General features: G+C 32.5%; 7 protein-coding genes, 1 long non-coding RNA gene and 1 pseudogene across 10 annotated transcripts; 5 read left to right on the forward strand and 4 right to left on the reverse strand.

Annotated features, from left to right (window-relative positions):
* Positions 1 to 1006: 1006 nt before the first annotated feature.
* Positions 1007 to 11560, forward strand: LOC108460943 (serine/threonine-protein kinase TIO). 2 transcript variants are annotated; one of them, XM_017760657.2, is made up of 23 exons: positions 1007 to 1175; positions 1465 to 1599; positions 1684 to 1758; positions 1873 to 1965; positions 2046 to 2120; positions 2230 to 2322; positions 2541 to 2604; positions 2729 to 2813; positions 2955 to 3027; positions 3192 to 3260; positions 3355 to 3435; positions 3639 to 3720; positions 3814 to 3966; positions 4966 to 5104; positions 5935 to 6118; positions 6498 to 6599; positions 6679 to 7227; positions 7351 to 8496; positions 8914 to 9144; positions 9668 to 9811; positions 10024 to 10104; positions 10213 to 10401; positions 11066 to 11560. In XM_017760657.2, the coding sequence occupies exons 2-23, from the start codon at positions 1510 to 1512 to the stop codon at positions 11312 to 11314; spliced, it is 4047 nt and encodes a 1348-aa protein (XP_017616146.1). In that variant the 5' UTR covers positions 1007 to 1175; positions 1465 to 1509; the 3' UTR covers positions 11315 to 11560. The 2 variants fall into 2 exon arrangements, with proteins under 2 accessions (XP_017616146.1, XP_017616149.1); XM_017760660.2 differs by having other exon boundaries at positions 5947 to 6118.
* A 2090-nt stretch (positions 11561 to 13650) lies between these two features.
* On the reverse strand, positions 13651 to 14488 carry LOC108459375 (uncharacterized). The gene has a single exon (XM_053027071.1). It carries the CDS (start codon positions 14373 to 14375, stop codon positions 13848 to 13850), a length of 528 nt encoding a protein of 175 aa, XP_052883031.1. The 5' UTR covers positions 14376 to 14488; the 3' UTR covers positions 13651 to 13847.
* A 1364-nt stretch (positions 14489 to 15852) lies between these two features.
* On the forward strand, positions 15853 to 19697 carry LOC108458011 (pentatricopeptide repeat-containing protein At1g79540). The gene has a single exon (XM_017757239.2). The coding sequence runs from the start codon at positions 16104 to 16106 to the stop codon at positions 18504 to 18506; it is 2403 nt and encodes an 800-aa protein (XP_017612728.1). The 5' UTR covers positions 15853 to 16103; the 3' UTR covers positions 18507 to 19697.
* On the reverse strand, positions 19028 to 21344 carry LOC108458991 (serine/threonine-protein kinase TIO-like; annotated as a pseudogene).
* A 615-nt stretch (positions 21345 to 21959) lies between these two features.
* LOC128279319 (uncharacterized) lies at positions 21960 to 24001 on the reverse strand. Its single transcript, XR_008281798.1, has 3 exons — positions 23831 to 24001; positions 23074 to 23696; positions 21960 to 22073 (listed from the first exon to the last, which is right to left on the reverse strand). It is a non-coding gene; the product is annotated as an uncharacterized LOC128279319 (long non-coding RNA).
* A 794-nt stretch (positions 24002 to 24795) lies between these two features.
* LOC108459354 (uncharacterized) lies at positions 24796 to 25655 on the forward strand. Its single transcript, XM_017758713.2, has one exon. The coding sequence runs from the start codon at positions 24931 to 24933 to the stop codon at positions 25456 to 25458; it is 528 nt and encodes a 175-aa protein (XP_017614202.1). The 5' UTR covers positions 24796 to 24930; the 3' UTR covers positions 25459 to 25655.
* A 6977-nt stretch (positions 25656 to 32632) lies between these two features.
* On the forward strand, positions 32633 to 35481 carry LOC108460061 (plant intracellular Ras-group-related LRR protein 6). The gene is made up of 2 exons (XM_017759440.2): positions 32633 to 32957; positions 34344 to 35481. The coding sequence occupies exons 1-2, from the start codon at positions 32760 to 32762 to the stop codon at positions 35229 to 35231; spliced, it is 1086 nt and encodes a 361-aa protein (XP_017614929.1). The 5' UTR covers positions 32633 to 32759; the 3' UTR covers positions 35232 to 35481.
* Positions 35482 to 41043: 5562 nt separating this feature from the next.
* Positions 41044 to 46682, forward strand: LOC108457846 (choline monooxygenase, chloroplastic). 2 transcript variants are annotated; one of them, XM_017757019.2, is made up of 10 exons: positions 41044 to 41531; positions 41631 to 41676; positions 41861 to 41996; positions 42475 to 42549; positions 42679 to 42891; positions 43178 to 43273; positions 43441 to 43556; positions 43642 to 43735; positions 46025 to 46075; positions 46174 to 46682. In XM_017757019.2, exons 1-10 carry the CDS (start codon positions 41162 to 41164, stop codon positions 46309 to 46311), a joined length of 1335 nt encoding a protein of 444 aa, XP_017612508.1. In that variant the 5' UTR covers positions 41044 to 41161; the 3' UTR covers positions 46312 to 46682. The 2 variants fall into 2 exon arrangements, with proteins under 2 accessions (XP_017612508.1, XP_017612509.1); XM_017757020.2 differs by lacking the exon at positions 43178 to 43273 and having other exon boundaries at positions 41046 to 41531.
* A 3475-nt stretch (positions 46683 to 50157) lies between these two features.
* LOC108458126 (uncharacterized) lies at positions 50158 to 51409 on the reverse strand. The gene is made up of 2 exons (XM_017757397.2): positions 50966 to 51409; positions 50158 to 50876 (listed from the first exon to the last, which is right to left on the reverse strand). Exons 1-2 carry the CDS (start codon positions 51237 to 51239, stop codon positions 50542 to 50544), a joined length of 609 nt encoding a protein of 202 aa, XP_017612886.1. The 5' UTR covers positions 51240 to 51409; the 3' UTR covers positions 50158 to 50541.
* Between the last annotated feature and the right edge of the window lie 1448 nt (positions 51410 to 52857).

Raw genomic sequence — 52857 nt, forward strand, 5'->3', positions numbered from 1 at the left:
TAAACTGTTAAAAATTAACAATATTGATATGGTCACTACTGTGGCAATTCACATGTAATTCATAAAAATTTAAAAAAATAAAAATAAAATATTTACAAAATATTTAATAAGATATTTACGAGTCCAGTTTACGAAAATGGGGTCTCGAAACTATACTTTTCAACACTACTGATTTTCGAATCGTTATAAAATGTATGTTCAAAATGAACTTAGGCAAATGAACATTCAAGTTATTTTGTATTTGTTTATTTATAATAAATCTGGACGTGGTTTTTTTTATAATTATATATTTTTTACAATTTCAAAATAAATTATCAATTTATATATATTTTAATTTTGATGAGATGAATTTGGATGCACATAGATCTAAGTTCATTCCAAACATGAATTTTAATAAATTTATATGCTTTTTCTTTTCTATTTTCAAGAAAATAATATTTTTAAAATACCATTTTATTTTTATTTTGAAATTTTTAGAACTTTAATATTTTTAAGAATTTTTTATATTTTAAAGATTTTTAGGTTTTTTTAGCTTTTTGTGTGTATGTTTTCTTTTTTTTTTTACATATGGTTTGAGATATTTTTATACAAAGCCTAGAACTATTTATAATCTCTCTTAACCTTTAATTAGGGGATAAATATGCTTTAGAGTGCTCAAACCCACATTTTCTTACATTAGCAATAATACTAATACCAACTGAACTAAGACTTAATCGGTTGAACTAATTTTAAAAAATAGAAATATTAGATGAAACTAAACCTAGGAAATAAAAGTACATCTCCCAAAGTAACCAAAAAAAAAATCTTGAAGTACTAAACTAAAAATTGTATATAATATAGGACCATAATATGTATTAAACCCTATTCCAAAGAGGATGATTTTTATTTTAAAATTAAATTATATATTTATTTTCTTTAATAATTTTGATTGATTTATTTATATATTTTTACTTGAATTATTAAATTCCAAATGAAGCCTTAAAAATTAAAATGATAATAAATAAATAAATAAATAAATAATTGTATTTGAAAAGTTAGAAGCGGGAATCTTTTTTCTCTTATTCGACTTTTGTTTTTTCAAAAATTTCTCCCCCTCTCTCTCTCTCAAAAAAAAAAAAAAAAAACTTTCTCACAAACTTTCTCCAGATTTGCTTTGTTCGCTGATTCAAACTGAAGTAGTTTCCCCCTTTCTCTTTCACCATTTGTTTTTTCTTATTTCATTTTACTAAAATTTTTTGTTCTCTCCGTTGCAACTTTTGATCGCCGATTGAATGCATGAAAAACAGAAAGAAGCCGTTTTTGAATTTTTCTTTCCCTTTCTCAGCTCTCAAACAGTGCTACATTTTGAAACTTTTTAGTAGATTTAGGGTTTATGTTGTCTGTTCATCTTGAAATTCGAAAAAAATTCTAATTCCAGGTTGATTTTTTCGATTTTAGTTACTTATTTTTTTCGTTGTTGTTTAGATTGAATAGAAACAACAGATAAGTAAAAATCGTGGAATTAAGAGGATGGGAATTGAAGAGTACCATGTGATAGAGCTAGTAGGTGAAGGCTCTTTCGGTAAAGTATACAAAGGAAGGCGAAAATACACTGGCCAGGTAACTTTTAAATTTTCTCTTTACTTTTTATTAATTTTTGTATCATTTTTTTTTGTAATTTTGTTGCATATTTTTCAATATCAGACTGTAGCAATGAAGTTTATAATGAAGCATGGAAAAACTGAGAAGGACATTCATAATTTAAGACAGGAAATTGAGGTATTCCCTAATGCTTTTTCTAGTAAGATTTATCAATGCTTTTGCTGTTTGATCTGCTTCTCTGTTTTTTTTTTTGTTCTTGTAATTTGTGATTTAGCCTCTTACGCATTGCAGATTCTGCGAAAGTTGAAGCATGAAAATATTATTGAAATGATTGATTCATTCGAGAGCCAACAAGAATTCTGTGTTGTTACTGAATTTGCGCAAGTAATGATCTCCTTTTTATATATGATGGGCATAACTTATTGATTTGGACAAATAGTAATGTGGAATTTCTTGGTATGTAGGGTGATCTATTTCAGATTCTAGAGGATGATAAGTGCCTTCCTGAGGAACAAGTTCAAGCAATTGCAAAGCAATTGGTACTTTCAACTTAAAAATGTTACCATTAAATGGAATTGTTTGATTTTTGGCTTCAAGCTCACTGGTTTGCTTAACATGAGATTTTCCTTTTTGGATGTTATCATGTAGGTGAGGGCATTGCACTACTTGCATTCCAACCGGATCATCCATCGTGACATGAAGCCACAAAACATTCTCATTGGTGCTGGCTCTGTTGTTAAGGTTGGTTAGTTAGTTGATATGCAAGTGCTCTGTTGTGATTTAACAATGTCTTTGATGAGTAGTCATATTCTGATTTTTTGAGTTTGGAGTTGATATAATTTTTAATCATCAGGCAAATTGTATGCCTTCCATATTCATGTTGCACTCAATGATTAGGCTTACTTTAAGTTTTCTTCGTTCTTTTCTTTGTAACTTATGCAGTCTTTCAATTATTGCAGCTTTGTGATTTTGGGTTTGCACGTGCAATGTCCACTAATACTGTTGTTTTACGATCCATAAAAGGTTTGCCTGATATTAGTATCTACATGCCCTTTTAACTTTCTTCTTACTCAAGCAATTTAGAGAGTATTCTGTGGATTTCCTTTATTTATTCTATCTCAATAATGCTTTTACAAATGGTTTTCAGGCACCCCATTGTACATGGCACCAGAGCTTGTGCGAGAACAGCCCTACAACCACACTGTTGACCTGTGGTCTCTTGGAGTCATATTGTATGCACTTCTTTTTTCCTTCTAATTTTATAGTGATGATCTTTTAATTGGTTTTTTGCTAGATGAATCAGATTTTGCCATCATGTCCTCTATCTGTTGTTTACATTGAATTGAATCCAACCGCAACGGTAAATTTGGCAGGTATGAATTATTCGTTGGGCAACCTCCCTTTTATACGAATTCAGTATACGCACTCATCCGGCACATAGTTAAGGTACATAATATGATAAGTCCTTTTTTTTTTTTTTTTCAAATCCTCATTCAGAACATTATTAAGGCACAGTTACTGAAAATATTTTTTGTAAAGTATGATTCTGCCTTACCAAACTTTAAAATGTGGTATGCCAAGGAAACACTAATTTACCAGCAATATTTCAGGATCCAGTCAAATACCCAGACGAAATGAGTGCAAGTTTCAAAAGCTTTCTGAAGGGATTGCTTAACAAGGTTTTCTTTTTGATGAAAAATTTATATGTTTCTTGGCGTTAGCTTTGCTTTCAAAGTGAAGTCTTGATTTCGATTTTAATATAATTTGAAACAGGTACCTCAAAGTCGGTTGACATGGCCCGCACTTCTTGAACATCCATTTGTTAAAGAAACATTGGACGAAGTAGAGGCCAGGGTAATGCATCTGATGTCTGCAATTTTTTTTTTTACTTTTGTTGAACAAATTAGACTCTTTGTATAGTTACTCTAAAGCAGCAAGAGTGCATGCTGCTTGCAAGGCCAATTGTGTTTTTATCTTGTATATAAGAGAAACTTGTTCGTTTTTTTCTTTTTTAAATTCAAAGAACATTGAAGCTTAATTTTAGTGAAACATTCTAGGAGGTGCGCGCTACAACTGCGACATCCAGGCAATCTGATTTTGCATTGAGGAGTGAGGAAAACTGTATCCAGACACCAAATGGTATATCATCCCTTTTGACAGCATTGCATTCGATTCTTGTTTGTGATATATTGGATCTACCTTTTTTAACCATTATTGACTACTATGTCACAGGTAAAGAAAATTCTCCTGCTGCTTCAAAGCCTTGTAATGTTCCAAGCCCTCAGAGTGATGCTAAAAAATATAGTCCTAATACAGTCCAGGGAAATTCTGCACTGCACGACGAGTTTCCTGGATTTTCAAATCCCAATGATGTTAAACAGACAGGTAGACAATGTTACGATGTTTCAGTTCCTATAGTGTATTAGTGAATCAAAATAAGGGATGGTAAAAGAAGTTTGCAAGAATAAGAAAAGTTTGGGTGGGTTGTGGAGAAATGGGAGAACCAGGGAGAAAGATCAGGGTGGGTCAGTAGGGAAGAATCTCAAGTCAATATGCCAAGATTTCAAGAATTGATCATCTAAAATATACTAGAAACCAAGGTAAAGAGCTACAAAAAGGCTAAAACCTAAATCCAATATAGATGGAAATCACCAAAAATAACCATAATTCCCTAATACTTGGACAATATGCCAAAAGCTAGTTAAATAATATATAGACTAAATAGTAAAATCTTAAATCTTCGATAAAAAAATATATTAAACCATAATATATAACAAATTACAAAATCTAACCTTAAGTTCAAGCCGCTCCTCTCCATGGTGCATTGGTTAGTGGAACATGCAAATCTTAACCTACTGTTGTTATAGCCAATCTTGTTGTCTCTAGTGTTAGTATCCTTCAGCTTATTATCTCTTTGGCTATTGATTTTACTCTATACATCTCATTGTTCTGGCATATTAAGTTTCAATTACATTTAGCCATTGGTACATCTAGCTTCAATTTGTGATACTTCGACAACATGAAAGAAATAACTTGGTGACCATTTTTCTCTGATGCTCCATTTGCTGTTTTGTTTGTTGTTCTTCTGCATGTTGTAATTTTTTTTCGTGTAAATGTAAGCTTCCTTTTGTTAAGTGGGTTACATAATGTAATGATAGCTGTAAACAACAAACCTTTTCAATATGGGTCAAAGCCTTTATGATGAAGTAACAGATGCTCTATAAATTTGCCCTCGTTTCACTCAGGAAATAGTAGCATCTTAACCTACTATCCACTCTTCTTGTCTTTACTTTTAGTGTTCTTTAGCATATTATCTCTTTAGCAATTGATTTTTCTCCATACTTTTCATTGTTCTGGCATATTATGAGTTATATCTCTCTCCAGGTAACGTGGCATTAGACAGATTAGAAAACAACTCTCGTACAGTTAATGGGGCACAAATTATTGGTCAGGATAATGAAGCCTTGGCACTTATTTTGCTTCCAATCAAAAAATGGTCAGAAGGATCACAAAATGCTTGCAGGTAATTCGTAACATTGAGTTTATGGATTATCTTCATTTAGCATTTTGTATTTAACTTGATTCCCTGTTGTTTGTATTAGTAGCTAAGTAATCATGGCTTTCCCTTTTTTCCTCTCTATTTTCTGTTTCTAGTACGTAGCAAACCATACTCAAAGTCAGTTGACAAATTAGTTTTAGGTTGCGTGTTGAGATTATGATCAATTTCCATTGCAAGACAATATTTTGGCTTAATATGAATGTGAAATCGCTAAGGGTTTATGATAAATCTAAAAAGTTACTCTCATTTTGTGGGTGTTCTATGATTAATTTATTTTAGATTCATATATTGGTTGTTTTCAAGACCTTTAGTAGGAAACATTTTTAGGAACTAGTTGCTTTCCATTTGATGGGTGCTGGGTGTTCTTTTCTTTTCTTTGCAATGGTCTCTGCCATGATCTGGATACTAAACCTTATCTTTATGTATACATTCTAAGCAGAAAAATTGAACCTGGAAAGGGGGGAAAACGGGTGATACTTTCTTAGTGAAACATTAGCAATCAGCATAACAAAGAAAGTGAAAATAATTCTACTTGGTAAAAGAAATATTTAGTATTTCCAAGCATTAAGTTTAAAAGTATCTTTCAAATTCCCGTTTCCCCCAATTTCTGATTGCTTATTGTAATCCTTACCAAATTGGGTAGATAAACACTTGATCCTAGGAAGAAATGTTGGCTACAATGTTGCTCTCCCATTTGGTCTTTTTGGTTTTGTCATTCCACTCAATTTACATTTCCTTGAACCTAATACCATATGTCCATTGATTATTTGTTAAAGCCAGTTCTCATTTTACAGTGGCTTTTACAGGGATCAAGATATTCTCCATTCAAGTCAGTCTTTGAGAATTCTTTCTAATTTAGTTGCAGCTGGTGCTCTCCAGTCTGGCGGAATACTGGATGAAATAATGTGTGAACTTCTTAATTTCACTGCCATTTTAGTTGGTTTGAAATCATCTGATGTTAATGAGTTAGTAGCAAAGGTATATGACTAATTCTATCTAGAAATTTCTATTCCCTATTTCCACTACCTTTCATGTACCATACTGATGTAGGCTTGTGTTTCATGCATAAAATGGGACATCTTCATGCTTTGAATTTGAAAATGGCTGTTCCTTTTCTTTGTAAACTATAATCATGACGCTTCTTGTGTTTTCTTTTCCTTCTAAATGCAGCCATATATTTTTGTTTTCTTTTCTGTCGAGTGAATGGAATTTTCTCTATGTTTTTCTGAAAACAAATGACTGTATCATAAAAGGTTATTTAAGAGATATCTAAACATTGATCACAAAATTGTTTACAAAGTCAAATACACTTTTCTGTTGTTATATCCGGCTGAAACATTTCTGGTTGCTTCTGCAGAGTTTTTCTGTTACTAAAATCCTGTTGGCAGAAAATAATGGAAGTGATGCTGCCACTTCCTATTTCAAACACTGGGTTGTCTTAGTTGAAATTTTCTCACAGGTATAGTTTTCTATGGTTTATATTGGTCTATTCCAACATTTCAGACACCTTTGTAAGCTCCCTCATTTTATGAATATAGGTTGTAAGCCACACTGAAGATGCCTCTGGGAGAGTTTTCTCTGAGTCTTGTGCGTGCATCACAACTATATTAGTTAGAGTGTCTCAGGGTCTTCGAGCATGTTCTTCGACTCAGGCTCCTAAGGGAATTGCCTCTCCCTCTGTGATTAATGAATCATTGAAACAGATTTTGGACCATGCTGTTACGTCCCATTTAGTGGACCATCTATGTTTATGTTTAGCAACTTCAGGTGCAAGTCTCAGTTCTGGATCCACAAATATGCTGCTTGCTGCGTGTGAAGCATGTAGGGCTATCTGGTCATTGATGGATGCTCATGAAATCTTTTTCATGAAGGAAAATCCCAGTTTGTTTCCCTTGGATGCTTTGTGGAGTCACTCTTTGGCTCGACTTGACATCAGAGATCATGCCCGTGGTTGGCTGGCTGGAACAGAAGCAGCGAAAGTTGTTGATGCAGTAACTAGGGCTTTTGTCAGATCAAAATCTGTGCAGTTTGCTATAGTCAATTGCCTTCATCAACGTGTAGAGCCAGCATTATCTGCTGCTATTCATGTACTTCTTCCTCTAACTGAAAATGCTTCTGTACTAAGGAGCAGCTGAATTCTTAACATTTATTTTATATTGTTTAACCAGTGTAGATAATATATTAATACATTTCTTTCTTAGATTTTTCAGATTTTGTCAAGATGTTGCCTACACAATGGCATTATTCCAACTGTTCTTTGCGGCCTTCCCAATTCCCTACCTGTTACTACTATTGTTAGCGGTGGAGCCGACGGTACCATTGTTTCAGAGCTATTCTCTATATTATCTCTATGTTCATCGTTGAACAAAGATGCACAATCAGATATGAAGTGTAAAATAAGCAATCCTCCTGCCTTGACTCTGCATACATGTCTTCTCCTTGCTACAATTGCTCAGTGTTTAAAATCTACTGGAAGAAATTCTGCTATATTTATGCTTACAACCTCTCCAAAGAAGCAGCTCTCTCGACTTACTATACTTGCTCAGCATGTTTCTTCCAAAGATACAACTATAACCTCATTACAACCTCATTCTGCATCAGCAATGCTGGCTTTTGCTTCCATTCTATCACTTGAAGGTGGACTGTCTGTTGAGTCTGCCATATCTGAAATTGCAGTGCCCTTGATTCCTCCAACTAGCACACTTTGTGATCACCTTAAAATTTCCTCAGACTGTGAAAATGATGTTGGCCCTAAGAACACCAAAGCTGTTCTCTCATATTGGCATGGTTTTAGGGATGGATGTGTAGGCTTGTTAGAATCCAAACTGAAATGGGGAGGACCATTGGCTGTACAGCAGTTGATTGCAAGTGGTATCCCGTTACTTCTTATTAATTTTTTGGCCAGCAACCATTCAGTCGCTTCACGTCAAGGAGTTGATAGCCCAAATGATGGAGTTGGCCTATCCCCTATAGGAGTTGTATGGGCAGTTTCATCGATATGTTACTGCCTTTCAGGTGGAGTACTAACCTTTCGGCAAACCTTGCTCAACAGTGAGAACATGAAGCTCATCTGTAGTTTGATATCTGATGTTCATCTCAAGCTTGTCAGGTCCTGGGTTGGGCCTGGTGGAGGGAAAGATGGAATCAGAGATACAATAAATACGGTAATTGATTTCTTAGCATTTCCTTTTGTTGCTGTACAAAATGCTCCTGGGTTGCCAGCTGCTACTGCTTCAGTAAATAGTGGGTTCATTCTCAACATGGGTTCACCCGCTGAGAGAGTATGCAAGGAAGACAAGGAGATGGTGAAAGCAATTGTGGAAGATATGGGGAAATATATTAAAATCCTCCTCGAGGTTAGATCCTGTTCATTTCTTTCTTTATAGGACATAGGTTGGAGTAGGATGGCTGCTGCCCTGCCTGCTTTCTTGTCGGGTTATCATGAGAAAATGTGCCATTCAATGAGCTTTTTTCTCCCTAGCTGAATGGTGCTTGGCTAATTGATGCAGCTTATAACTTGTACGTGGCCCTTCAATGCACAAGACTATACACGCTTTAAATAAGTGACTCAGTTTTTCTAGAGATAATTTCTTATTTCTTTAATGGCTTTGTCCCCTCAGCCCAGAATAAATGGTCGTGGAAAAGCACATGTTTGAGGAGATTTTCTGCTTTCCCAATCTTAGTTTAGTGTGGATGATGTTTACAGTACTAATATGGCCTTGAGTTATTGAGACCCTGTACTTTCCTCATTTAGTATCTTCTGAACTTCTCAGGTGGGAGTTCCTGGCATAGTTCTTCGTTGTTTGGATCAATTAGAGTCAAAGGATCTGGGAAGAACTGTTGCCTTTCTTGCCAAAATGGTAGGACATCGACCACTTGCAGTCCAACTTGTAGGGAAAGGGTTGTTGGATCCAAATAGAATGAGAAGGTTGCTTGATTCAAGTCCAAGAGATGCCACACTTGACACTTTGATGATTGTGTCTGATTTAGCTCGTATGGATAAGGTCAGGTTATGTTTTTATTAAACAATTCCCGCTGCATCATCAGATACAAATTCTAACTCTTAGGTCCTTTCCATGATTAAATTTAGCTTTCTAGAGCACAAAGCTGAGGGACACGTTTTCTCAAATTTGAATGATTGGCTCTTCTAGCAACTTAACATGAAAACTTTCTTCCTATTCGAGCAGTTTTATGAAGGTGATATTTTAATTTTTTCCGACGATTGAGCCATTTGTCAGTGTGGTTGAGTTGTTACTCTTTCAACTCCTTAATGTGATCCATCAATTCCTGAAATAATTTAATTGACCCCTTCCCCGTTTGTACCATATTTTTGTTTGATTCATATGAACTTCTAGGGGATACAAATGATTGTCTTCCATGAACTGGGTTATATACTCTGAAGTTCACTTAAAAAGAAACATAAATGTAAATTTGCTGGTATTTATATACTCTTTAAAGGGAGATGAATCGTGAATGTGTAACAGAAGCTTGTGCTCTGACTAAAATTTGGATAATGTGGTTATGCAGGGTTTCTATGAATTCATCAATGGGGCTTTGATTTTAGACACTTTACGGGACTTTCTCTCTCATGAAGATCCCAATGTTCGTGCCAAAGCATGCAATGCTCTAGGCAACATGTGTCGGCATAGTGCATACTTCTATGATTCACTGGTAAGTACCAGACAACGCATAGCTTTGTGGCCGTGGTAAACTGTAAGAACCATTATTCTACAATGTTTGTTAGCATTTTAAAATTCATTACGTAGGAATTCGGGAATTGTTGGAGATATTGTGATTATTTCATTATTATTGGTCATCGAATGAAAATTTATATTGCAGGCTTTTAGTTGTCTGATTCTTGACTAACCAATTCATTTATGTAGGCAAGACATCACATCATTGGGCTCCTTATTGATCGATGTGCTGATCCAGACAGACGGACAAGGAAATTTGCATGTTTTGCAGTACGATATGTTCTTAATCATTATGAAATTTAACAGCAGCATGTTATAAGCTCGTGGCTATGGTATATACGCATATAACTTAAAGCCGAGTATTAATTGTTTCCGCAGATTGGAAATGCTGCCTACCATAATGATATGTTGTACGAAGAATTGAGGAGATCAATACCTCAACTAGCAAAGCTGCTGGTTTCAGCAGAAGAAGACAAGACTAAAGCAAATGCTGCAGGTGCACTGAGTAATCTTGTGCGCAACTCTAACAAGCTCTGCGAAGAAATCATCTCCAAGGGGGCCATACAGGTATGTTGCATTGATCTCTAGTCTCGCTTATTCGTGAATATTTGACAACAATAAATCTAACAAGGTAGGGAAGAATTGCAGAACTTTTATATGGTCTCTAGTAAGCTCTCTAAGCACCAAGAAGTAGACTTTTTTGCTTAGTTATTCTAGATTTGTTTAAGGGCTAGGTTACTTGTGGAAGCTCTAAAGCTCATTCAAAATTAGGAAAGTTTGGATAAAAATATTAAGTTTGAATCCACCTTGGACTGTTTGATAATTTTTAATATATTATTCAATTTTATATATATGTAATTTATATCATAAAATTAAGTTTATAATAATATATAATCAATTAAATAATATGTTAACTTGTTTATGTTTACATTTTTAATAGAAGAAAAAATTATTAAATCTTAAATTAAAAATAACTTAATTTTTAAAAATATAAAAAAATATGAGTTAGCTTAAAATGAATTCAAGTTAATCATATATATATATGGGTGAACTTAGGCCAAATTGAAAGATTTATATTTTAGATCAGGTCGAATTTAAGTCAATATAAAATATACTAATACTACAAATATAAGTCTGGCTCAAGAACACATCTATGTTATTTCTTTCCATCAAATTCATCATATTGGTCAAGAGTACTCGAACATTGACTCCTGCTTTGTTTTTTCGACAGGCATTACTAAAATTGGTAGCCGATTGTTCAGCAGTTGCTTTAAATCCAAGCAAAAAGGATGCAGTTACTGAGTCACCATTAAAGATAGCTCTTTTCTCACTGGGAAAGATGTGCGCATATCCAAATTGCCGACAGTTCCTTCGTTCATCGGAGTTGTTCCCGGTGATAGGACGGCTTCGGCAATCCCCGGAATCAAGCATTGTAAAGCTTGCAGTAGCTATTGTGAGCAAAGTTACGGATGCATCATGACTGGTGAAGGTAAAATGTTGATGTTTTACTTAATGGTCAGTTCTTTTGACCTTATCAACTTGATTTCCACTGAAGTCATCAACCGTAGTTCCTTGGTCAGTAATGTTTGAGCCTTTAAAAAACCCAAAGAATATAGCAAATGCTTCTGAATCTTGTCATGCAAGAAATTTTCAGAGGTATAGACACCGTGAAGCATCTGTATTTTTATGCTAGTATAATACTATTATAGTATTTGATTTTGTTCAATCTGCTATATGTGATATATATATTATATGATTAGTATTTTAGTATTTTATCTATTCGAGTTTTTATCTTCATAAGCAAAATTTAAAGTTTGATATATATAATTTTTAATCGGAGAGATTCACTTAATCAGTGTAAAATTAAAGTAGTTTTTTTATATTTTTTCGTAATTTTTATACAATTGATATTTTAATAATTTAACATCATATTTCATGCTATGTTTATAGATCATGTATATCAAGTTGACATAATTTTTTAAAATTAATTATTTATTTTACATAAAAAATTCAATTGTTAAATATATATTAATATAGATTATTTTAGATTGATAGGTATAAATATAGTATTTTTAAATTGATTAGATATTTTGATAAAAAAGTTAAGAAAGGGTTTAAGTGGTTATATTTTTTAATTAATTAAATATAATATAAGTACAAATATAAAATTCAAAGATAGTAATCCTTTTGATAAGTTGAAAAACTAAGCACAAAAATATTAGGTATTGAACTTAAGTGATAAAATTTCTTTGATATTATATTTAAAATTAAGTATGAGATATAATTAGATTGTTTGAGAAAAGTAAATTTTAAATCATGAAAATTTTAAATAAAATTTTATTCTTATTTTTAAAACATAGTTTTTAAAAGTTAAAGGATAATACAATGTTTAAAATAAAAATAATAAAATAAATTGAAAATATTCTCCAAAGTAACTCTTTTATCTAATTAAAGTTGTGATGCAGTTACGTGCGTTCTTAGTGCCCTACAACCTTTCCCATCGGCCTAAACAATCTCGTTTAAGGGTAAATAAAACTCGATTCGATTAAAAAAATTAAAAAAAATTTAAAATTTAAAATTTAAATTGAATTATTCGAATTATTCGAATTAACTTGAATAACTCGATTTAAATTTCGAGTTCATAACTCGAATAATTCAAATAATAAATTAGTGTAAATATCTTTTGTCTCTAAAAACTTTAAAATAAACAAATTAGACTCTCTTAACATAAAATATAAAAATAATTCAAAATAATTTTCAAAATTCAAAATTTATATTTTTAGAAAATTATAAAAATTCTAAAAAATATAAAAAGAACAATTCTAAAATTTTTCTAAAATAATAATTTTAAGACCTAATTAATAATTCAAATTTATCATATCGTATTCAAGTACATTATTTTTATTATTATTTTGCTTTAAAAAATTCAAATATATATAGTTTCAAATTTGTGTGCTCTAATATAGAATTAATTAATCTGTAACAATATTTTTATTTTACACAACTTGAACAATTTCACTTGATTCGACTCAACTTGAATTTTATTTCAAGTGACTCGATCGAATGCTCACCCCTATTCATCCCCCTTTCAATTGTGTGCTTTCTCTTTCTCTTTCTCTTTCTATGCTAGCAGTTCTAATCCGATAGAACAATATTTTGATATGATAGAATCGGCTAAACTTTTTATTCAAACAATCACATAACACATTTCACATTATTAAACAAAAAAGAGCAAAGCTTGAGAGGCAAGGCAGCATTGTCAAAGAAACTGCACTTCCATAATGCACTCACAAGTGCCAAATAAGAGTGTAACTAATCAACTTCATCATTTCTTTGTTTTGATTCAGTTTTAGAATATGCAAACACTAAGATATGGGGCTACAGACTTGCCTTCAGGAAACTCGATACGCGAAAATGGAAACAGGGAGAAGACAAGCTAAATTGAAAAACAATAGCATCTCAAGCAACCATTCAGAACTATGATTTTATCAACTTTATCTCAAATCTAAATGCTTCTCTAATCTGAAATTCTACTAGCTAGGTCAAGTGTTGAAAGCTAAAAATAAAATCCACCAATGTAAGGTGGCCTAAAGCATAAACTAGAAGTTGAATATGAGCATATACTGCAGGCAAAAGCAGCCATCAGAAATACCCAAGTTGAATATGAGCACATACTGAATCCCTTCCCTTCATTTCTAGGTTAACATGGTGAGTTTGCTTTGGGAAACCTATTTGCCTTGATTGATCCTATTCGCAGTAAACATAAACTGAAGAACAGTGGTGATTTAAGAATGTAAAAATCAATCAACAGACGCATTATGTTCAACTTGTTAATCCATTAATCGAATCGAATTACCATCAAAAGCTTCAAATCTCAAATCCGTAAATTAATGGCAAATGAAAACTTTAAACCACCAGATTCAGGTTCTTCAATAAAGAAGACCCAAAGAAAGCAAAGGAAAATTGCTCAACTAAAGTGAAGACTATAAGTAATAGCTAAGGAATTATTATCTTCACCTGAGATAACCAGGTATCTTGATGCGAATAAAGAGCGTAGTCATGACATAGGCAATAACAACGGAGGAGATTCCTGCAATGGCGTAGGAAACCTTGACGCTCCTTGCCCTGTTTTTATCAAGGGCAAGATCCAAGAGGACAATCCCAATTCCACCAAGCACAAACATAAACCCAGAGGAGAGTCCTTCTATGATGTATTGACCATTGACTCGGCCTGGAAGGAAAACAACAGGTCGGACGGCGCCAGTGGCAGGGTCTTGGGTAGAGCCAATGCCAGGGGGCTCCACGATGACGTCGTAGACGAAGCCGGAGACCACCATGAAGTAAGTGAGGAGGACGAGAGAAAAGACGGTCATGGCGGAAGGAAGCGAGACGGAGGGGATCTTGAGGCGGAGGCGCGGAGGGCGAAGGAAAGAGTAGGGGACGACTTTCAAGATGTGGAATACTGGGTCCATTGAGAATTGAGAGGATGCGTCAGCTGCGGCGACAGCGCCGGCGGATTGGCTATCTGCTTTCGGAGCCATTTCTGTTTTTTCAGTCGTTTCCTATCTGTGCTTTGATCACTATGCTCTCACTTCGGGGTTTGATGATATTTGGAATGATACAATCCAAAAAATAGAAAAAAAAATATTCCTTTCTAAGTTAATTTAAATTAAAATCAGTATAACTCGATTGATATAATGTATTTTTAGCCACATTTTCACTTAAAGCTAATAACTTAAACATTTTAATACATAATTTTTATTTCATGTTGTTTCAAGTTTTTTAATTAATATTTATAATTAATGAATATATTATTTTCAAATTTTTTATTTTAATTCATTTTAATTAATGTTTCTTTTATTTATAAAATTAAATAATTATTATAAATATCATTATTTTTAGTAAATATAATTTTATATATATAATATTTATTTTTCAATCCATATTAAAAATACCATACTTAAAATATCGGTGGAGGAAATAAATATTTGATATATAAATATTATATATAAAGAAAAATACATCAAAAGAATTAGTTGATATTTTTCTAAAAATAATTACATATTTATTATTTGATTTTATAAATAAAAGAGATATTAATTAAAAATAAAAAAATATATTTATTAATTAAAAATTAATTAAAAAAGCTTAAAATAACCTAAAATAAAAATACATATTAAAATGTTTATTAAATGAATTAAACGAAAGACTTAAGGATAGATTTACAATTATCTAACCATCTAACCAAAATAGATAATGTGTTAAAAATATTAATTAAAAATAAAATAAAAAATGTTTGAAACAACATGAAATAAAAAATACAAATGTGAGTAGGAAAGAAAATAAACCCGAGACTCAAGGACAACAACAGTAATATTTAACCAGAGCTGAGTTATCAATTTCCAATAAAAGCACATCCTACAGGGGGTGTGATTTCAGTGAAGACGCGCCCCATAAGATGCATCTTACTTTCTCTCTCCAAAAACGACATATACTGGTAAATTTTATAGAAAAACGACATATTTCTTTAATTTACCCGTTAATAATAAATTTACCTTGTGACAATTTTGTAACTTTTAAAATTTAGTGGTAAACTATTTTAAAAAATATAGTATATTTTATTAATATATATAATTAATCTGTGGTACGAGTAAAAAATTAATATATTTAATATAACAAGGTATGCACACTATAATCATGACAAGTGGCGCAATTATTTTTATGTAATTTATATATATGTATTAAAAATTTTATATTTAAATTAAATAAAAATTATCTATATTATCCATAATTAGTTTTTAAATTATTTTTATGTTCAAATAAATATTTAATTAGATAAAAATTAAAAATTAAATAAATAGAAATTAAAAAACATTTTTCATTTAACTAAATTAAATTTATATTTTATATTTTGAATTTTAATAATTTATTTACTTTTTATATTTTAAAATTGTTTTTTTGAATTTTTATTTTAAAAGTTTTAAAATAATTTAAAAGAAAATACGTATGAATCTCCTCTGCCATTTTCGTGTTTAAAAACAAACGGAGGGTAGTGATGAATTTATGTAACAGATGCCAATCTCAGGGACCAATTTGATGAAAAGAAAAGTGCAGAGGCCAAGTTGGGAAAAGTGGTGAAGTTGAGGACCAATCTATTCCAATAATTCCAACTCCAACCTATTGAAGAGTCACCACCGTCGAAGCGTGCATCACTGGCAAAATCTTCTTCTCCGCCGCGGCCTATAGACCCTTGATCTTGTTGTTCGGTAATGAAATTGCCATCTCTCTTTGTCCGCCCAATCACTCACTTTTCTTCCAAGACATCCAAATCCCATTCTCTCAGTTTCACTCCCTCTTTCTCGCTCCAAGATTTCTCTGTTTCCAATGAAATCCACTCCATTCTGCGTACTGTTAACCCCATGGAACCCGCATTGGAACCTCTGCTTCCCTTCCTTTCTCCGGATATTGTCACTTCCATTATCCAAGACCAACCAAACCCTCAATTGGGTTTCCGTTTCTTCATTTGGGCAACACAGAGAGAGCGTCTACGCAGCTCTGCATCCGAAAAACTCGTCCTCGACATGCTTCTCCGCAAGGACAATGCCTTCGATATGTTCTGGCAAACTCTTGAGGAAGTCAAGAAATACGGGGTTGTAATCGTGCCCAACATCTTTAAGATCTTGATTTCGGGGTATTCTAAAATTGGTCTCGAGGAAAAAGCTGTGGAGTGTTTTGGGAAGATGAAAGATTTTGATTGCAATCCTGATTTATTTACTTTTAATGCTATATTATATGTTATGATTCGTAAGAAGGTCCTTTTGTTAGCTTTAGCGGTTTACAATCAGATGTTGAAGTCTAATTATAAGCCTAATAGAGCTACTTTTAGTATTTTGCTGAATGGTATGTGTAAAAATGGGAAAACTGAAGATGCGCTTAAGATGTTTGATGAAATGACTCTGAGGGGTATAGAGCCAAATAGGTGTATATATACCATAATCATTTCGGGTTTGTGTCGAGCAGATAGGGCTGATGATGCTTGTAGGCTGTTAGGTAGGATGAAAGATAGTGGGTGCTCCCCTGATTTTGTTGCTTATAATGCTTTGCTTAATGGGTTTTGTGAGTTGGGTCGGCTTGATGAAGCTTTCGCACTTTTGCAGTCTTTTCAAAAAGACGGGTTTGTACTTGGATTACGTGGATATAGTAGTTTTATTAACAGTTTTTTTAAAGCTAGGAGATACGAGGAAGCCCATGAATGGTATACAAAGATGTCGGAGGAGAATGTTGAGCCTGATGTTGTTTTATATGCCATAATGCTCCAGGGATTATCAAAAGCAGGCAAAGTTGACGATGCAATGAAGTTGCTGACTGAGATGACTGAAAGAGGTTTAGTTCCCGATACCTACTGTTATAATGCTGTGATTAAAGGGTTTTGTGATATTGGTCTTTTGGATCAAGCACGGGCTCTTCAGCTTGAGATTTCAAGCCATGATTGCTTTCCTAATACCTGCACTTACACAATTCTAATTAGTGGTATGTGCAGGAATGGTTTGGTTGGGGAGGCTCAGCAAATTTTTGATGAGATGGAAAAGCTTGGATGTTATCCCTCAGTTCATACATTTAATTCTCTTATTCATGGATTTTCTAAGGCCGGTCAGCTTGACAAAGCAAACCTTTTGTTTTACAAAATGGAAATAGGGAGAAATCCCTCATTGTTTCTTCGGCTTTCTCATGGATCCTCTCGAGTTCTTGACAGTTCAAGCCTACAAGCTATGGTCGACCAACTTTATGAGTCTGGAAGGGTTCTTAAGGCATTCAAGATTCTTATGCAACTAGCTGACGGTGGGAATGTACCCAACATCTTTACTTACAACATATTGATCCATGGATTTTGCAATGCTGGCAACATTAATGGTGCTTTCAAGCTCTTCAAGGAGATGCAACTCAAGGGGCTATCTCCTGACAGTGTGACCTATGGAACTCTTATTAATGGTTTGCAGAAGGCTGGAAGAGAAGAGGATGCCTTTAGAATCTTTGATCAAATGGAAAAGAATGGGTGTAAACCCAGTGTGGCAGTTTATAGATCACTAATGACTTGGTCTTGTCGAAGAGGAAAGGTTTCATTAGCTTTTAATCTTTGGTTGAGTTATCTGAGCAGCCGTCCTGGTCGGGAAGATGCAGTTATGAAAGAATTTGAAAAATATTTTGTTGAGGGTGAAGTAGAAAAGGCAATTCTGGGTTTGCTCGATCTGGACTTCAAATTAAATAATTTTAGTTTAGCACCCTATACAATTTTCCTTATTGGGTTCTGTCAAGCAGGAAGAGTTGAAGAAGCTTTAAAGATATTTTCTATTCTAGATGAAAAGAATGTTGTTGTTTCCCCTCCTAGTTGTGTAAAGCTGATAGTTGCTCTATGCAAAGAAAGAAATTTGGACCAGGCAGCTGACGTGTTCCTATATACTCTAGAGAAGGGTTTCAAGTTAATGCCTCGAGTTTGCAATTATTTGCTTAGGTCTCTTCTTCGCTCTAAAGATAAAAGGATGTATGCCTTTGATCTTTTGAGTAAAATGAACTTGCAGAGATATGATTTGGATGCATACCTTCATAAAACTACAAAATCTCTTTTATATATGCATCGACACGCGCTGGAAATGAAAAGTCTGGCACCTGGATGAATTTTCAACTATTGTTACTTGAAGTTGTGTAATATATATCTTTTGGCTACTGCTGAGGCTTTTGACTCAACTTACTCAGGATTGATGTGGTTGATTCCTATTTTTGGATCAATACTTCATTTCATTGAAATTGGTTAAGAGGCTTTTAGTTCAGTGTAATGATCTTCAAGCCTGAATTTCACCAATATTCTGTTTGCACGATTTCCTCATGTAATCCTTGTATAACAAGGACGAAGGAGAGCCTGTCACATTTATTCTTTTCATCACTCTTTCCCTGTTGTATACTCTTTGGTTTCAATACTTGGCATTCAATTTTCAGTGGACTGATTCAAGAATAACAAGAATTGAGTTTTTAGAAAATGGATGACATTGAACTTTTGTATGCATCCTTGTGACTGTACACTGAATTAGTTTGTAAATTTATTATGTCAGAAAAGAATGAAAAGTTAATTTACATGAATAAAACTGCTTCATCATTGAGTTAATTGCCATAATCTTTCTTTGTAAATGTTCTCTTTACTTCATAATTGTGCTGCAGGGATCAGTGTTGTTAAACCTATAGGGGATGGGCCAACTCCATCATTTGGGCTATCAACTCCTTGATGTGAAGCGATTGAATAGTTGCTTGCCAAAAAATTAATAAGAAGTAACGGGATACCACTTGCAATCAACTGCTGTACAGCCAATGGTCCTCCCCATTCCAGTTTGGATTCTAACAAGCCTAGACATCCATCCCTAAAACCATGCCAATATGAGAGAACAGCTTCGGTGTAGGCCAAACATCATTTTCACAGTCTGAGGAAATTTTAAGGTGATCACAAAGTGTGCTAGTTGGAGGAATCAAGGGCACTGCAATTTCAGATATGGCAGAGTCCACCTTCAAGTGATAGAATGGAAGCAAGAGCCAGCATAGCTGATGCAGAATGAGGTTGTAATGAGGTTATAGTTGTATCTTTAGAAGAAACAAGCTGAGCAAGTATAGTAAGTCGAGAAAGCTGCTTCTTTGGGGAGGTTGTAAGCATAAATATTGCAGAGTTCCAGTAGAGTTTAAACACTGCGCAATTGTAGCAAGGAGAAGACATGTATGCAGAGTCAAGGCAGGAGGATCACTTATTTTACACTTCATCTCTGATTGTGCATTTTTGTTCAACGATGAACATAAAGATAATATAGAGAATAGCTCTGAGACAATGGTACCGTCGGCTCCACCGTTAACAACAATAGTAACAGGTAGGGAATTGGGAAGGCCGCAAAGAACAGTTAGAATAATGCCATTGTGTAGGCAACATCTCGAGAAAAGCTGAAAAAGCTAAGAAAGAAATATATTAATATATTATGCTACACTGGTTAGCCAATATAAAATAAATGTTAAGCATTCAGCTCCTCAGCACGGAAGCATTTCAGTTAGAGGAAGAAGTACATGAATAGCAGCAGATAATGTTGGCTCTACACGTTGATGAAGGCAATTGACAATAGCAAACTGCACAGATTTTGATCTGACAAAAGCCCTAGTTACTGCATCAACGACTTTCGCTGCTACTGTTCCAGCCAGCCAACCACGGGCATGATCTCTGATGTCAAGTCGAGCCAAAGAGTGACTCCGCAAAGCATCCAAGTGAAACAAACTGGGATTTTCCTTCACAAAAAAGATTTCGTGAGCATCCATCAATGACCAGATAGCCCTACATGCTTCACAAGCAGCAAGCAGCATATTTGTGTATCCAGAACTGAGACCTGCACCTGAAGTTGCTAAACATAAACATAGATGGTCCACTAAATGGGACGTAACAGCATCGTCCAAAATCTGTTTCAATAATTCATTAATCACAGAGGGAGAGGCGAGTCCCTTAGGAGCCTGAGTCGAAGAACATGCTCGAAGACCCTGAGACACTCTAACTAATATAGTTGTGATGCACGCACAAGACTCAGAGAAAACTCTCCCAGAGGCATCTTCAGTGTGGCTTACAACCTATATTCATAAAATGAGGGAGCTTACAAAGGTGTCTGAAATGTTGGAATAGACCAATATAAACCATAGAAAACTATACCTGTGAGAAAATTTCAACTAAGACAACCCAGTGTTTGAAATAGGAAGTGGCAGCATCACTTCCATTATTTTCTGCCAACAGGATTTTAGTAACAGAAAAACTCTGCAGAAGCAACCAGAAATGTTTCAGCCGGATATAACAACAGAAATATGTATTTGACTTTGTAAACAATTTTGTGATCAATGTTTAGATATCTCTTAAATAACTTTTTATGATATAGTCATTTGTTTTCAGAAAAACATAGAGAAAATTCCATTCACTTGACAGAAGAAAACAAAGAAATATGGCTGCATTTAGAAGGAAAAAGAAAACACAGGAAGCGTCATGATTATAGTTTACAAAGAAAATGAACAGCCATTTTCAAAATCAAAGCATGAAGATGTCCCATTTTATGCATGAAACACAAGCCTACGTCAGTATGGTACATGAAAGGTAGTGGAAATAGGGAACAGAAATTTCTAGATAGAATTAGCCATATACGTTTGCTACTTACTCATTAACATCAGATGATTCAAACCAACTAAAATGGCAGTGAAATTAAGAAGTTCACACATTATTTCATCCAGTATTCCGCCAGACTGGAGAGCACCAGCTGCAACTAAATTAGAAAGAATTCTCAAAGACTGACTTGAATGGAGGATATCTTGATCCCCGTAAAAGTCACTATAAAATGAGAAACGAATTTAACAAATAATCAATGGACATATGGTATTCAGTTCAAGGAAATGTACATTGAGTGGAATGACAAAAACAAAAAGACCAAATGGGAGAGCAGCATTGTAGCCAACATTTCTTCCTAGGATCAAGTGTTTATCTACCCAATTTGGTAAGGATTACAATAAGCAATCAGCAATTGGAGGAAACGGGAATTTGAAAGATACGTTTTACCTTAATGCTTGGAAATACTAAGTATTCCTTTTACCAAGTAGAATTACTTTCTTTGTTATGCTGATTGCTAATGTTTCACTAAGAAAATATCACCCGTTTTCCCCCCTTTCGAGGTTCAGTTTTTCTGCTTAGCAAGTATACATAAAGATAAGGTTTAGTATCCAGATCATGGCAGAGACCAGTGCAAAGAACAGAAAAGAACACCCAGCACCCATCAAATGGAAAGAAACTAGTTCCTAAAAATGTTTCCTACTAAAGGTCTTGAAAACAACCACAAAATGAGAAAATAGAGAGGAATGGTCCTGCAAGCATTTTAAGACCCACAAAATGAGAGTAACAAAATGAGAACATAGAGAGGAATGCTCCATACAATAAACAGAAAATAGAGAGGAAAAAAAGGAAAGCCATGATTACTTGCTACTAATACAAACAACAGGGAATCAAGTTAAGTACAAAATGCTAAATGACCATAAACTCAAGATTACAAATTACCTGCTAGCATTTTGTGATCCTTCTGACCATTTTTTGGTTGGAAGGAAAATAAGTGCCAAGGCTTCATATTCCTGACCAATAATTTGTGCCCCATTAACTGTGCGAGAGTTGTTTTATAATCCGTCTAATGCCAAGTTACCTGGAGAGATATATAACTCATAATATGCCTGAACAATGAAATGTATGGAGAAAAATCAATTGCTAAAGGGATAATATGCTAAAGAACACTAAAAGTAGAGACAATAAGAGTGGATAGTAGGTTAAGATGCTACTATTTCCCGAGTGAAACGAGGGCAAATTTCTCTATAGAGCATCTGTTACTTCATCATAAAGGCTTTGACCCATATTGAAAAGGTTTGTTGTTTACAGCTATCATTACAATATGTAACCCACTTAACAAAAGGAAGCTTACATTTACATGAAAAAAAATGACAACATGCAGAAGAACGACTAACAAAACAGCAAATGGAGCATCAGAGAAAAATGGTCACCAAGTTATTTCTTTCACGTTGTCGAAGTATCACAAATTGAAGCTAGATGTACCAATATCTAAATGTAATTGAAACTTAATATGCCAGAACAATGAGATGTATAGAGCAAAATCAATAGCCAAAGAGATAATAAGCTAAAGGTTACTAACACTAGAGACAATAAGATTGGCTATAACAACAGTAGGTTAATATTTGCATGTTCCACTAACCAATGCATCATGCAGAGGAGTGGCTTGAACTTAAGGTTAGATTTTGTAATTTGTTATATATTATGGTTTAATATATTTTTTATCGAAGATTTAAGATTTTACTATTTAGTCTATATTTTATTTAACTAGCTTTTTGCATATTGTCCAAGTATTAGGGAATTATGGTCATTTTTGGTGATTTCCATCTACATTGGATTTAGGTTTTAGCTTTATGTAGCTCTTTTACCTTGGCTTCTAGTATATTTTAGATGATCAATTCTTGAAATCTCGGCATATTGACTTGAGACTCTTCCCTATTGACCCTCCCTGATCTTTCTCCCTGGTTCTCCCATTTCTCCACAACCCACCCGAACTTTTCTGATTCTTGCAGACTTCTTTTACCATCCCTTATTTTGATTCACTAATGCACTATAGGAACTGAAATATCATAACAGTCTACCTGTCTGTTTAACATCATTGGGATTTGAAAATCCAGGAAACTCGTCATGCAGTGCAGAATTTCCCTGGACTGTATTAGGACTATATTTTTTAGCATCACTCTGAGGGCTTGGAACAGTACAAGGCTCTGAAGCAGCAGGAGAATTTTCTTTACCTGTGACATAGTAGTAAATGATGGTTAAAAAAGGTAGAACCAATATATCACAAATAAGAATCGAATGCAATGCTGTCAAAAGGGATGATATACCATTTGGTGTCTGGATACTGTTTTCATCACTCCTCAATGCAAAATCAGATTGCCTGGCTGTAGCAGTTGTAGCACGCACCTCCTAGAATGTTTCACTATTCAAAAATGAACTCTTATATACAAGGTAAAAACACAATTGGCCTTGCAAGCAGCATGCACTCCTGCTGCTTTAGAGTAAGTAAACAAAGAGTCTAATTCGTTTAACAAAAGGAAAAAAAAAGTTTGCAGACATCAGATGCATTACCCTGGCCTCTACTTCATCCAATGTTTCTTTAACAAATGGATGTTCAAGAATAATTCATACCTTAACTATGTGCTGGATGAGTGCAGGTACTGAATTCGTATGAAAGGGAGGTTGCCCAACGAATAATTCGTACCTGCCAAATTTATGGTTGGGTTCAATTCAGTGTAAACAACAGATAGAGGACATGATGGCAAAATCTGATTCATCTAGCAAAAAACGAATTAAAGGATCATTGCTATAAAATTAGAAGGAAAAAAAAGTGCATACAATATGACTCCAAGAGACCACAGGTCAACAGTGTGGTTGTAGGGCTGTTCTCGCACAAGCTCTAGGGCCATGTACAATGGGGTGCCTGAAAACCATTCGTAAAAGAATTACTGAGATAGAATAAATAAAGAAATCCACATAATACAATGGGGGGCCATGTACAAATGTATTAAGGATGGAAATGTGGTTTTTCTCATTTTATACGTAGACATTCTACTTATTGAAAATGATGTATGGTAATAACTTTATCACAAGATTCATATGTAGATAAGATATTAAAACATTTTGCGATCATCGATTCAAAAGAACTAGACCCCAAAGAATTTGGTACAAGTGCATTTAATGGTCATAGTAATGACTCCAACGACTTAATTTGATTTCTATCAACACAAAATGACTATTAATTCATGAGAGGGTTATAAATAGAGCACAAGAACAATCACAACAATAGAAGAAACAAGCTTACAAAGATTAAGGGAAAAAATCTCAGTCTTTCCTCTTTGTTATTCACATTCCAAGGTTCAAATTAGTGGATCGGGAAATCCTTATTTGTGATATGAACAATGATCATAAAATAATTTTTTGGTATAATAACTTATTTGGTTCTCAAACTTTACAAAAAAAAGTAATTTTAGTCTTACATTAACGTTTTTCTCTCTTTTAGCCGTGTTAATAATTTTTAAAAATTAATTTTTATACTTTTTTGAATTTTTATATTTAAAAATAAATTAATTGCTAACGTAGCATCCACGTGTTTGCACGCCAGTAAAGTTAACAGATTTTAACTTTTCAATCAATTTTGGGGTGATTTGAAAAATAATGCAAGTTTAAGGGCTAAAAGAGATGAAAAATTAAATAAAGGGCTAAAATAATTTTTTTTAAAGTTTGAGGGCCAATAAATCATTATGCCTAATGTTTTTAAAGTTTGTGACTAAAACATAAACTCACTCAAATAGAAGGGATGGATTTTGTAGTTTAGCCGTAAATATATGAAGAAACAAAGCTCCTTAATCGGACATCGTCATTCCAAATATCACCAAACCCCTAAGAGCAGAGTGATCAAAACACAGATAGGAAAGGACTGAAAAAGAAAAACAGAAATGGCTCCGAAAGCAGATACCCAATCTGCCGGCGCTGTCGCTGCAGCTGACGCATCCTCTCAATTCTCAATGGACCCACTATTCCACATCTTGAAAGTCGTCCCTTACTCCTTCCTTCGCGCTCCGCGCCTCCGCCTCAAGATCCCCTCCGTCTCCCTTCCTTCCGCCATGACTGTCTTTTCTCTCGTCCTCCTCACTTACTTCATGGTGGTCTCCGGCTTCGTCTACGACGTCATCGTGGAGCCCCCTGGCATTGGCTCTACCCAAGATCCTGCCACTGGCGCCGTCCGACCTGTTGTTTTCCTTCCAGGTCGAGTCAATGGTCAGTACATCATAGAAGGACTCTCCTCTGGGTTTATGTTTGTGCTTGGTGGCATTGGGATTGTCCTCCTGGATCTTGCCCTTGATAAAAACAGGGCTAGGAGTGTCAAGGTTTCCTACGCCATTGCAGGAATCTCCTCCGTTGTTATTGCCTATGTCATGACTACGCTCTTTATTCGCATCAAGATCCCTGGTTATCTCAGATGAAGATAATAATTCCTTAGCTATTACTTATAGTCTTCACTTTAGTTGAACAATTTTGCTTTGCTTTCTTTGTGTCTTCTTTATTGAAGAACCTGAATCTGGTGGTTTAAAATTTTCATTTGCCATTGATTTACGGATTTGAGATTTGAAGCTTTTGATGGCAACTCGGTTCGATTAATGGATTAACAAGTTGAACATAATGCATCTGTTGATTGATTTTTTATATTCTTAAATCACCACTGTTCTTCAGTTTATGATTACTGCGAGTAGGATCAATCAATGCAAATAGGTTTTCCAAAACAAACTCGCCATGTTAGCCTCGAAATTAAGGGAAGGGATTCAGTGTTTATTAGGGAAAAGAGAAAGAGGCATTTGTGCGTGATGATGATCTTCAACTTGGGTATTTCTGATGGCTGCTTTTGCCTGCAGTATATGCTCATATTCAACTTCTAGTTTATGATTTAGGGCACCTTACATTGGTGGATTTTATTTTAAACTTTTAACACTTGACCTAGCTAGTAGAATTTCAGATTAAAGTGGATTTAGAGAAACATTTAGACTTGTTCTACTTCTGAGGGCAAAGTTGATAAAATCATAATTCTGAATGGTAGCTTGATGCTATTGTTTTTCAATTTAGTTTGTATTCTCCCTGTTTCCATTACTGCATATTGAGTTTCCTGAAGGCAAGTCTCTAGCTCCATATCTTAGTTTTTGCTTATTCTAATTTCAGTTTTATAAATTTATGGTTCTAAAACTGAATCAAAACGAATAACTGATGAATTTGGTTATGTTGTGAGTGCATTATGGAAGTGCAGTTGTTTTAACTCATGCTGTTTTGTTGAAAATGTTGTCTTGCCTCTCATCGTTTTCTATGACTTGTTTGCTCTTTTATGTTTAATAATATGAAATGTGTTAAAGTTTGATTATTTGAATAAAATGTTTAGCTGATTCTATCATATTAAATATTATTCTATTGGATTAGAACTGCTAGCATAGAAAGAGAAAGGGCTATGAAGTTTTTCCTGCACTAGAAAGCAGACAATTGAAAGGTAAGTGAAAGGGGGATGGGGGCTCTTTAGTTTTTTGGTTCAATCTGTTGCAGCCGATGGGAAAGGTTGTAGGGCACTGAGAATGCACATAACTGCTTCAGTACTGAACTCATGCACCTCTTCGAACATTGTAGCTGCCCTTCCCATGCAAACCAAATGAGGCCTAAAGCCGATAGGTATCTTCTGATAGCCTATTTGACTAGTTTCTTTCTATCCCCATTTCCTTGTGCCTTTAATCAAACACATTAGTAAATACTTGCATCACGTTTGGTTCACTGGCATGGAATAGATAAAGAATGTAATTGGTGGGAATAGAATAGAAGAGTAATAGGTATCGTTTGGTTTATTGAATAGAGTAGATAAGCAATAGCATTACATTGTTTGGTTGACAAAATTTATGTTTATGAATATATAAGGCATAGGTATACATTTACTATCTTACCCTTGGATTAAAAATTATTGTTTAATTATTGAAATTATATTTATTTTTAATCTTTTGCGTAGTATTTAATTTATTAAAATTATGTTATTTAAAAATTATGAAAAAAATTCGTTATCATGATTTCTTTCAAGCCTATTCTCTCTCTAACTCATTGCTTCCCTCTCAAACACATCTCAACATTCATCTTCATTTCATTTTCGATTTTTGCTGGTGCTGCTGCCTTTGGCTGCTGATTAACTGTGCTTCTTCAGCTTCTAATTTTCGCCAACAATTGATTTTTATGTCCTTTTACCGATTCTCCACTTAATTCTTTTCTAAATCAATGCCTAAATGCCTAGATTTAAACCTAAAGTCCTGGACAACAATCTCAATAAGCCCTCCTCTGGTTGCCCCAAACTTTCTGCTTTTTAAGTATGCTATTGCTCACACTTTGTTCTTCATCCTTACTACTTTTGAAACCCAAAAGCTATATGAAACTACCATAATCTAGAGGGAGAAGTCTTCTCTCTCCTTTTTCTTTTTTGTTCTTGTGTTCTGTTGGTTGCTATTGTTTTTTCCTTGATGTCTTCTGTCTCAACATGCTGTCTTCGCTGTGGTTTGTTGCTCCGACAAAGATGAATGGAACTGTTATTGTTAGATTTGCAAAGGCTGAAGACACCTAAGTGAATTAATAGCCGTGTGATGGGAGTTCAGTCAAAATATAGGTGGTCATTTGGGCTGATCTTTAAGGGCATTTTGGAGAGAATTTTTGTTTGTTCTTGGTTGGGTAGGAAGGAATAACCATTTTGATGGGAAGACTCTGAATAGTTATTATAGGGAATTGGGGTTGAATGGGATATAGGCATTTAGTCCAACCAAACATGTTGATTTTTGTCAACGAGGCCATGGCATTGTTGATTAAAGCAGAGGTTTTGAGTTCTTAAGTACTGAAGTTCGAATTCCACTAATTATAATTGTGATGTACGAATCATGAGTTCTAAGATGTGTGTATGCCATTGATGGGTTAAGGGGTTATTAAGTTAGTGTCACCATTCAACAGGGTTATAATTTCTTAAATCTACTTGTAAAATTTCATTTTTCTAAGTTTTGGATTTGATTGAATTTTATAATACTAGGCCATTATACTATCATGAACGAAATGACATGAAATGAAACTTACCATATCCAAGTTATCTTATGAGTATAAAATTTGAACTTCATTAAAAAAGGCAAAATTTACTGCTAATTAGGAGAATATTTCTGTTTCTATTAAGATATTAAGAAATACTTTACTGCAGGGAGCTTATGGTGTGGGGGGTTTTGGAGTGAGGGGTGTAGAGATGGGTGCGGTGAGTGTTGGGTGGTGACGAGGATATGGAAAAAATTTTAAATTAATCGAGTTCATAAGTCCTATTTTATAATTTTAATTTAATTTAAAAATTTTTGAATCGAGTCAAATTGAGTGAAATTGTTCGAGTTAAAATAAAAAAATTAAACAATGTCAAATAATAATATTATTACTGTATAACTAATTCTATTTTAGAGCATATAAAATTGAAACTATAAATATTTCAAAAACTTTTCAAAATTGAAACCATATAAAATTGAATCATTGATTAGGTCTCAAAATTATTATTTTAGAAAAATGTTAAAATTAAACTCTTTTATATATATTTTAGAATCTTTTAAAATTTTTATAATTTTTAAAATATGAATTTTGAAATTTTATAAATATTATGAATTTTAAAAATCATTTTGAATTTTTAAAAATTATTTTAAATTATTTTGTAATTTTTGTTGAGAGTGACCAATTTGCTTATTTTCAAAGTTGATAGAGACTAAAAGGTATTTACACTAACTTGATATTCGAATTGTAAAATTTAACTAAACTCGAACTCGAATAACTTGATTCGATTAACTCAAAATTTATTTTTTTTTTGATTTTTTTGAATTGAACTAAGTTTTTCTCACCCCTAATGAGGATTGGTAAATCTTATATTACAAAAAAAAAAGTGTTTTGGACTAATTTTAGAGAAGTCCCTAGTTTTAATCAAAAGTAAAAGAATGTCATGTCAACAATCTATTAGTGGATTAACAGAATTTTTAACAAGAGTAACCAATTTGAAAGATTATTTTAATTAGAGTAACTAAATTGACAAAAAAATTAAAGTGATTAAAGTAAGAATGACCTTATTTTAAAATGACTTTGATATAACTTACCTTTAATTTTTTTATAAAAATATTTGGTACGTACTTTTTTTTTCATTCATATGATGAGTTTATCATAATCTAATATATTTTAAGAACTAAGAAATAAGATATAGTTCGACCAACCTGATATTCAAGACCATGTCGTGCCTTTCCTAGAGAAGGTTGTGGGAGCACATACAATACCATAGTAGAATGAGATGAATGCTTTGTGTAGAGATGTGCGAGCATTGCACCCTGATGTACATGACATGGACTGGTTGTTTTGTTCTAACAACCCTTTGTCTCCAGAAGTGGCGGCTGTGAGCCTACCAACCGAGTTTAAAGTGTTGAAAGAGATGTTCAAAGGTAAAAGGGATCCTTGGTCATGTCTCATGAAGTATAATGATTACATGAATGTGTTAAGGGCTTTTGATGCAACAAAATGTAAAGCTTTTTGACGACTCTTAAGGGAAGCGCAAAAGATTGGTATTTGTCTTTGCCACAAGGCTCCATTCAAAGCTTATCACAATTGGGTCATTTTTTTTAGAAGATTTTGAGCCCATAGGACAATAATGAACATTCTTATGAGTTTGATGTTAGTGAAACAGAGGGATGGAGAATCTTTGCAAGATTATGTCAAAAGGTTCCATACAGCCACGTAGAACACAAAGAACTTGGAGAACCCGTGGGCCATTGACGCCTTCATTATGGGAGTCCAAAATGAGCACGTGAAATATTCGTTTACTGATAATAGGCCACAGAGTTTGGCAGATTTGTATTAGAGGGCGCTTAAATTTTCTGAGGTAAAGGAAATTAAAAGAGCAACTCGCAACACTTTTTAAAGGGATGATAGTCAATTTAGGGGTCGTCAGGGTGTGCGCAGCCAAGAAAGTCCTCCTTCTCAGAGTTTGCATGTACAAGGTGGGGACAACAGAGGAACTATTCATAAAATGAATCACTAAGGGCAATGCAGAGGCCTCTGGGCGAGCACAAAAGAAGGTATGTTTCCTATGGAAAATTTGAAGCTTACACTCCTTTAAATGCTTCAGTACACATTCTTAATCAAGTCAGGAGTTTGGACATTTTGCCAAGCCCTTCACCTATGCAACGTAGTCAGTTAAGAACCAACTCGAGAGACAAATGTAGTTTTCACAATGACAGGGGGCACAATGAGGATTGTTTCTCTTTGAAAGATGCTATAGAGAAGGCTATTAGAAATGGCGAGCTAAAAGATTTTGTGGCTTAAGATGCCTCGTCATCAATTTAGAGTTCACAGGGCGCTAATAAAAGTAAACAGAAGGTTAGAGCCACAATTTCAAGTATGTTGTTGCCGCCTATTGTTTTAAGTTTTCAAGTATGGTTGAAAAAACCTTCAATTAAAGCTTATTGTTTTAAGTTTTTAACTTCATATTGTTGCTGCCTATTGCTATTTCTTTCCGATCAAGAACTTAAAAGCTCTTTTTAATAAAAGTTTAAATATTAATATGATGGTGTTTTCGTCTTTAATTATTTTTATACTGAAAAGAGTAAATAAAATTACTTAAAACAACTAAAGAATGTTTAATTATAAATAATTTATCATTTTACTTATAACTTAATTATTGATTATTTTAATAAATATAATTTTAATATTATGTTTGTTTTTCATTCACATTGTATCTTAGTGTAATAAAATTTAATTTTTACAATATAAGTTTTCATCTCTTCTAAATAAAATATATCTTAAAAATATTTAAATACACCTAAATATTTACATGTATAATATAAAATTTTAATATATCTATACTTTATAATATATATATAAGTACAATTTAGAAAAAAATTGAACTGACCAATATAACATTCGATATTCATATATTATTGAATTTTTCATTTTAAATATTTTAAAATTTATAAATAATAATTTTAATTTTATTAGAATATTTTGGTAAATAAATTTAGTTAATAAGAATATTTATCATACTTATAAATTAAAAATTTTAATAAATTTATATAGTTATAAAATATTTATATTTTATATTGAATTACTTTATATTTAAATTATTATGTTTCATTAACAAAAACTAAAAAATACATTACTTTATTTTTAAATAGCATAACTGTATTTTTTAAAAAATATAGGTAGTTACAACTAAACATATCAACTAGAGAGTAATTTCAACAATCTTTTAAAATGTATGAAAAATTATCTCTCGTCAATAGAATTTTCACGATGTTTAATAAAATAACATAAAATACATGTCTTGGGTTTAAAATTTATTTTGAATAAAAATAATTTTTTAAACTTAAAGCATGTAAGTCTGTGTTTGAAAAACTATAAGGTAATTGGACTTGATTGTAATTACTTGTACTTACCCATATAATTACCCTCAATTTTCAACCTTACGATTTTGTGCTCTGATGACCCTTATTTCAATAGAACTTGCTAATTATAATGATTATCCAAGTATGTCGACATAGATAATTACAAGCCATTACACGAAATATGTGATTTTTCTAACATACAATTTTATAAAATATTATTATGACGAGATTTAAACTTAAGAAATTATAATCCCTAAAGCTTCAACATAACTATTTTAACTAAAGTTTCATTTGATTTTCATATAATTTTGATAAGTATATTTTTTTACATATTTTTCACTCACATTATAAATATGTTATAATCTATTATTTTTTTAAGTAAATATATATCTTGAGGAAAAACAAATTTAAAATAGGATAATGTCAAGTGTTCTTTTTAATTATTCTATAATTTTACCATGAAATAATATTTGGTACACTTTTAAGAGGGTTTTAGACTTCGCAAGTAAGACACGAGAAGGGTTGACAAGTGTTTTATAACGGTATAATATAATATTAAAAATATTAAAAAAGAAAACATGACAAGTTTTTAAGACTACTGAGGGAATAACAAAAGCACATCGTCAATGTACCAAACACTAGCTTTTTTATTATATCTTTAAAAATATGTAATAATATTTAGTATACTGTCAGTGAAATTTTTAGACTCTACAAGCATAATTAAGAGTTAACAAGTATCTTATAGCCAGTGGCAAAGGGGGCTAGCAGGGGCCCCGGTCTCTCCTAAAATAGAAAAATTTTCATTTATGCCTTTTATAATTTATAAAATTTTAAATTAGTAATGATAAAATTGTACTTTAACCCTTTCAAAATGATAAAATTTAATTTAATATTTTAAAATTATAAACATATAAACCATTAAAACAGTAAACTATCGTAAAAGCATACAATACCCAAACCAAATTTTCTAGCTCCATAACTTCCTATAGTGAAATATTAAAAAAAATGTTGAAAATAAGAAAGGAAATGAGAAGAGCGCGATTGGCGGGCAGGCGAAGAGGGTTGACTTTATACAGTGAGAGAGATGGCCACGCAACGCATCTATATCTCCATAACCCTAATCCAAACGGCGCTTTCTCCTGTCTCTTTCTTCACCAACGTCACCTCTCCTCTTAATTTCTACTCCGTACCTTTCCCTTGTACTTTTATATACATATTTATATACAACAAAGCAAATAACCATTTTCATCAAAACCAGAACCAAAATTCCCTTTCGCTCTTTTCTCTCTTCTCTGGTTTTGGATGATGTTCATACACTTTTTTCTTTTCTGTGAATTAAAATGATGTCCGAACAGCAGCAGCAAGTGACATTCATGGAGATGAGTAAAAACAAAGGCGATCATCGAAGCAGGAGAAGATGTATGGAGGAAGGAAGGGTTAGGGTTGATATGAGTGGCATGTCACTGGATTCCTTTCCAATTCTTTCTCTAAACTTGGCTACTATCTCCAACTTGGACCTCTCCAATAATAATCTTGAGGTATGTATATTCCTTCCTTCCTATCTATCTTTCTTCTTTTCTTTTCATTTCTTTATTTTACATCCAATATTTTTCTTTTCATACAACAAAAACTTATTCTGTAATGAACAACCATGGTATTCGTGTCTCTGAATTCATTTTTGATTAAAATTTTTCCCAGAAAATATCCAGTGGCCTCTTATTATTTTCATAAACAGCTTAAAACATAATGGTTCAATAAAATAATTTTCATACTTTTTTGCTTAAAAGTTCTCAAATATTCGGAAAATGGAAAATAAAAAAAAATTAAGTCAACTCAACGAATAATCTCCATAAAAATTTGAATATTGACATTTCCAACGAGGGTAGAGTGTTTGGTTAAAAGGAAAAATAAAAAATCTGAACTACCGTATTGATCTTAAACCCATTGTTTCCTTTTTATGGATAATCGTATAAAATGATGGGGGTGAATATAACGAATCGAATACTACAAGGACTGGATGTGAAACTTATCCAACAATATTTATTATTATTATTTTGAATAATATTATTAAAAGTTCCGATCATATTTTTTTTATATAATACTTAGAATTATTTATAATACTTCTAATCTATAAATAGAAAAATAATTTATTTCAACGCACTCGAATCAACGTCTTCTATATTGATAACAGTGGTTTTCAATTAGTTAAATACATACTTATAAAAGACAAAAAATCAATTGATGTGGGATGATGAAAGGTTCAAGGGCTATTGAAAGAACAATTTTTTTTTTTCATTTTCGTCAAACTATTAAATAAATATAATTCTTTTAGTTTAAAACGTTTCGTTATACGTAGATGTAATCATGAGTCAATTTTTGGTTGGGTAAGAGATTTTTTATCTGGATTTAGCGAGGTCTGCCTCAAATTTGGTTAACTCACTTTAACCTGACTCAGATTTATGTAAGGGGGAGCTTATGATATAATATATGATGTACTCTGGTGTACGTTTTTTTTTTTTTTTTTTGGTTCAATCGTACTCTGGCGTACGTTATGAAAATTGATGGTTTTGGTTTTATTATATTTTTAATGTTTTAATTTAATTAATTTGATAATTTTGTATCAATATTTAATATTGTTGTGATATTCAAATCCTCAACAGTGTCAGCTTTGCATTGATTTTTATTCACCAGCTTTATGGCAATTAGTTGAATTAGTTAATTAAATTAACCGATTTATTTTAAAAAACAATGGGAATGACGTAAGTGTTTGAGCTGTACGAAATTGCGGGCTTTGAAAGTACAACCTGAATTAATTAATTTTATTTTTTTAATAATCTCATTACCCTCCTCTTTGAAGTCTTAACTTTAAGGTTTGACCAGTTTTAAGGTTTGAAGGGAATTAAGTAATGTGAATTATTTGGCAGAGCATACCGGAGTCAATGACCGCCAGGTTACTGAACGTGGTGGCCTTGGATGTGCACTCCAATCAGCTTAAGTTTCTACCAAACTCCATTGGTTGTCTGTCTAAGCTCAAGATTCTCAACGTCTCCAGCAACCTTCTCCATACTCTCCCTAAAACTATTGAGAACTGCAAGTCCTTGGAAGAACTGAATGCTAACTTCAACCAGCTTAGCGTGCTGCCAGACACTATTGGATTTGAGCTCATCAACCTCAAGAAACTGTCAGTCAACGCAAACAAGTTGTGTTTCCTGCCTCAGTCCATCTCTCACCTCACATCCCTACGAGTTTTGGATGCACGCCTTAATTGCCTCAGGTTTCTTCCCGAGGACATGGAGAACTTGATCAACCTAGAGGTTCTCAACGTAAGCCAAAACTTTCAGTGCCTTGAAAACTTACCCTATTCCCTCGGCCTTCTCGTTTCCCTTGTGGAATTGGACGTTAGTTACAACAAAATAACAAGTTTGCCTGATTCCATTGGCTGCTTGAAGAAGCTCCAGAAGCTTTGCGTGGAAGGAAACCCCCTGGTTTCACCACCCATGGAGGTGTTTGAGCAGAGTTTGCAGGCGGTTAAGGAGTACCTGAGTGAGAAAATGAAAGCCGGGCAAAGCCCCCCAAAGAAACAATCATGGGTGGGGAAGTTGGTGAAGTGTGGGACCTTCAATGGCAAAATAGGTGGCCGGCGGGGGGAGAGAGAGGGGTTCATTATGATATCCGAATATAGGTCCATTGAGGGTCTCGCTTCGCCTCGCTACATGGGGTTATTGTCACCTCGCCGACTCTTCTCGCCTCGCTACATGGGGTTGTTGTCACCTCGCCGACTCTTCTCGCCTCGTACGTACTTGACCGAATGAGGAAATTTTGAAAACCAAACTTTGGTCTCTTTCTGCTGCTTAGAATATATGTTTGCTTTGCTGTTTTTAGTGAATTTTAGTATAAAGTAATGTCTGTATGCATGAATGTGATGATAAATGACGAGCCGCACGTATGTATCATGTATGTAGGTTGTAGTTTAGCTTGACTTTGAGTGCTCTCTTGGTCTGTACATAAATGTGTAATGTCTTGTTTGCCAAACATTTGTTGATATAAAAATATGTATGCTAATATTTGTTGTCATGTACCTAATACGTTTACTTAATCCAATATTTTTGTTTAAGTTTACGTTTTGGACAATCAAATCACAAACATTATCGATTGATAATAATTTGATCACTTTTCGTAACATCCTTTAAGTGCACTTGAATCTCACTGCCAGTGAAAGTCATGCCCCTATTGTTGAGCTTCGTCTCCTTTATAGATATATTTTTTATTTATTTGTAATGTTTTTTGATTTTATACAATTAAAAGGTTAGTTCTTGTACGCGCAGTATTTGATATCTAGTTATAAATTTATATCTATTACCCTAATTACTTTTGGATTATTATTTGGTGCACCATCTATTTTTAAACTTTAAATATAACTTAAAACATGTGCCAATTTTAACCTCTCGTAAAATTAAAAATTTTCATCGTCAATGTATTAAATAATTATTCATTACTTTCCAATTAAAATGTTTAACTATTCGTGTTAATGGTATACTTTAGAATCGTTTCAATCCTCGTAAAATCTACAATTATAAAATTAATATTATATGATAATAAAAATTAATTAATTAATTAATTATTTTTAACTTAAAACTTCTAATTTAAGAAATTTATTCTATAAAATCAAATGTGAGCACAATAAATTAATATAGAATTTTCATAATCCTTTGGTATTCTATTAATATATTTTCACATATTACAATCTTGTTTAATGTAATGGTATTTTTATATAAATTTTGATATACTAATTATTTATATTATATAAATTTTCACATGTTGGCAAGGTTAAGGTAAAATTTTTTTAGGGGATCGAAATTAAATTTTAATTTTACAATAGTAAAATACAATTTCACCATTTGAATAGTCTATATTTTATAATTTTCAAAAATTAAATCAAAATTTCATTATTTTTAAGGGAATGCAATTTTACCTTTAAAGGATTAAGATGTACTTATGTCAATCAAATACAAAATAAATTCATTCAAACTACCATAAAACTAAAACAAAGTTAAACTCAAATCACTATAAAAACAAACAAATTAAACTTTGTGGGGAAAGTTTATCATGTTCTATAGCGGAGTTTTTTCACATAAATGCCGCAAATTGTTCTAATCAACCTGTTTTGCTGTAGTGAAAGATGGATATTAGAAAAGTTATGTATGTGTAATTTAGGGACTATTATCTTAATATATATAACTTTTACACATTAACCCTAATTTCTAATCAACCGTCATCAATTAGAAATTAGTTATTAGAATATCTACACATATTTGGCTCATACTTTATTTAATAACTAAAACCCAATAAACCTTAACCAAATTAGATCACTTTTAATTTGGACTAATCTTTTTATGACAGTAAAAGATAACGTGTAATTACTATTATTATACATGTGATGTTCGTATTTCTCCCACAGTTTTAGAATTTTTTAATAAAATTCTTTGAAATAAAATTCTTGAATATGATAATAAAAGAATTACAAGAAAAATAAAAATGGATTCACGAAAATGGAAGCATAAGGCTGGCTTGACCAATAAACAACATTGGCACATGAAGTTATTTTGGTATGCATGTATATTTCAAATGCATTAATTGCTGCATGATTGATTCCATGGCGAAATAATGAATTATTATTTGATAATTGAATAATTGCATGGTTGACGTTAACTGCTTAGAATTAATTTAATTATGTGGTTACTATGAAATTAATCGCATGCTATTGATTTTCTTTTTTCTTTTGGGCATGCATGCTATTGACTTTGGTGAATGAAAGTAGGTGAAGTTAAAAAGGAAGAGAATACTAATTCGATAATGTGTTGTTGGGGATTGACTCGTATAAATAACGAATAAGAAAAGCAGAGATGAATAAATATAAAAATTTTACGTGGAAAACTCCTCTGAAGAGGATAAAAATCACAAACAAAAGAGACTTTACTTAATGAGAAAATAAATGAAGAGTACAAGATGGAGAAAATAACCTAAATGAGCAAAACTCAAAACTTGAATACAAAGATATCTCAAAAACTCTCCCCAAAACTTTTCATCAAATCTCACGTAAAAGATATTTTGTCAACTCTCTAAACAGGATTATGAAGACCCTTTAAATAAGCTAATATTAAAGTCCTAATATGACTAAAATATTCCTAGACTAATAAGAGTTTAATTAGGAAAAGATAGAAGAGTCTAATTGGGAGAAGAAACCAGGTTGAGTTGGTAGTGACGTCATGTTTGGCTCGTCGGGATGTCATGCAGCGCGTTGTTAGGATGACAGGTTATTCTCGTCGGGATGTCTGTACTTTGTCGTTGTGACGTTGGCTCTTCCTCGTCATGATGCCACTGTCTGTTTCTTTCGAAATGCGAAGTACACTCTACAGTGTTTTACCAAAATAAAACATTGGAGAGGATGATGCTTAGTAGCTCGTATTGTTTTGATACTGATGGGTGTCGAATTCACTAAAAAAAATTGTACACCTAAACCAAAATTAAATTAAATTTACAATATAATGAGTAGGGTCGATCCTACATAGACTGAATTGATTAATTTTACGATTTCTTCTAATTTGTGAAATTAAAGAAAATGATGGTTAAATTTAAATCTTAAATAAATAATAGAAATTAAATAAAAATAAAAACTAAATAAAAATAAGTAAATTTAAATTATTAAATTGAAATAAAACAAATAAACGAAAACTCTTGCTTCAAGTGTGATTTTGACTTCGGATTCGAATTGATCTCGGACAATGGATTTTCTCCTCCAATCGATAAGTCGGTTATAAATATTAAGGAATAACCTCAAACCTCCTAATTCTTCCATAGTTGTATATTAACTACAGTTCAACTAACCTACCAAATGAATATTCTTGAAAACAGCTTCCACGATTCAATTCCTCAGCAACCTTATACGAACTAGAAGAACTCGACTCAAATCAATAGCCTCAGCTACACAAGCCATTTAAACTTGATCATTAACTCTCTTGATGAATCCAGTCATTCACTCAATTGGTTACGTCAATTTGTTCTTCGATGAATCGACTATGACAATTACGGATCGCATTGGTTCACCAATTGTATGCCATCTACCATTGAATAGAGGGGCACCTTTCTCGATTTGATGCTAAAATGATGTTGTAAGATAACGAGTCTATTCCCTAAATCAAATAATTTACGAATATCAGTATGAAAAATATTTAAATGTTAATTTAAAATCTCACAGTTCAAACACTGAATTAATTATTAGTCTAAAACTAGATTAAATCTAACTAATCATAAAGCTAAAACAATAATAGAAAAATAATAAAAAGGAATTTTATTAAAAAAAAAGCAATGGTGGTGGCTGTACCATGTGGCCCCGTTTCTATTCCAATAGTGTATATACAGTGTATATATACAATTAACGAAAATAAATTATATTAGGATGATTTTAAAATATATAATTTTTAGACAGTAACAATAAAATGTCACATCATCAATTTTAAAAGATTTAATATAATATTTGATACTTAAATTTAACTTTTTTTTTTTAATTTGGTACTTAAGCTTTTTTTAGTCTAATTTGATACGTAAATTTGACACTTTTTCCTAATTTAGTACTTAAACTTGATACTTTTTCTTAAATTGGTACTTAAAACTTCTTGGGGTCCAATTTGATACCTGAACTTGACCTTTTTCTTAATTTGGTACCTAATTTTTTTTTGTTCGATTTGATACTTGTGAAATGTTTTACAAATTACTCCATTATACTAACAATGTTATTTTTTTATGAAGTAGCAAAATAATCAATGTATGATTGACATGTGACAGATGATATGATATTTTTTTTATTTTGTATTTTCAATTACTTTTAGTTTTAATTAATTAATTAATTATTTTATTTATTGAAAATAATGAATTCGTTTTAATTTGGGGTTTTAAAAATTTAATATTAATTAGTTAAGCATAGCTCAATCCTATTTATTAAACATGAGTTTCTCGACAATATTTTTGTAGCATAACAAAAAATTTTTAACACCGTTAGTATTTTGTGTAATTTATATAACATTTAATAAATTTAGGTAACAAATTAGGAAAAATGTCAAGTTCAGATACTAAATTAAGCCCAAAAAGTTTAGGTACCAAATTAAGAAAAGTAACAAGTTCAAGTAGCCAAAAAAAGTTTAAGTACCCAATTAAGAAAAAGTATCAAGTTCAAGTACCAAATGTTATATTAAATCTTTTAAAATATAAAAATCTTATTATCGTTCATCTATATTTAATATCTTCTCTACTTAATTTAACTTTAATTAAATTACTTAGGAAATTAAAATTCTAATAAATAAACAAACATGTCTTCTTCTATTGTAATTTTTAAATCATTTTAATATTTTTAAATTTAATCCTCTTTTATTTCTTTGCTTTCAAATCGTGTTTTATTTTTAAATTTTTTAATCAAATTTTAGAATTTGATAAAACCACAAATGGTGGTTTTAATTTTTCAAATTTTATTTTTACAAATGGTTTTTTTATTTTTTAATGGTTGATTTTATTTTATTTTTTCAATTTGTGCTTATGATTTTTATCAATTTTTAATTTTAATTATTGATTTAAGCATTTTCAAAATTTATTTTTTTTGTTATGTTTTCTTTCAAGCATGTAGTTTCAACATTTCCCCAAAATTTTAATTATTTTAATTAAATATGATATCGTATGTGATTGAGCTTAGAATAATATTTATATCTCTTTAAAATTGATGATATAACATTATTTTATTAATATCTAAAATTATATATTTTAATATCATCTTAATATAAGTTATTCGTAAATTCTTTTTTCCCTTTTTGAAACAAATATGAGTGGTGGGTATGGTTTGTAATGATAAGTGGTTTTCTCGAATCTATTATAAAACATGAATTTTCTAGCATAAAAATTATCGGTAAAAAAAAAACCAAAGTTAAATTTAAAAAAAAATTCCTTATTTGATCTCGTGACAAAATAGTGACAGGAGGGGAAATTTAAAAAAAAAATTATTTTTAAGATAAAACGGTGAAATTGAATATCGATTTATAGTGAAAGTTGGTTAAATTATCTGAAAATATCGATTTAAAAAAGTAATTGAGTTATTAAGTTGATTTCTGGCATATTGGTTAAAAAAGTTGCAATTATCTCAACGTCGTTTAAGTATATATTTTTTTAATGTATTTTTAGTTCGTTGGAAAACATTTTTTTTGAAATTTTTAGTATATTTGATGAACTATATTTTTATATCTGTTTTCGTATAAAAAATTTTAATACGGCCAGACCCATGATTAGGTCTAGCTTCAATTCTTTAAACCCCTTTTTTTTAACTTGTATGCTTTATCTTCTTTACGATTAACAACAGAATCTTCAGGTTGAACAATTTCATTATAATTTCTAGTCATTCTAGAATTGCTCATAGCCTTTCTCTTACATATAATAGTGAATAATGTACTTTATTATAGTTAAACCTACGTCCTTTTGCATTAACAATAATATTTATGTCAATTGAACTATGACCCAATCGGTAAGTTTCCTGAAATCTAATTATAAATATTGATTATAAGACTGACAAATAGGAATAATCTAACTATGATATAGAATTAATTTCCTAAAAAGCTTGTTTACATTAGTATTTAGTATATGATGATTTTGATTATTCAACTTACGTATCTGATTCACATGTGGCTGCCGGCTTTTAATTTTTTTTATGCACAGTAATGGTAGTGAGACAAGGCAATTGGAAACAGAGTTGAGAGGTAGGAATATCCACAACTTAGTGAGTCATAGAGTGGAAACAGAGATGACACTGCTACTGAAACCCATTACTCGGCTATCTCTCTTCCAAACCCATTTCCAGATTATTAATAATAATAATCCAAGAGCAAGAGCAAGAGCAAGAGCAAGAGCAATCTCAGTATCATGTAGTTGGAGTCACGAAGCTCACAAAATAGTGCGTGAATTTGATCCCAAAATCCCCATAGAGAAAGCCATAACTCCCCCCTCCTCCTGGTATACTGATCCCTCCTTTTATGCTTTTGAACTCGATCGTGTGTTCTACAGGGGTTGGCAGGCTGTTGGTTAGTATATTCACACCTTGTTGCATAATATTCCAAGATTCTTTACTTATATGGTTGAATTTTGATTCTGTTTTTCTTTTTTTCTTTTTCATCTTTCAGGGTATACTGAACAGATACAAGAACCCCGTGATTTCTTCAGCGGCAGGTGCCACTCGTTTATCTAATTTTGTAATAATAAACCCACTGAAACCATAATTTGGCTAAGATAACGTTGGAATAATACTGCTACTATCTTATGGTCCTTGGGAAATTTAAGGGTAGAGTAAATGAAATATGATCAATTTTTTTTCACGTGTAAGAAGGATTGAAGTTTTCTTGTGTTCATGCAGACTGGGAAATGTAGAGTTTGTGGTATGCAGGGATGATAATGGCAAAATAGCTGCTTTTCACAATGTTTGTAGACATCATGCCTCTCTTCTTGTGTCCGGAAGTGGGAAAACGTCCTGTTTTACATGCCCTTACCATGTAAATCTGTTTGTCTCTTTTGTGATTGACTTAATCAACATCCTGATTTTTCCATGTTTTTGACCTTAAATTGTTTTAGCTTCTTTTATTTCTGTCTCAATGTGAAACTTCATCCTAATCTGCAACTGGGACCTTATGATGTTCCCCGCAAATTTCCCTTTTCCACTTTATGTTATTTTTGTTGACTATTGTTCTAGTTGCTTTTATAAACAGATGGTACTTTACACATCCAAATATTCCACTTAAAGTGGAAAATCCTCACAAATTAATTTGTGGCAAAATGACGATTTTTCTCTTGAATAAACAACAATTCCTTTTCTATAAGTGACATCCTTGCACCATTTGTGCTGTTCCGATATTCCAATTATGACTTGAAAATCACAGTAGTTTGATTAAACTCTTCTTTACTTACCATTTACCACTAAGATGCCAACCAGTTTATGCACTAGATATAATCCAAATCCAATATTTTCTGCAGGGGTGGACATATGGTTTAAATGGAGAACTTCGTAAAGCGACTAGAATTTCAGGAATAGACGACTTCTCCATAAATGTATTCCGTCGAGTACTTTAACATAATTGTTTGCCTTTTTGTTAATACAACAGCAATCTTTCTTTTTCTTGTGTGATATTTTCCTATTAAATTAATAACTCTGTGGATATTTGTTGCGATTGATGATAGGATTTTGGACTTGTACCTATAAAAGTTGCTACTTGGGGACCATTTGTTCTTCTTAATATGGACAATGAGATTTTACAAAAGGACAATATTGATACTGACAACGTTGCAAGTGAATGGCTTGGTAGCTCCTCTGAATTATTTAGCCTTGATGGAGTTGATACGACACTAACTTATGTTTGTCGACGTGAGTACATCATTGAATGTAACTGGAAGGTGCGTCTCTGTGGTTAATGGAAGCTCCTTCATTTAATTTCTTGCTCTTAGCTTTTTATGATAATACCTAAATGATATATGGAGTTTCCTTGTAGCTTTAATGATGCTGTCTGTATGCTGTCTTCTGATAAAGCATTAATTATTATTATCACTAGCACTAACGACATTATGTTGTCTTGAATATTAAATTGCATATTCTCCATGTTAATGATTATATGATTGTTGTCCAAAGCTTGCTGAACATACATGGAGATGGCTAGTTGTATTTTGTTTCTTTTACTTACAGGTATTCTGCGACAACTACTTGGATGGTGGTTACCATGTGCCATTTGCACACAAAGGCCTTGCATCTGGTCTTTCACTTGATTCATATACCACCTCAGTATGCTTCGGTCTGACCTTTCTGCTAGTTATATTTAAGATTAAAATGCTATTTGTTTGGCTTGTAATGTAATATGGACATGCTTAAACATGTCATGTTTGATGTTTCTGATTTACTCTTTTCTTATATTGTGTCACAGTGTAACAGTGATAATTGTTTATGAATAGATATTTGAAAAGGTTAGCATCCAAAGTGCTGAAGGTGGCTCTAAACAGAAGGAAGATGATCGGCTTGGATCAAAAGCTTTTTATGCTTTCATATATCCAAATTTCATGATTAACAGGTCTTTATGTCCATTCACATTTTATCACTTGCCTTTTGTCTTTGCACTCATTCCAGTAATATATATTTTTCTATTGGTCTTGTAGGTATGGACCTTGGATGGACACCAATCTGGCAATCCCATTTGGACCAAGGAAATGCCTTGTAGTGTTCGACTATTTTCTTGAAGCTTCTTTTAAGGTAATTTTATTTATTATATGATATTATATGCTCATTGCAGTTTTAGAATATCAAACATGTGAAAACATAGTATTCACAATGCATAGTAGTAGTAAGCAAGTGAATAAATTTTATTTTGTACCTATAAGCTAGATACTTTGAGCATGGTAAATTATGACACTTGCAACGATTAAAGAAAGGATAAATACATCATGTAAAAAGAAGATAAATTTTGTTTAGGGCAAGTTTTGGGATTCTTCCCGTGTTAGTCAAATACATAAGACAAACATGATCTGACATGTTTAGTTACTAGGCTTGAATAGCAATGCCTTCTTTTTTATGCTATCACTTGTAATATACAAGACAGAGGAATAGCAAGGACAAGATGCAGCAGGTCTGGATTTTCTCTATGTCGGTTCTTGTAAGGACAGTAGATGGAAGAAGAGAATGTTCTTTATATTCATCTTAAAGGACTCTGCTTCTTCCATCTACTGTTCCATGTATAAACACCAGTAAATTTCGAGACTTTGAAACCACCCATAAAGCCTTGTCTGTCACACAGTCTGCAGGTGACAAGTCTCTCTACATATAGTTGGCACGTTAGCTTGCTAGAAACAAGTTCTTCTAGGATATGCATGAACACAAGCAACTCATATGGACTCAGAACTGAAAAAAAAGAGAAAGGGTCCAGAAGTGTTTTAGGATATAAGCAATCACTGTCAGGTTTTTAAACTGGATGAGCTGTAAATGGCCTGCATAGAATAGTTGCCTCTTAGATGCCCAGCTATTTCCTTTTATTAATTTGTGGATTAAGCATCACTGACAATGTGAGCAGTGAGCCTACCAGAAATTAGAGGAACTCCTGCATGCTTACTGGCAACTACCAGGTTGAAAGCATATAACCTGTTGTATCTCCTGAAGAATACTGGATTCACACAGGCAGCAAAAATTTCAGACTTGGCACTGGATCAGTTTTCCTAGTTGAAGACTTGAGATTTGAGGTTGGTAACTTTTAGAAAGACAGAAGCCTTTCCACCCCAAGTTCTTCTATCAAAAGCAAGGTTGGGTACTTCTAATTATGTATGGGAGATAACTGGTGGAAACCTGTCTGTTTTTGAGACATGAATGTTGGTTGCAGTCTTTCAAGGGTAGGCAAAGGATGACATATTTCCTGATGTTGTTGTTATTTGTTCAGCAACGAAAGGAAGGATACTGTAATACTGAGTAAAACAATCATCTAATGCATGCACCATATTATCCCAGATAAAGAAAATAGTAGCCTTTTGATTACAGATACTGAGTGTCACTCTGCAACCATGTCTATGTGCTTCTCTATGCACAATATGTACTTGGAGAATGATGATTGCATCAACCATTGTTCACCTGCCCTCAGTCACACATGCATATACATAATTGTCTCTTTTCCCTATATCAAATATTTGATTTCGTTTTGTCGAAAAAAAAAGTCTGATTTTGTGTTGGTGAACAGATAGTCAAGCGTTTGCTTATAATGTGAAAGATTCTGCACATAAAGCTGTGAATTATGAAAATATTTTGTTTAAAAGACTGTTTTCATCACGGCTTTGATCTTATCCTGCATAAAGAAACCATTCAGCTTCTTTTCATTAGATTGTCAGTATATAATCTTCGTGGGCTCAATAACTCAAGTGTTGTTAATAATATAGATTATAGAAACTAAAACTAACATTTATAAATAAGGCACCTTGTGAATTGTTCTAATTCCAAATTGAACTTTCTCGAAACTATCTTGTGTTGTTGGTTATCACTGAATGGTTTAGGTGTAAAGCTCCTTCAACTTTTGGATGGAAAATATTAAATGCAAAGAATATGTCTATGTGAAGAGTAATGAAGGCATATATATATACCGCAAAATCTTTTACTGTACCTCTATGTCTTGAGCTCTGAATTCTGCACATATACTAGATACATGCTTCTATTTTTGCTTAAGTTTTAGAGTATACAAGGTTAATGATAGGTAATGTTGTTTTAGAGGAGACTTATGCTTGGTTTCATATGCATTAGCCTCTCAAATGTTGTGTTTATGTATGTTGGGCAGTTCAAAGTGCATGCGTGTGTGGGATGCTGACATTAACCTGGGTTTGAAAGTTCCTCTTACATAATATTGATGTTTTCTACTTGTTATCCATAGTTGCAGTCTGTAGAATTCAACCATTTTTCTATTTTATTATAGAGAAGATTTTCTGTGCGGCATGTATTCTGTAACTCATTTCGTTTTTCATGTATTGGTAATATGGTTCCTATTTAACCGAGCACTTGTTTTGGCCTTAGGATGACAAAGCTTTCATCGAGGGAAGTCTAGCGGATAGTGAAAAAGTTCAGGTACTAGCAAATAATCTCTGGTTTTGTTTGTATGCTCAAAATTTACTGTTAATCTTGCAACATCCAAAACCTGTTTAATAACCAAGGAAAATACGCAGATGGAAGACATTAGACTGTGTGAAGGTGTTCAAAAGGGCATTGAATCACCTGCATATAGTACAGGGAGATATGCGCCAAATGTTGAGAAGGCCATGCATCATTTCCATTGTCTGCTTTACGATAATCTCATAAACTAATTCACCTTGTATGGGAATAACATTTGAGAATTTTCTTCTGTTTGCTGAATGCATTTCTAAACTGCTGCTTAGCATTTATCGAATTAGGAAAGAGTGAGAAGGGAGTACGGGTAGTCCTTGGTATTCATGTATATGAGGGGGAGGAGGCAAGGGATAATAGGGGGAAAGATGAGAGGTTTTTGGAACACATTTGGGGAGTGAAGTCTTGATGGATAGGAGGGAGAGAGACACTTCTGGCATGTTAGCTAGAATGGAATAGAGTTATGATTGAAAATCTATTCCATGGGAATGGTATAAATTTGTAACATAATATAAAAATATAACAATTATTTAGTTGGGTGGAATGCAATGGAATGAGCAAATTGTAATAATAGCTTTACACAAAAAATTTAGCCTTCCATTTAAATTTTCATCTTTTTGGCTCTTAAATTTGTATTGTTTGTCAAATCATCTCAAAAGAGATGGAAAAGTTAATTAATTGCTAATGTGGCAATACATGTGTATGCCATGTCAACAAAGTTAGACGTTAATTTCTCCGTTTATTTTTTTTGAGGGTGTTTTGACAAACAATGAAAGTTTAACCGCTAAAAGAGAAAAAAATTAAATAAATGTTAAAATGATTTTTTTAAGTTGATGGGTAAAATAAGTTATATGTCTTAATAAATTTATAAATTTAATTTTTAAAAGAATAAAAACAAAAACTAGAAAATGTTCAAATGACTTTTTAATAAATAGTTATTACTATTTTCACAAAATTATATACCAAAATTGCAATTTAATTTTATTGAAATTCTACTTCTAATTGTTATCAAATTTGAATTATAGTGGAATGTTTTGGTCAAACGAATAAGATGAAAAAGATATCTAATAAAAAGTTTATAGGTTAGTGTTAGATAAATTATAAGAAACTGAAATAATTAAGTAGTTGATGAGAATCAAATTTCATAGGTCTAAAGCACACAGTTTATGTGTGTATACCGATATCAGAAAAGTCATTTTATGATTCTTATTCGACAAGATAAGAGGCAATTGTTATAGAATATATCATAAAATTTGATTTATCCAAGTAGCCCAAAAACTGACCCGATGAAGGAAGGGGCGACATCTCCCCGCTAGTTCACTACTCAGTTAGCTCGCTACCTCGCTATTTCGTCACCTCACTAGTATGCGAGATCTCAGTAGGAATAACTTTAAGGATATGTGTCGAGCCTAAAAAAGTAACGTATCGTTATGTATGACATCATCTAATTACTTTTAACATATCACATCAGGAAACTATATCTTATAAATATACAAAACAGCTTTTATGAAAAAAAAAAATAGAAAAGAGCCTCAACACTATTATATACCATCACAAAAGTAATCTAATTTTTATATGTACGAGTTTTCTCTCTTATTTTATTTTACCTTTTTATCATAAGAACACGATGAAGAAAAGTTTGTGCTGACTTAATCAATTTACTTTTCTGGATTTTTGCATTTGTAAGTGTTGTCCTCCCCATATAATAGCTATTTTGCCTCATGCAGATGCTTTCTTTACGCTTTTTAACAAATTTTCTATTTTTGGATCTGAAATCAACCTTAAAATCCTTTGGTTTTAAAGAGAAAATAAGAATATTCAAAGCTAAAACCCAAATATTTTCCTAGGTTTTGTTGTATGTATTTTGTTGTTTTTTTGCTTATAGTTGAATTCTAAGGTTTATTAGTTTGTCTTTTGAAAATGGTGGTTTTGGCTACCCTTGCATGGCATGACTCTTGTTCTATTTTATATATTTTTAAAATTAGAAGTAAATTGAAATACTGTGTATCTACTGCGGATTAATTTTGTTATTATACCAATTTTAGAATTGTCATATCATCTTTTTATCATAAAGGTAACAGAACTTAATGGAACCAAATAAAAAAGACAAACATAATTAGTGAGACGACCAATTTATAACTTTTTTATAGTTGAGTATTCAAGAAAAAATTATAAGCAGAGCTAAGTGACCTGTAATATAACTTATTTATTTTACTTTGCTTTAGATTTTCTTTTTAATAAAGACCAGTTCTCATTACATCTGCTCATAGCTTGAGTCACTCATTTAAGCCTAAAGATCTATCCGAAAAATAAATTTTGGTAAAGTTTAAAGCTTATTTCCATATAAGTCGGGTCTTGGGTTAGATTTTTTTTTGCCTAAACTTAGCCTGGCCTAAATATATTATGTTATAAAAAAGTATTATATTAATTATACATGTTAAATAATAATTATATATTTATATTTATATTAAATCACTAACTAAATAACCATTAAACTCATTATTCAAAACTTTATAAAAAACCCGTCGAGCTAAATAACTTGAACCAAAATATAAAATTTTAAAATTATATTTAATACAATAAAATATTTATTATATTTATTTATATTTTAATATAATAGAACATTTGTTATATTTATAGTAGTGTTTGTAATATAAATACTTTTTAATATGTTAGAGAACTTTTACTTTAATATATTTAGTATATTATATAGTTTTTAAGAATTTATTTTAACTAAAAGCTAATTTTAAAAACTCAAATATAGAAGAATCGGGCCAGACTCGGACTTACCTTTCTTAACTTGAGTCGTGTTTGGACAAAAAAGCAAACCCATTTTTTAGGCCAGACCGAGTTCGAACTTACAAAAAATTATCTAGATAAATTATAAAGACCTAGCCCGACCTAATCCGTAAGCACCTCTAGTTCTTCTCTCATATACATTGTACATGATTTTACATATTTAATTTTCAAATGTATTAACTAATATATTATACAATTTAAAAGATATTTACTAATTAAATAACCATTAATTTTAAAACATAATTGAGAAAATAAAATAACATTTTAAAAAGAATGAAAATAAAAAATTAAGTAACAACCAGTAATAAATTTGTTATGTATAGATGATGAAATTCCAATAGACTTATTGGAAGGTCTCATTGTCGTGCATTAACTATTCAATCATGAATGCTTAGCGGGAATCCTTGTACACGGTGAATAACCAAATTATAAAAGTTTATAAGAATGAGAATCCTTGTACATGGTGAATAACCAAATTAAAAATTCATAAGAATGAAGATTCTTGTACATGATAAATAACCAAATTATAAAAGATCATAAAAATAAGATTCCTTGTACATGGTGAATAACCAAATTATAAAAGTTCATAAGAATATATTTTATAAGTGAAGAATGTAGTAGAAAATATAATATCCTGGTGCTCGGGTCAGACATAGGAATGTTACAATGAACAAAACCTTATCAGTTTAAAAAATTTCTTACAAAAAAAAATTAATAAGACATTTTACGAGAATAATAAATAATTTTCTGTTAAAACAACTATTAAAAAAGATCGAAAATATTTTTCATGAGAACCTTTTACCGACAAAATAACACAAATTCGATATTAGAAATAACCCAGAACGAAATCATTGGGCAAAGGTATTTGAACATTTAGGCAAGGAAAAGATGGCCATTTGTTCAAGTGTTGGAAAACAGAATACGAACATTGAAACAAAGAACACAATTTGTTTAATCATCAACCATATTTTCCCCGTCTTCCAAGAGATATCCGTCAACTTCATTACCCCAAAATTATGCTTTTCAAAATGAAACCAGTTCTGATATTAGCCATTATTTGGTCAAATCAAAGAACACTTTTGGGGAACCTTTTAGAAACAAAAGGCCACGGCTCAACCAATCACTTGGATCTAAATCCAAGATCCTCAAGACTCATGACCATAATCAAAATGGCACTATACATGTAGATGCAAAATCTGATATTCAAATCAACAGTATGTTTTGTGTTGTTTTCTGAGATACAGAGATGTATCAATCACTGATTAATTTAATATTATCCCATTGTTGGTTTTGTTCAAAAGCAAAATCTACTTAACATTCAGTACATACCATGGTAATGCTAAGGACTGAAACAGAGATGTCGTTAAAACAAAAAGGCACATAAATTTAGCTTCAATTACCATATAAGAGAAGAAGCTTCAATTACCATAAGAGGAGAAGATACACCCCACCCAGTAGAGGAAAGGTTTCAAGCATTTATGCCCCTCAAAATCGTTGAATGAAGCAGGCAAGCAAAAGGGGAAACCCCCGTCACCTCTTACTCAGGCTCTGTCCATCTCATTTCTTAACCCCTAACATTACACGACAAAACCATTTACAAAAGGAAAAGGCAACACTATAATCCCCAGTTATCAATCAGACCATGTGATTGGAGTAAAAGGGTTTTGAGGAGGCTGGGGAAGCATGCAATGTTGCTGCTGCGCCCAGTTATGGAGGGCGTCTCTTGGCTTCAACCCATCCAATTCATACCCATGCTCTTCCTGCATACTTCCATTGTTGCTACAGTTCTCTTCTACATCCATTTCATCAGTTTCCATCAACGATAGAACTTGCTGTTCGCTATCTCTACTTTCTACTGAAGCAATCTGAGAGGGAACCCATGGAACAACTGCTAGACATCCTTCGTTTTCCATCTTGTTCTCTTCAGTTTCGGCTGATTTCATGTCAGCTGCCCGTAGAATTTGGTCTGCACAACAAAAGTCCAAAATCAGAACTAGAAAAATACCGTAAAATCGAAACAGCGACAAACTGGAAATGAAATCATAAGAAACGTACCCTTAAATCCGGAGAGGAGGTGAGAATCGAAAGAGAAGGAGAGGGTAGAAGGAGGGGAAGACAAGGGAGGTGTGTCATGAAGATGAAGTGGGTTTGGGTTAAAGAGAACGATGGCCTTTTCGTGATTCTCAGGGAGGGAGTCTTCCTCAATTATTGGGGGCAAATCAGCATCCAGACGACGAATCTTGGTGGCCGGCGACGAAAGCGAGAAATCGGAGAAGTCGTCGTTAACTTGGTCGATGTCCTTTCGCTTCAACTTCCCAATCAAACCCATTTTCTTTTCTCTTCCTCTTTCAACAAATCATTCCTAAATAGTTGAGAATTTGGAGGTTATAAAATTTGAGAAATTTAAACGAGGGATCAAGAAATTTCTGACAGTCTCTGGAGAAATCTCTAGAGTATTCCAAAATGGAAGTGTAGAAAGCGGTAGTGCCTTTTTCCTTTTATATTATATAAAATTTTATTTTATAGGTATAAAATTTTAATTACAACTTGAGTTTCCGTTTCTACCCATATAAAATATTAAAATCACAAGTACAATAGGGGCCTTTTTGTAAATTACTTTTTTAACAATTTCATTATAAATTCTAATCATATTTATTTTTTAAAGACAATGCCTCGAAGTACCATAGCCTCTCCTTAATTCATAAATAATATGATAATATATTTCAACGCACTTCAACAATGCTTTCTGCATTAACAATAATATCCATACCTATTGAGTTAAAACTTAATTAACTATTCTAATTTTTTCTTTACTTAATTATGAAAAGTTATGAATTATTATCTAATATATTTTTTTAATAAATGCTTATAATATTAGGGTAATAATAAATTTAATCTTTTTAATTTTTTTTTTACTATATTATAAAAGCATGTAAAAGTCTTAACATAACATAGTATCTCGAAACAACAACACCCCAACATCAGAATCTAAAAGGGGGCTTAAACAGTGTGAAGGTTGTTGACAAAATGAATACAAGCAAGGCAAAATACATTCAGTGGAACAAACAACAATAGAGCTTCCAAGTTTGGCCAGCATGTTCGTACAGCGGTTGCCTTCCCTGAATGTGTGTTGAAACTTATGGCGTTCAAATTGGGAGATAATGGTCCTGCACTTATGAACAAGTGAAAATAATAGGGGGTTAGTGATAGTGTCATTCTTGATGTAAGCAGTAAGAACAATAGCATCAAGTTCAACAATTATATTTCTGATATTAAGATCTTTAACAAAATGCAACCCATCCCTAAGTGCTCACAGTTCTGCACACACGCTCGTGGCTAGGGGAATGTGTCGATGGCTTCCCACGATCCAATCTCCTTGACTATCCCTAATCAACGCTCATGCTTCTACATTCCCTAGGTTAGAAAGTGAAAAGCCATTTGTGTTCAGCTTAAACCAACCTTGAGGAGGAGGATGCCACCGAACGCCAACAATACCAAGGATTGGAAAGGACTTAATAGGGGCTGAGATAGCAAAATACTCCATGGCTTTATTAGTGACCTCGTTACAGTTCTTTTGCTGCAAAAATCGTGTTGTTTTGAGTAAACCATATTTTCCATAAAGCAAAAGCAAACAACACCTTCCAAGGTATACTGTGAATATGGTAGAATATGCAAATAGTGAAAGTCATCATGATCGGGTCACCTAGATGGTAGAATATGTAAATAGTAAAAGCCACCGTTGGCAGGCCACTCGGGATGGTAGAATATGCAAATTCTAAAAGTTATCATTAGCGAGCAACCTAGGATGACAGAGTAAAATAAAGACTATGAAATATGAACTAGATAAATGAAATATTGATGAGATTGGTATATCATGTTTACACATAGATAAACTGTAATTTGTTATTGGAAGCATGGTAATACATGTAGATTGTAAAATGAGATTG

The sequence above is a fragment of the Gossypium arboreum genome, chromosome 4, assembly GCF_025698485.1.
Source record: "Gossypium arboreum isolate Shixiya-1 chromosome 4, ASM2569848v2, whole genome shotgun sequence".
NCBI lineage: Eukaryota > Viridiplantae > Streptophyta > Magnoliopsida > Malvales > Malvaceae > Gossypium > Gossypium arboreum.

Coding starts and splice junctions, on each gene's coding strand:
- LOC108457846 (XM_017757019.2), top strand. CDS start 41,162: ATGCACAGTAATGGTAGTGAGACAAGGCAATTGGAAACAGAGTTGAGA. Junction 43,557..43,641: donor CCAAATTTCATGATTAACAG/GTCTTTATGTCC, acceptor TTGGTCTTGTAG/GTATGGACCTTGGATGGACA. Junction 43,736..46,024: donor TTCTTGAAGCTTCTTTTAAG/GTAATTTTATTT, acceptor TTTTGGCCTTAG/GATGACAAAGCTTTCATCGA.
- LOC108459354 (XM_017758713.2), top strand. CDS start 24,931: ATGGCTCCGAAAGCAGATACCCAATCTGCCGGCGCTGTCGCTGCAGCT.
- LOC108460061 (XM_017759440.2), top strand. CDS start 32,760: ATGATGTCCGAACAGCAGCAGCAAGTGACATTCATGGAGATGAGTAAA. Junction 32,958..34,343: donor TCTCCAATAATAATCTTGAG/GTATGTATATTC, acceptor ATTATTTGGCAG/AGCATACCGGAGTCAATGAC.
- LOC108460943 (XM_017760657.2), top strand. CDS start 1,510: ATGGGAATTGAAGAGTACCATGTGATAGAGCTAGTAGGTGAAGGCTCT. Junction 10,105..10,212: donor GGAAATTTGCATGTTTTGCA/GTACGATATGTT, acceptor TTGTTTCCGCAG/ATTGGAAATGCTGCCTACCA. Junction 10,402..11,065: donor TCTCCAAGGGGGCCATACAG/GTATGTTGCATT, acceptor TTTTTTCGACAG/GCATTACTAAAATTGGTAGC.
- LOC108459375 (XM_053027071.1), bottom strand. CDS start 14,375: ATGGCTCCGAAAGCAGATAGCCAATCCGCCGGCGCTGTCGCCGCAGCT.
- LOC108458011 (XM_017757239.2), top strand. CDS start 16,104: ATGAAATTGCCATCTCTCTTTGTCCGCCCAATCACTCACTTTTCTTCC.
- LOC108458126 (XM_017757397.2), bottom strand. CDS start 51,239: ATGGGTTTGATTGGGAAGTTGAAGCGAAAGGACATCGACCAAGTTAAC. Junction 50,877..50,965: donor CCTCCTCTCCGGATTTAAGG/GTACGTTTCTTA, acceptor TTTGTTGTGCAG/ACCAAATTCTACGGGCAGCT.